The 72,089-nt window shown below is 45.6% G+C and overlaps 1 protein-coding gene across 1 annotated transcript; it reads right to left on the reverse strand.

Moving 5' to 3' along the window:
• Positions 1 to 1,509: 1,509 nt before the first annotated feature.
• Positions 1,510 to 33,373, reverse strand: CCN4 (cellular communication network factor 4). The gene is made up of 5 exons (XM_055127705.1): positions 33,107 to 33,373; positions 16,176 to 16,455; positions 8,741 to 9,004; positions 7,542 to 7,735; positions 1,510 to 5,762 (listed from the first exon to the last, which is right to left on the reverse strand). The coding sequence occupies exons 1-5, from the start codon at positions 33,173 to 33,175 to the stop codon at positions 5,463 to 5,465; spliced, it is 1,107 nt and encodes a 368-aa protein (XP_054983680.1). The 5' UTR covers positions 33,176 to 33,373; the 3' UTR covers positions 1,510 to 5,462.
• Between the last annotated feature and the right edge of the window lie 38,716 nt (positions 33,374 to 72,089).

The raw sequence follows: 72,089 nt of genomic DNA on the forward strand, positions 1-72,089 counted from the left end.
TACAGCATAAAATGAAAGCATAAGAATCAAAGTGATGGAATCAAACCACATACTCATAAAGGAAAAGTACTCAACTGAATATCAGTGACATGAGTTTTCTATAAGCTTTTTGGAAATAAGGGCTAGAAAACTAAAACACAGACACATGCGTTGATTCCAATTCTTGCCAATTGTCTCTAGTTTAGGGCATAACTATGACTCAGCTAATATCAGATGAGTTTAAGTGTTCCATGATCTATTTTATAACTTCTCATACAATATACATTTTAGTCACCTCATCACCACAAGACAAAAGCTATCGTTTCCTATATTTCACAACTGAGGAAGCTTAGGCATGGCTGGGATAAATGAGGAATTTTGGTAAGGGATATGGACTGGAGCAATAGCACAGTGGGTAGAGCATTTGCCCTGCACGTGGCCAACCCGGGTTCAATACCTCTATCCCTCTCAGAGAGCCCAGCAAGCTACTGAGAGTATCCTGCCCACACGGCAGAGCCTGACAGGCTCCCCAAACTTTTGGTATTCTATATGCCAAAAACAGTAACAACAAGATTCTCAATAGAGACATTACTGGTGCCCGCTCGAGCAAATCTGATGAACAACGGGGTGACAGTGCTACAGTGATACATGGTAAGGGGTAAAGGACATAAAAATCCACTTGATCTCCCACCTCAGCGCTGTTTCCAAAGGTTCGGCTGTATCATGCAGCCTCTTCCTACTTCCCTCGGTTCCTAAGGCATTTTCCCATCCATCTGTCCAGTTATCCAGCTCTTATTACCCAGACCTTAACATGTTCCAGAGCCTGTGTTAGGCTCAGAGACTGCAGTAGTCCCTTACTCAAGGCATCAGTCATATTAGGAATCTAGAAATAAATGGAATAAGTGAGTGAATAAATGAATACTGAAATACCCAGTTTATATTTACCCAAGATACAGTTCATGTTGGACAGTTTTTTTTTTCTTTTTGGGTCACACCCAGCAATGCACAGGGGTTACTCCTGGCTCTGCACTCAGGAATTATTCCTGGCAGTGCTTGGGGGACCATATGGGATGCTGCAAATTGAACTCGGTCTGCCGCATGCAAGGCAAACACCCTACCCACTGTGCTATCACTCCAGCCCCTCATGTTGGATACTTTTCATCTCGTTGTTTGGTGCCATACCCAGCAGTGTTTGGTGCCTCCCTGAGCCTGGGGGTCAAACTGAGGACTTGCACATGCAAAGTATGTATTCCAGATCTTTGGGATATCCCTGCCTCCTGCTTAGACACATTTATGTCTCTGTGCTTTTGCGAATTCCAGAACTTATATTTCTGAGTGCATCTCCAAGTTTTTCAACTATTCTTATTGCCATAGATAACACATCTAAAATAAAGTATTCACCATCTGTGCATTTATTGAACGTGCTCAAAACTCCATCATTGCCTCATCATAAATGAATATCCAAGAAAATCTCCAAACCCAGGAAGTTATTTTGATGATGATTTATTGCCTTAAGAAGAAAGGGCTGTAAACAGGGAATTTGAACAATGAAACCTTTCACAGTGAACAAACACCTGTGCTATGCAAATAAGGGGAAAAAAATGAGGACTGTACTAAGGCATGACAGATTGCTCATGAGCCATTTTCCTCTCATGGGGAAATTTCAAGACATTTCTTTATATGTACTTTTAGTTACTTACGAAAAATGGCAATAGATATACTTAAATATGAAGTCACAGTTTGATAATAGCTATATACAGACACAAACACAGACACAACCAATGAATACACGTAGAGACACACTGTCCTGACCACTTAGAATTCCCAGGACCATTATCACTGCTGTTACTTGGCCTCCAGATAAGTCCTTAAAAAGCAGTGATGCAATTCAACATGATAGTGGCAGGGGCCGTGAGCCCTCCCTCCATTCAGTCCTTATATACACAGTACAACGTGCATGTGATCATAGATAATCATACTAGAGTCAACTCTGATCAGTCTCTGAATCATCCTAAAAGCTAAATGTCAGCCTGTGTCAAGAAGGTAGCTCTTGATTTTGGAGGCCAGATGAGGCCACCTTAGCATCCAGAGATGTAGGTGGCTGGGAAACGTTGATTTTAAATCCTCTTCTACTAATCACTCCTTGGTATAACGTGGCACAGATGACTGACCGGAAAGCCCCCATGGTTTTCTCATTAAAAACAGGGATATGATAAGAAGGCCTCATAGTATAGGTGTGCTCTAAGGATGATAGGAGATAAGGCAGGAGAGTCCTTGACCTCATACCTGGGTAGTGCCCACCAAATGCATTTGATAAAGTGGCTGGATGAATTCACATTGCCTTTTCTTTCACACTTAACCACACTAGGGAAATAAATTGACTCTACACACCAATATGATTGTTTTCCACCAAAGGTTAATGAATCTTTAGTTTATCTTCTCTTCAGAATTGAGGTTGGGGTTGTTATAAGGATTCTTTCTCACTCGCTTGACCCTTGCAAAGGTAACCCCAAAAGGATTGATTCAAGGTGTTCCTGGAGGCCTCCCCAAGAGACCAGAGGAGAATAAGTTGGAGTATTGGAGCCCAAACTCCAATAACTTTGGGGGGATATTTTCTCTACTTCTTTGCATCTCCTATTTTCCTATTATAAAGTGGAGTAGAGGTCCTTAAGCTTTGCTGTGAAAATTTGTGAGATAATTAAAAAATCATACTAAGCACTAAGAAAGAACTTGATGAACATGCACAACATAAAGTTATCACTCGATAAAGAACTTTCTCATTATTATTAACTTTTGTTAAAGTGAGTAATATGTCTGCAGAGTGATTCTAACAGCTACAATGAGTCTCCTTATGGAGCCAAATGTCTGCTCCTCTGAATTCACTGCATTGATATGACTTTCACTCTGGGTCTCGGACATAGGAACTGTGCATCACACAGCTTCATTTCTCCAAACGAATACTAACTGGAACATTCTAGCTAGCCCTACCCATGATAATTCCCAATTTCTCCAACCAGCATTCATTTACATCATATGGAAAGCAACAAACAGTCTCCCAATTTGAGAGACCAATATACTGAGAACCTAGTTCTAGGGCTTTTACTGAATTTTAGATGGTGTTAACTTCCAGCTTGTCCTCACGAATTGTAAAGCACAGGTATGTTTACTCCTGGGACAGCCAGCATAATCCTTAAAGACTTACTAAAAGATTTCTCATGGGGTAGTTCTTTTAACTCAATAATTTTTTTTTAAAGTAGCAAAATACATTTCCTTCCCATTTTGAGGGCAAGTGGGTTTGGATCACACCCAGTTGTGCTCAAGGCTTACTGCTGGCTCTGTGTTCAGGAATCACTCCTGGCAGTTCTTGGTGAATCACATGTGGTATTGGTGGTATAACCAGGAACATCTGTATGAAGGCAAGTGCCTAACTCTCCAGTCCCAGTAATATACAGTTTTATAAATATATTTTTCTTAAAGCACTCAAAAATAAAAATTGACTGATGCAAATTAGTCAAATGAGTAGGAAAGAAGGATGCTTCTGAATTAGAGTAGAAACACAAAGATAATCTTTCCTTGATTCAGCATCTTTCACTGAGCATCACTATATGCCTTGTATTGATGGGGTTTCCAGGGTTCACAGTAAGGTGGGCATATTAAGATCCCTAATATTTTCTATCTAGAAATCCCTATGAAGGCAACTCAGAATTCACTTAATAAATAATCTATCATTTAATCTGCAATGTTGGTAAACAAAATTACCTCAAAATGTCTGGTAAGAGTCTCTTCTGATTTGAAGAAGACAAAATCTGCAGGAGATGCATGACTTAGCTCTATTATGTACTTTTTGGCTGCTCCAGTACCTGCATTATCTAAACTCAAGACCTTTGGTGTGTGTGTGTATAAAAGGGTATGTAAAGGATAATTAAAACAGAAAACACAAGCAGGTGCTTATTCCAACATGTTTTTCTGCTCCAGCATATCTATAAACTCTAAAACTAGAAAGGAAATATATGAATTATAAAGTCAGTACAACTTGGATGTAAATCCCAGCTCTTCCACTTGCCAGCTTAGTGATGCTGGGGTATCTCTTTCCCTTTCTGAGTTTCCATTCACCTCTGTAAGAACAGAAATAGTAAGGGTTCCTTTCAAGGTGATGGGCTGATTTCAATAATCTTGTGCTTCTAAGGCACTGAGGACAATATCTGGCATAGAGGAAGCACTAGATAAAATAATTATAGCATCAAATATTCATATTCTCCAACAAAATAAATAACAGCGGTGTTTCCATTAGTTACAATCTTCCGTTTTTCTTTCAACTTCAACCCCTTTTCACTTTTAATCCCTGTCAAGTGTAATTCTATTTTAGAACAACAGGTAAACTTCTGTCTCTGAAGGACCTTTTGGGCCAACAGAAACTCCATCTGTGAAGTGGGTCACTGTGGCATACAAAATAGAGATATTACCTGTGCTAAATGTCTCTGGACACCCCAAGAAGATGTAGAGTGGACAAACTTCTTGTTTGGCCTTCATCTGGCCTGGGTTCATTATGCTCATTTTGGTTCAGTAAAGCTTCCCAAGGCTCCAAGAACAAAGGAAATTCCTGGATACCATTTTTAGGGGTATGGAGGCCATCCTGTAAGTCTTACCAACTCCCCTGGACCCCTAGGCAGGGAGAGGATCTGAACCCAAGAGAGTTTCAAGTCAAGCTAGTTGCCCCATACATGTCATTTAGCAGCAGATTCAGTTATATGATCAATTATTCCTTCTCAAAATTGTCCCACCTGGCTCTACTCTGGACAAGACTAAGGTTGATCAAATAGTATTTCTCACTGGGATAAAGCCAACTCGTACCCTTCACAGTATAAAAATAAAGAGAAATTTAACCTCATTATTGCTTTGATTAATGTCACAATTTTCTAGTAACAATCAAAATCAAGCAACCATTGATCTTATTTGGCAAATGCTTGGAAACCTTGGGGTATATAAATCTTTGGAAATTAGAGACATTCTTTGGTGTGCTGTGGTCAAAACCATCAATCCAAGTGCCACTTAACAGGGCCCAAATAATTTCTTCACTGTCCAAATCCCTATTATCCTACTGAATGACCCAAAAAGCTTTGTTGTTTCGCATCTAAAGGGGGGATTAGTAATATTGAGTGTCTAGCTGATTCTGTTCCTTGGGCCTTGGGTGAGAACCAGTTGGGCTTCCTGGACTCTACATGAAGTGGGTAACATTCAGGAAAGCTACAAGTAAGCACTTTCTTTAGAGTATTTCTGTAGAATTCTGACTGGGAGAGGACTCCTTTCACCCTCTCAGCCCCCTCATCTGGGCCTCAGACCCAGTTAAATAATTTTGTGGTCAAGGCAAGAAAAAATGGTCAAGGGTCCATTTCAGGATCATCAGACGAGTGGTAAATGGATAAGATAAGAGTGAACGTGCACAAAAGTTGGGCTTGAACCTCCATTTCCATTTTTCTGTCTGCTTAATTGGCGATTTCTGACAAGTCAGGGTAGGATTCCAAGTCAGCAAAGATATCGTTGGGATTCCTACAGCTCAGGTTGCAGAAACAAGCATTAATCCAGAGCACTTGGCGGGAGAAACCAGGCCCATCAGAACACTGGAAAGTAACATTAATAGTCTTGGACTTGTAGGGTATGCAGCATCTGTTGTCTGTGCAGACTCCACAGTACTTGGGCCGGTAGGAGCGTGTGCTGATGCAGCCAGCAAGGGTAAAGTTCATGGGCACTTCAGGCTGGTACACGGCCAAACACTTCTTCCCTTCCTGTAGGGAAAGATATTGCAGTGGGATACTCAGAGAATGAACCACCACCTTGCTCCCTCCAAGCCTCACTCTTCCCTTCTCATTCTCCTGGTGGGAGCCACCACCAACTTTCATATTTGCAGCACCTTCAAAGCAGGACAAATTTTTGCAAATATAGTAAGATCCAAGAACTGGGCACATAGCATGAGAGCTAAACTTAGGACCACAGGAGGGGATGGCCTTGTGTGGGTGGTACCATACACTCTTTATTTCCCTTTCCATATATCTTTCTATATTGTCCATGCCCAGTCTTTTGTCATAGTCTAATCAACATGGGACACCTTTATGGTTCATTCATTCATTCATTCATTCCTTCATTCATCACTTTTAAGTAATTAGTAGTAGATTCATGATGGGAGATGCACTTTATCTTATCCTTCTCCAACTTTTTACCTCACAGCCTTGCATAGCCTTAACACACAACATAGTCCACTGGCTTGTCATTATTTAAAGCCTGCACTGACTTGCCATTAAACTATGGGGTACCTGAGAGTGTGGATCTCTCTGCTCTGTCCTACTAATTCTGTGAATGTGTGGTACAACTTACTAAACTCATTGAAATAACAGTACTCAGATCAGATTTATTACTGTGTACTAGCATTCTGCCAGATCTGAGGGCAAGTGTAGACTATGTAGGGCCTTAATTTTGCATAATTTGAAGAGGCCATGCAGGGCACCTAATTATGGAAGCAAACTTGTGTGGGAATCCTGCTGTTACAGCAAGGACCTTGCACTAATTGGTGGCAAATCTACCTCTACCAGGAGAATTCACCAAATTTAGGACTTTGGTTTGATTTTTCCTGCTGCTGGTAACTTTTTCCACCCATGAGTTTTTGTTTTCAAGTCTCCTGAGTATCTGCTGTGCATCAAGCATCAAGAATATGTAGGCTATTATGTCAGGAGGAAATGATCAGAGAGGAAGAAGACAAGGAGAAGGAATGTTGGAAGGATGGTGTTGGACATAGAACTGGCTCAAGTAGGTTCTCAGGGTAGGCAGGAAGCAATGTTTGATACCTAAAGAACAGTGTGGGAGACTTTTCTACTAGAAAACCTTCCCCTAAGCATTCCTAAAAAGCATCAAGCTGCATATGTGGAATCAGTTCTGAGTTCTTTTTAAAAAAAATATGACGCAAGTCCTATGGCTGACCTAAGGCATAAGTCAAGGGACCTTGAATTTAGCCTTGAAGCTGAACTATTTTTAACTCTATACACTGGATGTCAGTCTACAATAGCTCTCTACAACTACAGTTCTTTAATTAGCTTAGATTCTCCAAGATGGAAGCTGTGCCTGAGATCAACTCTAATACTTTAGGGGATAGCTGTATGAGGCTCTGAGAAGGGAAGAGATGCGCCACAAGACATGTAGCTGGCAGCAGTGAAGCAATCTCTGGAGCAATTCAAAGCCTTTTTTAACATGCCATGTCACCGAATGAGGTTGTCACACTGGTATATGTGGGTATGGGCAGGATGGAGCAACAAGAGAATGGTAGTCAGTGAGGGTCCCATCCTGGGAGATGCTGCAAGGCTCTCTCCAAGTGACCTCGATTCTAGTAACGTGCTAGCCACATTGGCTTCTACTGAGTGGAAGTCACACGCTCATCAAGCCACTTTATTAAAATATCTCTTTGGATGCCAGCTTCATTATAGCCCGTGGGGGGGAGGGGGAGATCAGGAGCATAGTTCATAGCCACATCCTGACCCCGCCTGGCTTTCCCACCCTGACCCGGGAAGTGAACCCACCTTGATGTGCGGATGGATGTCCACCTCGCAAGGCCGCAGGTTGCAGAGGCGACTCTCCTGCTCAGGCCAGCACTGGGCATTGGCATTGGAGACCCGCGTCGAGATGCCCAGGCCACAGCTGGTGGAACAGGGGCTCCAGGGACTCGTGTAGGCGATACAATTCCTGTGCCATGGCTCCATCTCCCCTGTGGCAGCTGCGGATGGAGACCAGATCCAGGGTGAGGCTCCAGCCTCTCCGTCCTCATCCCACTAAGGGTCAGGGGTTCCTGAAATTTAGGTGAGAGGTGGGTGGCCCCTCCTCGTTGTGGGCATCTGATTACCAGACATCCCCAGGTAGGGGGGAGTTATGCTGAGCCCCATCTAAGCAGCAAGGAAGGTGGAGGATAGAGTCTTTAGGGACAGGTGGGCCTGAGTCCAAATCCTGCTCCACCCCCTATCTAGCTGTGTGATCTTACACAACTGCCCTCTCCTGAGTATTGGTGTCCTTCTTCTCATGTGTCCGTCCAACCTCTTTGGAGGCATTTCTCGGGTCTCAGATGTGAGCACTGATGTGATGTGTGACTCCAGAGTCAACCACCACTATAACCAAAACTATGCACACATCAGAGATATGTGTGTGTGTGTGTGTGTGTGTGAGAGAGAGAGAGAGAGAGAGAGAGAGAGAGAGAGAGAGAGAGAGAGAGACCCCTGGGCATTACTGAACATTCACAGAGGGTAAGGATAGGGTTAAAATTTATTTTTTAATTACTGAAACAAACAGCCCTGGCCCTGCTTCCTGTGACATGGCTTTCCTGACCCTTAGGTACCCACCTCTCCTCCCACTCTTGCACGTGTAGCTTATGGCTCTGCTCTTAGGAGCCAGCCCCACCCTGCCCTTTCCTCCACACCCTCACCTAATGTGTAGGATGGCACCAAATCCTCCACCTGGCTTTGTTCTTTGCAAATCACTTCCTCATTCTATGTTGGGAGGAGCCCACAGGATGGTCAAGACAGGTGGTGGTCGTTCCAGGCTAGAGAGAGAAATAGGCTGGGGCAGGAGAGGTGGCTTCCTCCAGGGCTTGCAGCTGAACAGAAGGGAAAGGGACTCTGGCTCGTGTCAAGACAGGTGGTCAGAGGTGCAGGACTGTTTGTGCCCAGGACTATTGACCCTCCCCGCTCCGCTCCCTCCGCTGCCTCTACCCCGGGCCCCCAGTACCCACCAAAGGCAGCCCCGGTGTGGCGTGGCGCGGTCTTGCGTAGCCTCGTGGCCTCGTCGTCACACACCCACTGCTCACAGCATTGACCCGGCACCTTCACCCTCCTGGGCCGCCGGCACCACAGGCGGGGAGGGCGCTCCCGGAGACACAGCGGCGTGCAGCCCACCGCGCCGTCCACGCATGTGCAGTTGTACTTGCAGTTGGGCTGAAAGGTCTCGCCGTTGCTGTAGCGCATCCCGTCCAGGAGACAGCCGACTCCGACCACCTCTGCAAAAAAAGAAACACAGGCAGAGCCAGGTCAGGCTCAGCCTCCACCAGGACCGAGTCCAGGAATCATGATCATGCCTCACCCTCCCAAGGAGAAGGGCAAGGCCAGAAAGAGGACAGGGCAGAGGGATAGGTCTGAGCCCACCCAGACTCGCCATTGGGTTGCTGTGGTGGGATTTGTGCACCGGGAGTGCCAGCGGGCACCTCCAGCTTTATCTCCCTCCCCTGAGTCAGTGTGATGGGAGACTAAAGTCCTGACCTGGTCCCAACGTGGCACAAAGCCTAGATCAACCCGTATCTGCGTCTTGGATGTTTTGCTGCAGACAGGCCAGCCAACATCCAGAGCTCTGAAACATATATTCCATTCACTAAGTTGGTGCTTTTTTTAGGAAGAAGTTCTAGGTGCTGGGGATTCAACAGGGAATAGGCAAATGCCACGGCTTCATAACATGGTGGAGGCACAGGGGAAAGATAAACAGATCACATAAAACATTGGTGAGATCACATGGCTGGAAGAACTGGGAAGGAGAAAGCAGGAAGGGAGTGGAGCGGCAGAGATGGAGAGAGACAGCGAGCTCTCTCCGAGGAAATGGTGCTTCACAGGAGCGGGGCAGGAAATGGTGCAGTGGATGTATAGGGGTGAGGTCATAGGAGGAGTTTGGAGGGGAAGAGGGGAAACCTTTGCAGGCTCAAAAGGGAAGACAAAGCCATCAGAACCAGCTGACCAGCACACAGTAGTTGCTCTAAACTCGCTGCACGAATTATGTGAACTGTGCTTCACAGATGATGAGTTGAGGGTAGTGGACAGAAGGTTCAATCCCAGTGATCCAGATGAGAGGGGTTGAATTTGGACCAGAAAGAGAGAGGGAGCCATGGAGGAAGAGTTCTAGGGCCTTTCACAGGCAGCAACTTGGCTGCAAACATTCTCACTGCATAGCTAATCAGCCATAAGGCAATTTTGCCCTAAAGGGACATTCAAGCTGACATCATGAAACTTGGAAAACGAATCACAAAATTAAAATGCAAACTATTCCAGCGCCCTAAAGAATTTGTGCAGATTCAGTCCTGCATGAAGAACTTGCTTTCTTTTGTGGATTATACCTAAGAACGTTTCTTCCAAGATTTTCATCTTTCAGAGCATTATACCTTTGGGGGGCAGGAGCTATGCTTTGTGGTGAGCAAACTTATGGGCATCTGAATCAGAGTAGCACTGGCAGAGTGCCAATTAGTGTACTAGAAAATGACAGAGTTAGTTTGCCAAGTGTTGGGCTCTTATTAACGAAGATCTGAAACCAAGCTTGAAATGGGCTTTAACACATGAAATGTTTTAACTAAGTTTTTAATAATTAAATATACATATATAATAAAATTTAGTTCATTTAAAAGATTGATTTAATGTGACTGATTGATCCACCAATGAATATGTGAAAGCAACTCTCTGCCCAAGACTTCTTTTTTTATGGCAAAAGTACCTTCACTGTTAATTAGTGAATTGTGAGACTGCTTGCAGCAAAAATGCTTCAGGTGAACTATTGGGGGCAGGAATTCAAATTCCTGGGTGCAGTTGGAAGGCAGAGATGCAGGATTTGCAGAGGTCTGGGATGAGAGGAGAAGGGTCAAATATAGGCACCACACCTGCTGTTTCTAGAACCTGGAGTGAGGAAAGTTTTCTGTCCTCAGTGGAGCACATTTGGATCTGGAGACTTGAAAGTTCTAAGATGCCTGGTTGTCAGTGCAGTAGACACAGGGTACAGCTTATGTGCCAGGGAATGCTCACCCTTGATGCTCGGGGACAGTGACCTAAAATGCTTTATTCAGCAGGAGGGCAGGGATCCCCGGTGTGTCTGAATATAGGCTCCTGACCTTGTCCGTGTCAGACTCTGTTGTGAAGACTGCTTGTCTCCTAGAGGGAAATGCTGTCATGCTGTCACCTTAGTTAAGTCAGGAGCCTGTGGTGACCCTATAGGGGATGTAACAGGAAGCAAAGCCTCCGATGGTGAAGACTGTGTTTTTCCTAAGCAGTGATTGTGCAGAAGTTGGGGCAAAAAAGAAAGGGACTGACACTTAATGACCATCAGAACTCAGGCTAGGCCAGCACTGATGGACTCTCTCATTCGGTTTTCCCACTGACTGCCCCCAGAGAGCCCGGTGTTCTTCCTTTGGCAGACAGGAAAGCTCAGGGAGGTCAAGTGATTCATGAGTTCAAGACCACCCAGCTGGTTAAAAAGTGCTGGGACAGACCTGGAAATTGGAATCATCCCATTTCCTTCCACCAGACACCAGTCAAGTCAGGGAGATAGGAAAAACAAAAACCAACACCAACTCAGAGGAAGCATGGGGTGAGTCATAGGGCATTTGTTCTCTGAGTCACCCCTGACTGCTCCCTCATGCTCTAGGGTGTATGCATGCTCCTATGCACACCTGGTTTTGGGGTGGAGACTGAACTGTGACTCTGCTCAGGCCTCTACCCCAGTGTATGGCAATTTTGCCTGGTGCAGGCAGTAAAGGTATTTGGGCATTCAGCCTTGCCACCTTGGTTCTCCTTAATGCTTGTGCCATGGTACCATCTGAGGGGCTTGTCAGCATTCTAATACCCATATTGGGCCTCAGAATACAGGGGTGGGGAGTGGGGCTGAGATTTTTCAGCCTCTGTAATTTTGAAAGCTCCTCAGTGAATCCAGCTTGAACCAAAATTGATAACCACTGTGTTGAAGTTTCTCTCCATCTCTTGGAAGCTTTGGGAGCATGAGGACAACCAGTATTGGTGGTGTTGCTAGCTCTGAACTGCCAATGCATAGCTGGAGAGAAGACAGGGGATAGATGCTATGTTTCATTCCAGTGCCTGCCCCATCTACCTGTTTGAAGGATTTATTCCTGGTTAAACAGTGAAGCTGACTCAGTTTCCTTCACAGTCTGATCTCATCTTAGATCAGCAAATCTGCATGGATCAGGTGAGCTTTGTTCTTTTCAAAGGCTTTCTTTCCAGAGTCTTGCTCAGCTATCTGGGCCTTTCTATCTCTCCCACACATCCCTGATCGGCTGCCAGTTTCCTGGGAGCTGGGACAGTGGCTCCTGCCTTGCTATAAACCTGTGTTGTTTTATCACTGATAAATGAATCAATGGAAGGATGGTTGTGAGATGGGGTGAACCCTAATCTTTATTGGAATCCTGACATGTGTCAGGAAATCAACATCTCATTCACCTAAGGGAGCAGGCATTATTTGTCATGTTTTTTTGTTTGTTTTCAATGAGGAAATTGACACTTAAAAGACTAAAGGATTTTCTGAAATCTATGATCCTTGTTCATGGTGCCTGGTACTGAGCTTCTCTAGCTCTAGAAGCTCTACATGGGTTTTTTTCATCCACTTGCTCTTTAGACTGGGCAGTCTGAGCCTGGAACTAGAGCTCTCTGCTCTTCTGAGGAGTATCACAGACAAGACCAAGCTGACCTCTACAAAAGAAAGTTGAAACAAGACAAATAAAACAGAGAGGAGTCAATAACACTTGAGATTTTAATATGCTCTTTTGTTTAACCTCAGTGAGAACCATGAGGTCGACCTTATCATACTCCTTAAATGACGTGCCCAAGGTCATATTAGTGAGTAAGTGGCAAGGCCAGGATTCAAAACCCGTGTCAGCCCATTAATTTTATGATAATCCAAGCCACACAGCCTTCAGGCCTGACACAGTGGCAGTAAAAGCAAAGTCATGTTTGTACAACAGAAATAGCCAAAGAGTCTAATTCAGAGATCACTCTGTGCCCATGGGATGTTTCATTTGGCTCATGGAGTGATTTTAAAGAAAGCCTTTGGAACATGTGTGGCCAAATCACACACAAGCCTGGATTCTCATGAACACTGAGCAGACTGGATCAAACCAAGTTCAAATTTCTGCCTGTCCCTACTGAAAGGAACCCAGGTGGGATGACTTCTGCCAACACTAGTCAAAACTTGCACTTGTCAGCATGCCATAGTGCCGCCATTCTCTTTGACTTGTAGACAACAGTGGTGCAATTGCTAATTCTAATTACCTGGCATGTCCTGCCTTAGTGCATTGTCTTTCCCAAGAAGAAAAGTAACCTCACCTGGGAACTGCTGATTGATTTGTTGAATCTCTCACCCTTCTGGTACTGAGGTGCTTTCTAGAGCTTCCGACTCTGAACTCTCATGAGAACACATACTATGGTAGAATTTGGAGCAACCGGTCAGTGGAACATTAGTGAGTTCTGTGTGTATGTATGTATGTTTGCATGCATATTCCATGTGTTATTGTGATTTATGCATCTGTAAGAATGTGTCTGCACATGTAGGCATGCCATGTGTATTATCCATAAGTGTGTATCCAGGTACAGGTGTGTAGGGTAAAAGAATGGGTCAAAGTCGGTGTGAATGAAATAATTCATTGCGCAGATAAGGTAAAAAAGAAATGGCTACCCTTTTGGAATTTATAATGGACGTGAGAATTTAAGCCATAAGAAGTTTTGTAGTACTTGTTTAATAACTTATCCAAAAATCTACAAATATACAGCTTCAGATTAGTATAATCAAGGTGAACCAAATTGCCTCTTTACTGACCTCAAAGAGTAACTGTAAAGGGAGAATGACAAGAGGAACTGTGACAAGTGAAATACTCATTAAAATCTCTGATGACCCAAGTTTTATTTTCAAATCAAAAGAAAGTAATTGCACAGAGGTACATGATAACTAGCATGATGGACTGAGAGGTTGTAGAGGCAGGGGTGGGGTGTAAATCAAGAAGGTGGTGGGAAAATGAAAGCAGGAGAAGCATTTCTTGGGTCTATGCAATCACCAGGTCCAGGAGACAATGTTTGTAAGTGTGTGGTGTCTGGCTTATGATGATGATGTCAAGACAGCTTCAGATTAGTATAATCAAGGTGAACCAAATTGCCTCTTTATTGACCTCAAAGAGTAACTGTAAAGGGAGAATGACAAGAGGAGAGAGTGCACTTAACAAGGTGGGTCCAAGTAGGGAGACTCAGCCAGGATTCCTTACTGGGATGGGCAGGAATCACATGTCTGTCTGTCTCAGGAGTGAGTCTCAGATGAGAGTGTATATGAGACTATCCAGGGAAGCTAATTAAAGGAGGAGTTGGAGATTTCCAACTCCACATGCAGAAAATTTGACTCACTAAGTTTAGGGTGGGGCTCAGGAATAACATGCTTAACCAACACTTGAAATGTTCCTGTGCTGGTTGGTGTTGCCAGTTCTCTTTGAACACAGTTTTGTGGGGCTCATAAAGAGTCTATGTGAAAAAAAATTGAAGGATGGGAGAATCAAGCGTGGTTACTTGAAAAGCTAAAGACAGCTGAGATGGTATGAAAACAAGCAAATGATAAAAGAATCGGAAGTGCTCATAAATTAGCCATAAAACTTAGGGTGGATTTAATGACTTGGAATTCTGTACTTTACATTCCTCAACAACCCACATTTGAAAACATAATGGGTCTTCTGAAAATGAGCAACTTAGCTGTGTGTGAATGTGTACTGTAGTTAGTGGGGTCATAGTTATGGGCAATAGTGGGGTCATAGTTATGGGCAATGTTAAATTCAATACTAAAGGAAGAAAGTGGATTTAGGTTTATGAGTTTTTGTGTAACTTTTCAGAAGTGAGAGTGCTGTGTTACAGAGTGGTCACTCTTTATCTCTTTAAAATTCTGGTTCATGTATCTTGATTCAATTAAGGGAATACAAATCTAGTGAAGAGCAGAAGATGAAAAAGTCCCAGAAAGGTAAACTCAGGAGACAAGAAAGGAAATAATGGAGCAAACAAACAGTAACCACCTAGTTAACAGGAGCATTAAAACATCATTAAGGGATTTGAGTGATAACACAGTGGATAGGGCATTTGCCTTGCACATGGCTGACCTGGGTTCAATCCCTGGCATCCCATATGGTCCCCCGGGCACCGCCAGGAGTAATTCCTAAGTGCAGAGCCAGGAGTAACCCCTGAGCAATACTGGGAGTGACCCATAAAGCGAAAGAAAGAAAGAAAGAAAGAAAGAAAGAAAGAAAGAAAGAAAGAAAGAAAGAAAGAAAGAAAGAAAGAAAGAAAGAAAGAAAGAAAGAAAGAAAGAAAGAAAGAAAGAGAGAAAGAGAGAAAGAGAGAGAGAGAAAGAGAAAAAGAAAGAAAGAAAGAAAGAAAGAAAGAAAGAAAGAAAGAAAGAAAGAAAGAAAGAGAGAGAAAGAGAGAAAGAGAGAGAAAGAAAGAAAGAAAGAAAGAAAGAAAGAAAGAAAGAAAGAAAGAAAGAAAGAAAGAAAGAAAGAAAAAGAGAAAGAGAGAAAGAAAGAGAGAGAGAGAAAGAAAGGAAGAAAGAGAGAGAAAGAACGAAAGAAAAAAAGAAAGAAAGAGAGAGAGGAAGAAAGAAAGAAAGAAAGAAAGAAAGAAAGAAAGAAAGAAAGAAAGAAAGAAAGAAAGAGAGAGAGAAAGAAAGAAAGAGAGAGAGGAAGAAAGAAAGAAAGAAAGAGAGAGAGAAAGAGAGAAAGGAAGAAAGAAAGAGAGAGAGAGAGAAAGAAAGAAAGAAAGAAAGAAAGAGGAAGAGAGACAGACAGAAAGAAAACATAATAAAACATCAGTATCATATAAGATTATTACATATTATCTGAAACTTATATTTTAAGCCCATCAATGTATAACAGAAAACGTGAATTACATAGTGCTAACCGCTGTAAGCAGGAAGTCATAAAAAAACTAAATAACAATTCAGAGAATATTGGAAAGGGTTTGGAAGGGTTAATCGTTGCGGGCTATTCTTTCCAGGTTACTGGAGGTTTTAATTTTTAATAATTTTAATTTACATTTCTGTATATTTAATAGCAAATATATTTAATTAAAGGAGAATTTAAGGATGCCAAGAGCCTAGTGAAACCAAGAGTACCCAGAAAAATGGTCCTCCTAGGAGACTCTAGTAGGCTTCCTTTCCTCCAGATTCAGCCATGAAGGTCCTCCCAGGACAAAGGAAGGACCAGGAAACTGTGTTCCAGAGACTACAGCAATGCCAACACCCCTCCCGTCCCCCATCCCCAGGAAGCTCCCAGTTTCTGTCTGCATGTCATGGGTTGGAGCAAAGCTTAGAAGAGGGTCTGTGGTTGGGCGCCCCCAGGGTCAGTCTGGGGGCTGCGGGTTGGCCAAGGGTTGGCAGCTCTCACTTACGTGCACACACTCCTATTGCGTACCTGGGGCGGTCCCTACTGTAGTCACAGTAGAGGCCCCGATGGGGGTCGCAGACAGCAGCCTCTGTGCAGTTGTCTCCGAGCTGCTGGGCACACATCTTGCAGCACTCACAGCCGTCGGTGATAAGGCTGACCCCCAGCGGGCAGCGGGGTGGGGACGGGGGACACTCACATGGCCACTTGCAGAATTCAGGGCGTGGGGCTGAGTCCTCCCCTGGTGCAGGAGTGAAGGCCATGGCTGTGGGGGCTGGAGAGAGGACCTGCGGGTGAAGGGACGATGGCAGAGATCAAAGGAGGCTGACGGGGACCAGAAAGATGGCATAGAGGGTTCAGTGTTCAGCCCCCTGAACACCTCTGGGGTGACCCAGTAATCCCTGGCCCCACGGGATCTGAGCAGCACCGTGACCTCTGGAACTTACCTTGAACTTGGAGTTGGCATGAGAGAACCCTGGGCCTCTTGAGCACTGCTTGGAACTTCCACAAGGGGTTCCAAAGTTCAGGATGCCTGAATCACTCCCATCTTTGTGGTGTTCCCAAAGTTTGTATCAAATTATGTTCTCCTGGTACGTCTGAGATAGCTAAGCCAGATACTGCCTTTCTGCTCCGGAGCACTGTTGGGATGGGGATCCCAGCATTCAGGGTCCCTGCCAATAGAGGAGGACCTGCCATGCTGGGCATCCAACTCAAGGCTTGGTGCATGCAGGACTAGTACACTGGTTCTCTGAGCTCCCTGCAGCCCCTCAACCACTTTCTGGGTCCCCCTTCTGGCCCACTAGCTTGGCTCCTCACTCTTTTATTTTTTTCTTTTGGGTCACACCCAGTGATGCTCAGGGGTTGGTTACTCCTGGCTTTGCACTCAGGAATCACTCCTAGTGGTGCTTGGGGGACCATGTGGGATGTCAGGGATCGAACACGGGTCGGCTGCGTGCAAGGCATATGCCCTACCCATTGTGCTATTGCTCTGGCCCCATTGGCCCCTCACTCTTTTTTGTTTGCTTGTTTGTTTTTGCTTTTTGGGTCACACCCGGCGATGCTCAGGGGTCACTCCTGGCTCTGCACTCAGGAACTACCCCTGGTGGTGCTCAGGGGACCATATGGGATGCTGGGAATTGAACCTGGGTCGGCCGTGTACAAGGCAGACGCCCTACCGGGGCTGGCCCCGCACTCTTAACCCTGGATGGGGCAGTCCCAGAGGATGAGACTTGCAGGACTGTGAAATGTGGGCTGGAGTCTGTCCAGCCCATACAAAGCTTGACCTGAGGCTTGCAGATGTGGGAGCAGGGCTTCTTTGAGGAGCAGAAGGGGGGTGGCTGTGCCACATGGTCCCACTATCTCAAACACAGAAGCCCTGTAGTATGGAATTCTTGGATATGTATGTAATTTTTCTAGTGGAAGACTTTGGTACACTCATACTCAGATTCTTTCTTCCTGGCATTAAAGAGGAAAGTGAGACTCAGAAGGGTACATCTTGGATGTATCTAAAGATCCTGCCCCAACACCCACAGCCCCCATCCCAGCTGTCCTTTCTGCACCCAGAAGTTTTGCCTGCTCAAGGATCATGTTGTCACTCAGCAACCATTTGCTGAATGAGTTCAGAGCTGTTCTGAAGGCCTGGGCACTTGAAGATGAATTTATAAATTTTACATGCATGTTATTTATTTTTTAAAAGAAAATAATCCTGCACAAGAAAACTTTAAAAAAAATAGATGTGGTAGAACTGAAAGAGTTAAAGTGCATTCCTTGCCTGTAGCCAACCCGGGCTGGAACCTGGCACCACACAGTTCCTCAGACACCACCAGGTGTGCCCAAGGATGAAAACAAAAACACACCACACCTTCTCCCCAAATGGAAATCATTCTGCCATTAAAAATAAATACATGGATGGACCTCAAGGGCATCTTGCTAAGTAAAATATGAGAAACCCCAAACACACAAACATGGTGTGATTTCACTCTCGAATCTGAAATGGTTAAACTCAGGGGAACAGAGGCGGGTGGGTCTTAGGGTCTTAGGTGGGCTGAGGGGGAGTCGGGGAGATGTTTAGATGTAAGAAGGGACTTGTCTCTGTGCCTGGAGAACACACAGCTTCAGTAGGAGTGATTTGTGGCAAAGCCACAGGGAAGGTGGTGTTCTGGGAACCCAGGACGCCCTGAAACTCTGCTCGCTGAGTTCTCTGAACCTCCGCCAATGGGAGTGCGGGCCAATGACTGGGAGAGATGGTCCCGACGAAGGTGCTGGACTAGTTGGACTCTTGGTTTGGGACTTGGTGCATAGTAAGGACAGCAAATATTGATCAGGCAAATAAAGGGCCTCTGAAAGTCAAAAAAGGCTTTTTCCACCTCTAACCTTGGTCCAGGGCTTCATTCTGGCTACGTTGCCTTTCCACATTGTAGCTCACTGTGACCAAGACACCTTCCTTCCTTCCTCAGTTCTCTGGGCGTCACGACTGAGGTGACTAGCCTAGAGGACCTCTCGCTGAGAGACTGTCCTGCCTGGGGTCTTCTGTTAGCCCAGCTCTCCCTGCTCTGTGCTCCACCTGTTACCCGTTAGCCAAGCTAGCCGCCCAGTGCTATGACTACCACGGATCCACTCATGCCTCCGGGTGCCACAGAACATGTCCCACCTCCTTGCTAGGCTCTCTGTCCAGACACAGAAGCGATAGAGAGCAGCCTAGAGAAGCAGCTCTGGAGCCCTGTCTTGATCTGTGGGTGTTGAGGCTCAGGAAGGCTTTGTTGGGGATGGGGTAGAGAAGAAGCACCGAGGAGGAAGCCAGGGCTGGTGTCCATATGGGAGGCATTAGTACTCCTGCCCTTGTTGGTTTTCCTTAAAAACACAACGTGATCCAACAAACAAATGCACACACACACACACACACACACATACACACACACACACACACACACACACACACGAGTGATACTTTCTTTTCGTCAGTCTGTGAGACCAGAAGGCTCAGAGTTTTATAACTACCTGTGGACTAATCTCTGACCCCCCTCCAGGCCCTCAGTAGTTGCTTGGGGGCAGAAGCAGGAAAAGGCTCTTCCCTCCAAGAAGCCTCCTGTATCTTTCCCAGAGCATGTTAGAGCTGTTACCACCGGGTCCTATGGGACGGCATTAAGAGCGACACCGGGAGCGGCTTCCGCTCTGTGGTGAGCGTCTGGCACATGGACGGATGCGGGCTGTTGACCGCAGTTGGCTTTGGTGTCATTTGATGCTGAGGCTCTCCCCTCCCAGGCCCTCTCCCTTCAACTGGGATGAAATCTGAGAGCCCAGAACAGACCATGCTGATTCTAGAGCAGAGCCCATGTGGGCCTGTGGGCGGCCCTGGGTGTGTGGTCCTTGATACCACAAAGCCCGGGAGCACCACCAGGCGTGGCCCACGCATCAACAGTAATGAAAAAGAAAAAAAAAAGATCAGGGAAGCAGAGACAGTCATAAGTGGGTTTTTCCCATGGCCAAAATATCCGGAACTAGGGAGTTGGCCGCAGCACTGCTTCCTCTGAGGGCTACTAGGTGGTGCGTGTTGTGGCCACTCCTGAGTGGGGACACCCTCCTGCCCTCTGGTTGCACGTCTGTCCATCTCCACAGAGTCGGGGTGGAGTCAGGACCCCCTGGGCTGAGCTGGCTGGGCTGTGTCCTGGCTGGCAGCCCTCCCCTCCGGGTGCCTGTCTAGCCTGCTGACTTCTCCCGGTTAAAATCCCCAGAAGCAAGTCCCCTAGCCAACTATCCGGGGGGTCCTGGCCCATCACGCAGCAGAGCCCCTCCTGAGATGGAGCTGGCAGGTGATGACCCCCAGGGCTCTGGAGAAATAAGCTCCCAGTGGACAGAGCGGAGTCCTGGCTGTTGGTGCCATCTAGCGGTGGGAACTCTGCCCGTACCCTGTCCACGGAACCGGAGGAAGTCTGACCCGGAAAAAACTTTGTGACCCTAGGGCCTGAGGACTGTGGCGTGCAACCCTTTGACCCTGACCTTGCCTAGCATTTACAGTCTAGGGAATGTGACTGCAGGGCAAAAGCAAGTTCAGGCAGCAGCTGGTCAAGCTCCAGTCACTGTGCTCACAGAGAAACAGATGAGCTCAGAGGGGAACTGGCACATGAAAGGGGACAGGGGACTTGGATGCATTTGCCTGGTGGAAGGATGAATGGATGGACGGATGCTTTGTGATGCTTTGTGAATGCAGAGGCCCTCGCTGCCAGCCAAAATTCTTAGGGCATTCAGCACATGGAGAGATTTGCATGCCAGTTTCTCAAATCCCCTTCACCGATCCTAAATCTCACGAGCTGTGCAGTGAGAGCAACAGAGACAGAGCCAATGCCACACAGCTCCTTGGGAGGCCCAGCTAAGATGGAAATGGCAATGTGGACCCCAAGTTCTTCAGCCTGCTGTGATTGGCTGCACATGAAAGACTGTAAGTTCCTGGTCTCTGGGGAGGTGGTCGCTAGAGCTCACAGGCGAAAGTTCCACAGGATGGCAGCCAGGAGAGGCACCTGGGAGGTCAGGGACAGAGCTGGGACCATGGGCAGTGTGCCTGCAGGATGGACGGGAGAAGCAGGGACCTTGGTGTTGAGGTCACGGCAAAAACCAGGGCTAGAGCAGCCAGTGTCACAGTCCCGCTTCCTCCACACAGACCAGTGGGTGTGGAGCGGGTGAGAGGCGCAGGTGAGAGCAGGTAGGGTGCCAGCCCCTGGCCAGCTGTGTGGGAGGGGGGCTTTGCACTAGGTCTTCTTCTCCTGGGGTCTGGACCATAGCAGCCAGGAGCATCTTAGAGCAGCTCTTGTACCAAATAGTAGGAGGCTCTGAGGGGGTTTTCTCAGAGGGCCTGGGGGGGCAGCACAGTGTGTCCGGCACAGTGCTGGACTCTGGAGCACGGGCCAGTGGGCCCAGTGGGTTTGCCTGGTTAGCCAGCACGCCAGCACACCATCTCTGGGCACTTCTCTCTCATCCCAAGAGCTTTCGGGTTCTGTCCAGACCCAGGAGAGAAGTGTTCATCATGAGTGGCATGGAATATTCTAGGTACATGGCAGAGGGTTTTCTGTGTGTGCCATTACCTTGTCCTCATGCCCTGGTGAAATCACGGAGCCCGGCCTCTTAACTGGTGGGTAAATTGTGACGTAGCATCTCTGGAAAGCTGCTGCAGATACCCAGCAGCAAACTGTCCAGGGTCTAAGCGTGAAGTGTCTGCCTCCAGGTTCTGAGCAAAGCAGCCTCCCCTTGTCCAGTCCATCAGCACAGAGGCCCTCCCCTCCCCTCCTTATCCTCAGCGGAGCCCACCACACTTGCAATGAGGTCGGCTTCTGCAGGGATGGCCTTTCCTAGAAGCCCAGGCAGCAGCTAGTGTGTGGTGGGGAGAAGGTGACTTCTTAGGGTGCCCACTGAGTTGGAGAGCTTTTGTTCCAGGGTGGCCCTGGCAGCTAGTCCTGGTCCCACTGTAGTTCCCCTCCCTTGCAAAGGTCCAAGATAGCTCACTCACAGACAGTGCTCTCATGCTCCTTACCTGAGACCAGCTCCCTCACATACCAGCTAGCACTGTCTGTCTGTCATCTGGTGTGTATGACACACACATGCTTTCTCTCTCTCACACACACACTCTAACACATGCTGACATGTATGTCACATTCCCTCTCTCAGTATCACTCACATAGACACTTCTATTCTCTCACCTACAATCATATTCTCACCTGCTCATACTCACGTTTTCTTTTACACACACTCACATTCTCTCTAAGGCACAATTTCTATCATATTTACATTTTCTCTCACATATTCAGTCTCACTAGTGATAAAGCTCATTGAAGTTTTAAGAAAATTCAAGATGCTGCTCTGTCTAATGTTCATCGATTTAAAGAAGGCTTTTGATTCTGTTGAGACTGAAGCAGTCATCAAAGCCCTAGCCAAACAGGGCATTCAAACTCAGTACATCAAGATCCTCTGCGAGCTGTATTACAGATTCCCCACCAGGATCTCACCATTCTTCAAGGAAGTGATCATTGATGTAAAGAGAGGGGTTCGGTAGAGTGATGCTGTTTCAGTAAAATTCTTCAGTGCCACCCTCGAGAACGTCATACGATGACTGGAATGGGAAGGAATGGGAGTGAAGATAGACGGTCGGCAACTACACCACCTCTGCTTTGCTGATGACATTGTTCTAATAACACCAAACATTAGCCAAGGAGCACAAATGCTGGCCGACTTTGACCGAGAGTGTGGAAAGGTAGGACTGCAGCTGAATCTCACAAAGACAATGTTCATGAAAAACGAACTAGTCCCTGACGTTCCATTTGCTCTCAACGGAACAAAAATCTCCGAATGCAGCAGCTATGTGTACCTGGGTCGAGAACTCAACATGAGGAATGACTTGGTGCCAGAACTGCGCAGGAGGAAGAGAGCAGCATGGAACGCCTTCAAGAGTGTCAAAGAAGTAGTTAAGAGGATGAAGAACCTCTGGCTCCGGGCACATCTTTTTTTTTTTTTTCTTTTTGGGTCACACCTGGTGATGCACAGGGGTTACTCCTCAGGAATTACCCCTGTCGGTGCTCAGGGGATCATATGTGATGCTGGGAATCGAACCCAGGTTGGCCGCTTGCAAGGCAAATGTCCTACCTTCTGTGCTATTGCTCCAGCCCCTCCGGGCACATCTTTTTGACTCTACCATTCTTCTTTCACTAACATATGCCTCAGAGACCTGAGCTCTATGAAAGCAGGATGAGAACGCTATTTGGGTATCCCAAAGACGAATCCAAAAAGCTATGCTTGGAGTATCACGTTTCACTCCAGTGAGAGAAGGGATCCTGAGTTCTGACCTCTGTCAACAATCAAGAATCAGGGATGCTGTCTGTTTGTCAAGGTGTCAAAAATCAGATGGGCTGGACATGTAATGCGATTCAGAGATGACCACTGGACTAGAGCTGTTACTGAGTGGATTCCACAGGACGTCAAAAGACCACGTGGCTGCCCACCTATGAGATGGTCAGACCTCTTCTTCAAAACCCTGAATTTGAAGCTCATTGTGTTCCTGGAGTGAGCAGATACCATTGAGTAACACTAGCAGCTGCAGGGACGCATGGAAACATTACTGGTGCCCACTTGAGCAAATAGAAGATCAATGGGATGACAAGTGATGACAAGTGACAAGTGATTCAATCTCACACACATATTTTCTCTGCCACAGTCATACTCTCACAAATTAATTCTCTTTTACACGTTCTTAGACACACACATTCTTACAATAAACACATTCTCTCACAGGTTTTCACGCCATTATCATTCTAACATTCTCTTACACACACCCCTCTCTCACACACTAATTCTTTCATACCCACCTTTCCACAACATTTCCTTTCTCATAATTATCTTTCAGACACTCACATTCTTACACGTCTAAAAACTGTCATAAGCTCAGTTTCTCACACTCACACTCTCATATAGTCAGACGCTCATTCCCCCACACACACATTTTCTCTCACACACATTCTTACACATGCTCACACTGACCCTCATTGTCAGTCTCTCATCCTCACACACACTCACATTCTCTCTTTCATAATACTCACACTCAGATTCTTTCTCACACAAATCTTCACACGTGCCATCAGTCACTTTAAATATCCAGATGTCCTAGCATTTCTCTCTGCCCTTTGTCTTGGCACCTGGCCTGTTGTCATAAAGATATTGGCTCCCTGTCTTCCAGAAAGAATGGTGGAGTCTTCTCAGCCAGAGAAAAGACATGAGAAGTCACCACATCTCCTGTTCACTGGCTTACCAGGGAAATCAGCCAAAGTACCAGCACCCTCTCCTCTTTGGATGGTGTCTGTACTCCTGTCTTCAGAGTGCTGCAGTGCCACCATCCATTGGGTGTGGTTTGAAGTTTGTGGCAGCACTTGTGTTAACCTGGAATGATGTGGCACCAGTTGGTAACTGCATCTTTAGTGGATGCTCAGTTGGTCAGAGGAAGTATCCGCAGCCTCTGTGTCAAATATATTTGGGGCTCCATAACATTTGTTCTTTGGTTTTTGGGCTCTCCTGGGGCACAGCAGGCCCTGATCTCTGGAGGACAATGAGATTATGGCCCCAAAGAGTCTCAACTTCTTAGAGCAGGACTCAGGCTGCTGGGTCATTGGACAAAACCACAAAGAACAAAGGCAAACTGCCCACACATGGGGCTTGGTGAAGTAGGACGCAGGAAGCCCAGTGGTGATGATGAGGAGGAAGCTCAGTGACCAGCCCCCTTCCTGAAACTTCTCTAGGATTGTCCAATTGACTGGGGTTCTTTCTGCAACCCCACAATGAGGACCCCTGAGGCTCTTTCCAGGCAGAGCTTTTGTTGGGCATTGGGGCCACTCCTGGCTTGCCCAACTGCAGACAGGAACAGTCCTCCAACCCTGTGCCCTCCTCAGACACCCCATTGTAGTCCTTCCACCCACCCTCTGTTTCACCCGAACCAGCAGCCATTCCCACTCTACAGATGGAGACACGGAGCTTGGAAAATACTCCGCCATCCACTTGAGCTTACCTCAATTTGTGTTTTCCTAAGAGAAGAGAAAAGGGAGAAAATGGGAGTGTGTGTGTGTGTGTGTGTGTGTGCGCATGCATGCATGGATGAGTGCGTGGGTGTGTATGTGTGTAGGAGAGAGACAGAGACAGAGAGAGGGACAGAGAAACAGAGACAGAAAGTGAGTCCAGAATGCAATGCTCCCTACGGGTCCCTTGTAAATCACAGCTGTTCATGTAAGAATGAATCTCTCTGGCAATGCATGGCAAGAGCAGAGCGGACTCTGCAGAAACCGAGCAGTTTATGAGAAGACAGGAAGGGTGGAGCACAATCTAGCACTTTCTCTGCCACTGCCTGCTCCTGTCTCCTTGTGCCTGCTCACCCTCCCCCCCAGCCCCCTTCACACCAGCCTCATCAGCACCCGCTCCTCTGCCAACCATATGACAGCCCCTGAGGGTCTTCCCCCCCATCCCCTCCCCCCCCACCCCCACAAGGTTGCCTCTTGCAGTGGTTCCCAAGCTTGGCTGCGTGTCCGGAACCAGAAGCTCGAATAAACTCTGAGGCGCCTCCTCCCCACCCCTCAAATCAGGGGCGTGACGTGGGCGGAGCCTGAGCAGGGATTTTTCAAGGGGTTTCTGAAAGGCCGCTAAGATTGCAGAATACAAATTCCTGGACTTCACTCTGAATATTCAGCTTCAGGCCTGCTAAGCTGAGTCTCCCGCGCGGAATTTTGGAGGGACAAGTTGCTCTTTCCCTCTCCTAGGTGCCCTGGACAGTGCTCAGTTGGGAAAGATCCTGGAGTTTGGCTTTCGGCCTTTGGGAGGTATTACTTAGATAGTCCACCAGGGGGCAGAGTTGAGAAAGAAATGACCTGAGCCTGCTACAGGGGCTTGAAGGGAGGGTATCCCAGGGGTCAGCCTTTCTCCTCCTTCCTCACTGAAAACAGGGGCCCTGGGGACCATGGGGTGCCGGGGGAGTGGGGTAACCTTCTGGGCTTGACCTCGGAGCTGTGTCCCAGCCCTTTGCTTCACCTGCCTTTCCCAGGACATCAGCCTCACATTTCTGGTGCAGTGGACTGGGTCAGCCACGCGTGACAGGGGCGCACCTACTTTCTGAGGTCTCTTAAGAGTGCACCCCGAAAATCTGTACCTCTAGAGACAATGTCCGACCACTGGGGCCGCTATTAGAAAATGCTCTTAGCTCCCAAGCCATCCTAGCTATCTGACCCGGGTGTCTGGAGTACCCAGTGCTGCTAGGAAACTTTCAGGGCGTGGCTCGGGCTCCCCCACGACGCCCCCTCCCACCCACCCCCCACTCCGCCCCTCACCAGCCGGGAAAGCCAGACGGGGGCCTCCACGTGGGCCAGGCAGCAGCATGTCAGGGGAAGAGGAAGGTGCTGTGAGATTTCCTGCTAATTGGTTTTCTAAACTCCTGTCTTTCGTGTGTCTGGCAGGGGAAATGGGCTTTACACTGAGAGAGACACGGGGCAGGGAGCCAAGTTCCTTTCCCAGTAATGAGCCACAAGCTTTTGAAGTTGCAGGGACTCGTATTAAAATTCAGGTCCGCCAAAAAAAAAAAAAGTAAATAAAATAAGAGGGTAGGGTGGTGAGCCAGCTCCTGTCGTCGCTTGTGGCTGCCTCCTGCCCCCAAACGAGGCAGACGTGGTCTCTGCACACGGGGAGGGTCCTCAAGGAAGGGCTCTGGGACATTTTACTGCTCAACTTTGTAAGTGTGGGGACGTGGCCACTTGGAGCACGAGGCCAGAAACAGCTTTTAAGGAAGTTGGTGTGTGCGTGTGCGCGTGTGTGCGCGTGTGTGCGCGTGTGTGCATGTGTGTGTGTGCATGTGTGTGTGTGTGCATGTGTGTGTGTGTGCGTGTGTGCATGTGTGTGTGTGCGTGTGTGCGTGTGTGTTGAAGAGCCTGGGAAACGGGACAGGTTTAAATGTCTAGGGCAGCAACTATAAAGACAAAGGAGTGCAACCCCGAATCCATGTCTGACCCAACTACCAGCTTCTACTAGCCAAGAGGGGCTCCGAGGACCCCCGAATCCTGAGTTCCCCTTGCCTGGCTGTACGAGCAGAGACAACTTCCCTTTCCTGTTCAGATGCAGGAACCAAGGTTCAGAGACAAAATGAGAACCCGGACCAGATGCCCAAATCTGAGGCTTCTGCCTCCCAGGTCTGTGCCCTGGAACCATGGCCATCGGTGGTCCCAGCCATCCCCTGGACCCTCTCTCTGTCCTGCCTGCTCACAGCATTCAGCCTTTACTTCAGAGAGGCCGACACCCTTTTCTGTCCTCACATCCTGCCCTGTTAGCATCCCTTTGAGCCCGGCTTGCTCACTGATTTATTCATCTAGCCAACATGCATGCCTTGGGCACCCTTACCTCGCTAGCAGAGACAGTGACAGTGACAGTGGATTGTGTAGAGAAAGTCTCAGGACACAGGGAAGACATGAATGTGGAGTGGGGACAGGGCAGCAGGTGGCAAGAGAAGTGTGGGCTGTGGGGGGAGTGGTGAGAGGTCTGTCCTTTTTGGGGGGGAGGAACACACCCAGTGATGCACAGGGGTCACTCCTGGCTCATGCACTCATATGGGGGGACCATATGGGATGCTGGGATTTGAACCTGGGTCGACCACGTGCAAGGCAAACGCCCTACCTGCTGTGCTATCGCTCCAGCCCCTGAGGGGGTCTGTCCTTGTAGGAAGATGGGATGTGAGGAGGAGAGGTCATCTATGAGGCCAGCTAAGAATGCCCATGGAATGAGTATCCTTCCACAGGGCCAACACCAGTTCCCACGGGCACTCATGTGGGCTAATATGGCAACTCTACACGCAGGAATCACTCCTGGTAAGACTTGGGGGAGTAGGTGGGGTGTCAGGGGTTGGCCTCGTGCAAGCCAAGCATCTCACCCTGCTGTACTATCTCTGGGCTCCTGGACAAGACAGCTTTAACACAGGGGAAGTGGAAGCCGTGAGTAAGACAACATCAACTTCATTCTCGGAGTGTGTCGTAAAGCATCTGAGTCAGATGGACCAGACAGCCATGAGCACAGAGGAGGGGGCATTTGAGTATTTGCTGCAGTATCCTTGGAGCAGGAAAGAGGCTGAGGGGTCAGACTAAAAGCAGAAGCCTGTCCAGGCTCACAGGAAGCCACACAGTCCTTGTGGGCTGCCCCCTCTGCACCCCACCCCCATTCCCCACCCCCACCCCCCACTCTGCATGGTTCCACTTGTTCTTTGGCACAATCACATCCCTCCCCGCACCCCACAGCAAGTGGAGGCTCAGAAAGAGTCCATAAAGTGAGCCAGAGGATCCAGTTTCTTAGATTTGAAGTCTGTTATTTCTTATCTCTGCTCCTCCCTCTAAACGCCATGCATTGACCCAACCCTTCTGGCAGGAAGCCCCTGGAAGAACAGGATGGGTCAGCCGAAGGCCAGAGCTCTCGCTGCTGGTGGGAGACAACAAGGTTGGGCCATGTCTCGTTCTCTTCTCTTTGGTGAAGAAGGACAGAGAAAGACCTTCTTCACCAATGGGATCGCAAGCCTAGGGGTCAGGTGGAGCCTCCTTATTGAGCACTGGGAAGGCACATGGTGTGTTTAACATGACAATGATACCTACTCTTGTCTTGTCACTGTCTGAGCAGGCCTGTTCTAGGACAGCTGCAGGTCCCACCTCCCAGATAGGGTCTGAGGTATCTCCATCCTCCTCTCCATCCTCCACCCTCACGCAGTCCCCCCAGGGCAGATTCAGGGTACAGGCCTCTCTCTCCTCTTTGAGACTCAATGTGAGATTCCCAGAGAGGCCCGGATCATGTGTCCTTCTTGCATTTAAGCCTGGCCTCTCATTTTCTCTCAATCACCCCTCCTCCCCCTCCCCATCTGGACTCGGCAGAGTCATGGTCAGTCACCCCCAGCCTGGACTCACCTCAAGATTAGGGCCCATGGGTTGGGCAGACACAGAACTCATTCCATCCCTTGGATGCCTATTTCTAATGTTTTTAGAGGTCCCACTTCATCTTGGATGTGGTCCCCTTTTCCCTCACCATCTCTCTTCCTTCATAGGGAGGATGAGGAAAGGCCAGAGACTTGGTTGAGTAACAGGACCTCAAGGCTGAAGAAGAGACCAGAGTCTGACTCAGTGACTTTAAGACCAAGTGTCCATGAGCATCATTCAGGAACCACTTCATGTGCCGACACTCAGGGGTGCTGCTGAGTGTTTTTCTTCCAGAGCCCACTGAGTTTCTCTCTTAAATTCTCAGCATCAGCCTTTGTGCGAGTACAATAAAGCGGCCTCCAATACACAAGCTGCCCTCTGGAGCAGGGGCAGAATTGGACATTCACTGCATCTCTAGAAACAGAGAGAGCGAATGCACATGGGACTATCAGCATTCATGTGACAAATAAGTCGATGGTCAGTGATACCCTAACAGAGTGGAGAACCCTGACTTTTTATGGCCTTATCTACAAACATCATCACCACCACCACCATCACCAACAGCAGAAGTTTACCTAATACCATCACTACTGTCACCAACCCCGTAACTCCCATCATGATTGTTCCTCATGGCCACTATCATTATCCATCATCAGCAGCATCATGATCTACCATCATTATCATCATCCTCATCATCCCCATCTGTGATTGATCTGTCTTCATCACCAGAGCTTACTCCCTACTCTGTACTCAGGGATCACTTCTGGTAAGCCCGGAGGACCATGTGTGGTGTTGGGAGCGAAACTCAGATCGAGAAAATGCAAAATAACCCCCCTGCCTACCCACTCTACTCTCTCTCATGCCTCTATGCATCATATTTATTTTTGTCTGGAGGACCACACCCATTAGGGCTCAGAGTCACTCCTGGGAATGCTTGGGGTGAGCATGTGATACCAGCCTGGGCTTCCTGCATGCAAAGCATGAGCTTAGCCTATCGAAGTCTATCTCAGAGAAGTCCCAAGCAGTTAGTTGACACGGGATGTGTCCTGGAAATTCCCAGCTACCAGGCCAGTGGCTCAGAGCGAGGTCTGGAGATATGATGCTGTTCTGGTCTGGTCTGGTCCTGCTCTGGTGGAGATTAGTCAGACCACCCTGTCAGGCCTGGGGGCCTCTGCAGTTGTACTTGCAGACTCGGATCAGCTGCCTGCGAGGCTTGAGACTTAACCCCTCTACTGTCTCTCCAAGCCTTTGTGCTTATTTTTAAATTTCTGCCTTATTCTTTAACATCTCCAGCAGTATGAAAAAGCAAATATTAATAGCTTGCCTTTTGGCAGATGAAGGAAGAGTCTGGCTCAGAAAGGCTGACTTCCTTTTCCCAGGATTGACAGTGTGCACACAGAGGGACTGGGATTAAAACCTCCAACGTTTTCCCCCTTCCCATATATTGCGATGTCTAATGTAGGTCAGCTGTCCTGGCTGATGCCACTGGCTCCGAGGTGTCTCCTGCCTCACCAGCTCTGAGGGGCAGGAGGGGGTTCTCTGTGCTTCTCATTTCTGCAACAGGCATGTGGGCCAGGGACGCAGGCAAGGAATGTGCGGAAAGATTTGGTTGAAAATCTAATCCACCCAAATCTTTGCAACACACTGTATCACTGTATCACTGTCATCCTATTGATCATCAATTTTCTGGAGCGGGCACTGGTAATGTCTCCATTCGTCCTAGCCCTGAGATTTTAGCAGACTCTCTTTACTCGTTCTTCCTAGTGGTGCCTTATTGGAGGCTCTTTCAGGGTCAGGGGAATGAGACCCATCATTGTTACTGTTTTTGGCATGTGAATAAGCCACGGACAAGCCTCACACAAGAAGGGACTGGCAGAGGAACCCAAGTGTGTGGGACCCAGGGCTGAGATCTCCCGGATCAGGATTGTGCTCCTCCACCCAGACCCCCCATTTTCCAGTAGCTTGGCAGCAACACCTACAAACTGCCCTTGGTGCCGTGTAATCTCATCAATGGCCAAGATACAGAGATGCTCTTATAGCCTAGTTCTCCCTCTCAGAGAACCTGGCAAGGTACCGAGAGCATCCTGCCCACACTCCCGTGGCGTATTGGATATGCCAAATACGTAACAATGGTGGGTTTTTGCAGCACAATGAGGGAAAAAAATTCAGTCTTACTGATAATTGACTGTGGGGCCTCAGACAAGTTAATTTGACCTCTCCTGTCTTCAAGTTATGCATCTGCAAAGTTTACTCAGCATCACTCACCACCAGGTAGATAGAGGGACCCAGGGCAGTTGCTGTGGGTGATCTAGGTAGCACCTGGCTTTGTACTTGGCTGCTCCCACAACCTCTAGGTCATTCTCTTTGCTCATGGATAAGACTCAGCCCCCATGTAAAAGGAAGGATGGGTGGAGACCAAACCTGATGTCCAGCCCCCTACCCATCATTTCTTAATATCTCTAACAATCCTGACTATGTTTCTGAGCTCACTTCCGCATCCCACTCCTCTGTATCCTCTCCTCCTCCTCCTCCTTTTCCTCCTATAGACCCTTTACACCAAGTTCGAAAACCCAAGAGGAGAGGGAACTCTCCGCCGCCCTCAGGACTGCACTTGCTCAGCCTTTCCCCCCAACATGTCTCCAGTACTTCCCTTCCAGAGGAAAGCTATAATTATGTCCCTCCTCCCCCGCCCATGAAAATCTCCCTGGGCCCCTGCCTAGACTTGACTTCCCTTTATAAGCTAGTTGGTGGCAGGGACCGGGGTAGGGGGGTGTGATGGCCATGGATGGAATTCGCTATTCAGAAAGCAAAGCGCTGGGGGTCCTCCAATGACAGCTTTCATGGGGCGGGCAGGGATGGGGGTGTTAGGATGCTTATGAGCTCTAGCTACTGAATCAAGGAAATGATTATAGGGTGGGAGGCATTTGCAGGGGCTCATCTCCTGCCTTGAAACTCCCTGGGTCTGTCTGCACTCTGAGCTCCTGTGTGTCCCTCGGCTAAGCCTGGGGTCTCATCCCTTCAGCCTGGCCTTTTTCAGGGTAGGAAACCAGGGTTCTCAGGGTCCCCTTGTAGGCCTTTCTCCTCCTCCAGCACACAGACCCCTTACTCATCCTCTCTCACCCCTGTCCTCCCAACCACTCCTCCCCTCTCCCCCCCTCACGCCCCGCAGCAGCCCAGTAGGAGTGCAGATTTGGCTTCTGGTGGCAGCAATTCAGAGGAAATGCTGTTCTGCTTCCACTAGGAAGGAAGAGTCTGGCAGGGAAAATTAGACTGCAGGATAGGACAAGATCTGAGACTGGCTACTTAGAACCATGGGGCCCAATGCAAATCACTGTCTGGGCTCTCAGCCTCCTTTTTTCTCACTTGTCAGGAGGAAGTCATAGCTGCTTTGGAGCATGGATGGCACCAGCCACGGGCAGGAGCCATGCAGGGGTGCGCTGGCTTTGACAATGAATCGGACAGACCCGGGACCTAGACGAGGCATCACGTTGGCTCTTCCCAGGCTGTTGACCTGCTAGCTCTCCACTTCAGGTCTGGCAGAAACGCTCCCAGTCCCTCGGAGCCTGGGAGCTTGTCCCCAACACGCTGCTTCTCCCTCCAAGAATGGGCCCAGAGAGCTTTCAGTGTGAAGAGGTAATAAAACCCTCTTCTTCCTTCTTTCTCTAGCTTCCCTCCTGGCAGCCGGCCCTGGCCGGCTCTGTGGGATCTTGCCAGCTCCTCGCAGCTGCCCACCTCCAGCTGCCCTGTGCCCGCCGCCACGCCTGGCTCTCCAAGCTGGCCTTAGGTTGCCACGTGTCTTGCTCCCTGACTTCTAGGAGGCACAGACCTTTCCTCCATTCCTCTGGCTGAACTCTGGGAAGAGGCTGGGGGAGAGACAGCCCCACCCCCACTCTCCACGGGAGCCCCTGAGACAGCAAGCCTCCTTCCCGGGACCCAGATGCTCACACGTCCCAAAGGGGATGAGTTATCTCAAGCGCACGGACTCTTTTGCGGGGAATTGGCCATTTCTTCTTTCCAGCTCCACCTGGCATTTTCCATGTGCCGTCTTTTGAAGTGCTCCAACACTTGAAGACTCCCTTCCACACTCAAACACTCCAGGAGCCTCCTAACAAGCTTCTCACTCTATGCTGCTCAGAGAGCCTGAGGAACCAGCTGCAGGTCACACAGTCAACCTGGATAGAGCGACATCTGAAATCGAGCCTCCCCGCAACGCTGGTTCTTTAGGGTGCCCCTTGGTGTTGCATTCCAAGGGGTGGCTCAAGACCTGGACAGCCTATTGTCTGCATTCCCCGCAGTGCTACCCCTTCCTCAGCCTTCCACCAGCTCAGCAGACTTTGAGCTGTCCCACCTCTCTCCCTGGACCCTAACCTTTGCCTCCTGTTGGTTCACCACCTTGTCCCCAATACTCCGACCAGCCGGCCAGGTAGCAGGACTTGGAGAGAAAGAACCTTGGTTCCCTCCCCCAAACCCTCCAGACGGGACTTACCGAGGCCAGAACACTGCCTGCGGCGGAGGCTGTCAGAGCCGCCAGCGCCCAGGACAGGAGCCACCTCATGCCTGGAAGTCAACAGCAAAAGCATCCACGGAGTGCCCGGGGGTCCAGTCACCACTCTCGGGAGATGGGTCCTGTCTGTCCTGCCCATCGGGAGGACCAGCTCTGTCTCTTCCCGCAGCCCCGGCGGGGAGCTTTTATTAAAGCTAGAGCTGACGTCAGGGTGAAGGACAAACCCTGCATTTTCCTCTGAAAAAAACTTTTCTGCTTCTCTCTCTCTCTCTCTCTCTCTTTTTTTCTTTCTTCCCACTGTCCCCACCTCCAGCCCAGGCTTGGCCGGCCTCCCCCGCTCTGACAGTTCTTAAAGGGAAAGTCACAGGATTGGTACTTCATCCAGGGGCTGGAAAAATCTCACCCCTCCGGGAGCCGCCAAAGGGGCTCATTCCACTAGGGGGTGTTTTACAAAGGTGGGGGAGCAGGGAGATGGGGGCGCAGAGCAGAGTCTGGGATACGGTTACAGAGGCAGGGAGGCCTGGCTGGGAAATAAACTCCCGCTGCCTCTCCTTTCCTCAGGAGGCTCCTGCTTCTGGTTTTCATTTGTCCTTTCCTCTCCTCTCTCCCGGGCTGTAAGCAAAGGAGGATGACTTTAAATCCACAGATGGAGAAATGATAGGAATCCACAGATGAAGTAGATACGGGGGCTCAGTTTCTTCCCTTACTCCCACTTTGCAGTGGAAGCCACCCTCTCCCGGCTCACCAGCCAGAACTCCTAGGGGACGGGACCTGGGTTGGCGTCCTAGGTGGTTTTCGGGGGCGGGGGGGTGAGTTTCATCACCCAGGGGAGGAGCTTTTCTGGACAGAGCTAGCCCTGACAGCTGCCAGTGACAGCCTCCCGCCCTGCTCCAGTCTCCCTTCCCAAGCTCCGCTGTCCAGGTTTCTTGGAGCCTCTGGGAGGATCCGTGGAAAAGTAGACTAAGATGATGTGTCTCTCCTCAACATGGCTCCTATTGCCTTAACCCGGATTCCCAGTCCCTGTGTGGCCTGCCAGGACAGAGGCTACTCTGAACACTTGTCTTTTCACTCTCCTTGTATACTAGGATGAAGAGGAGTGAGAGATAAAGTAAGAAAAGGAGGGGGGTGAAATAGGGATAAAGAAAAGGAAGACGAAGGGAGGGGATGATGGGGAAAAAAAGGAAGGAACTGAAGGAGGGAGTGATGGGTTAAAGGAAGGACAGAGAGAGATGGAGGGAAGAAAGAATGGAAGATAATAGGGATGGGTAGAAGGAAGGAGGGCATGATGGATGAAAGAAGGAAGGAAAAGTGAAAGGAAAGAAGGAAGGAGTGAGGGATGGAAGCTAGGAAGGGAGGGAGGACAGACAGAAGAAAGGAAGAGAGAAGAAAGGAAGGGATACTTGGAGAAGATGAACATTCCATGTATTTCTTAGGCCAAATGGTGGCTTCAAAGTACCTAGGAAGAAAGTCAAGCCCATGGTAGGTCTTCAGAAACCAAGATTTCCATTCCACCTATGTGCTGTGTGACCTTGGAGAAGCTCCATGTGCTCTCTGTGCTGGTTTACAGAGCTGAGGGAGGAACAGACAGTTCCCACCACTCCTGGAAGTATGTGTGTTGTGCTAAGTGGACTAAATAGGCTTAGCCTAGACCCTATGATGGAGTGCATCTCTTGTCCATGATGAATATTCCTACTGGCTCTGCAGAGGAGTCTCGAGCACAGTGATGTTCGAACTCCATCCCCACTACAATGTCCTATATCCCATCATGCCACACAGCAGACACATAGTTCAGGATTGCAGAGTGGGGGGCTGTGTATGTGCAGAAGCTCGTGGTGGGGGTCTGGGTCAGGTCTGGTTTCCCTTTTTTTGAGTCTCAAGCTTCTACCTCCATCTCTTGGGCATGGATGTCCCTGAAGAAGAGGGATAGATACAGAATAATCTTCCTCATATGCAGAAAGTTTTTTAAAGTAAAATAATAAAAAATGGCCTTAGGCAACAGAAACTAAGAGACTGGTCCTCAGAATGGAGTTTACTGAGAGTGAGAGGGAAATTGTCTGCCATAGAGGTGGGGGGGCGTGAAATGGGGGGAAGAAGGATACTGAGGACATTGGTGGTGGAAAATGTGTACTGTTGGAGGGATGGGTGTTCGATCATTGTATGACTGAAACTCAAACATGAAAGCTTTGTATATATAATTCAATTTAAACAAAGGAAAAGAAAAGGAAAGGAAAAGGATAAAATTGGGGGAGGGGCACAGGGACAATAGTTGAGAGATGAAGACACTCCGGTGGAGGGTGCTAGAATGTTTTGTGTATGAACTATCAACAATATTGGCATTAATCATGCCTAAGATAAAAGTTTAAAATATTGCTATTACTATTATTTATTATTGCGATGAAATGTGTACCTATTTTTTATCATCACCTGAAGCCTACCACTTACATTAGGGTTCACTCATGGTATTTGTACCCTCTATTTGGGACCCATGTGTGATTACACTTGCCTTCAATGATAGCAGCCTGCAGTATCTTTTCTCTGCTCTGAAATTCCTTTCTTCCCCATCTTTCACCCATCTCTCCATCCCCAATCCATGGGGCTGCTATATGTCTGCTGATTTTCCCTTTTGCAGAAAGTCAGATTTTCTCCAAAACTCACAGCTTGTTTGATCCTACAGGTAGCCTTCACCACGGACTTCTCTCACAAGCATTTCGGACTCCTTCCTGCTTTTCATGGCTTGATAGTACATTCCATGTCATTCACCACTGGCTGGGAAAGTTCCTTCTCTTCCAAATAATGAGATGACAGTGAATTAACCCTGCTGCATGTGAAAATCAAGAGTAACACTTCTGCCTTGTAGGGTTCAAGAAACCTTTACATACCCTTGCTTCTCTGTTGCTAAATCCTGCTGTGTTCACCTTCAGCATCACCAACATACGATTCTTCTCACCTCCTCCATGACCACCATGCCGGTCTTGTGACAGAGACAGCCCAGGGGCAGTGTGAAACCAGTGTGGCTAGCCTGAGAAGAAAGGGTCTAGGTGGCCAGCTGAGGCTGGATGCCCATGTTCAGGGGAATGGCCAGAGTGGAACTCAGCAGAACCAGAGAAGGAGCCTGGTTACCTGGTCTATCCATGGGAGACGGGGCTTCAAGAGTCAGCCCAGATACCCAGACTCTCCTGTCTTGTTTGTTCACTTCAGGCCTGATCTCAGTGACGAGGAAGACTTCTCACTGCAGTTTCAAGGCTCAGTGTCTGTTGTGCCTGGGTAGCATAAGTCACAAGGGAAGAGATGTTAGCAGGATGCCTGCAGAAAGTGTGTTTTCTAGACATGGAGGTAAATTTTTCAAAACTCATTCCTAGAATTGCCTCTAATTTCCTTCCAGTGTCCTCCCATTTCCTTCCCTTCTCCTTGCTCTAGCTCAGGTAAGCATAGATGGCTGGAATCCTTACAGGAACAGGAACCCTTCAGCAGGGTCTCTGCTGCTGATACCTACTCATCCTTCACATTCTGCTCAAGGTTTGGTGATCCAGCAAGCTTCTCTATTACTCAGGAGTCAATGAGGGGAAGGGAGTCTCAACAGAGATTATGTAAATAACAAATCCGTTAATTGCTTGTGGGAACTTCTCCATAGAATTGGTTCCATATGAGAATTTCAGGCACTAGAGCTTACATAAATGAGTCTTGGGCTGTGCCAGTGGAGATTTGAGAGAAAGGATTTTGTATATGTGTGTGTCTGTGTGTGCATGTGTGTGTGTGTGTGAGAGAGAGAGAGGCGGGGGAGAAGAGAGAGAGGGGGGTGAGGCAGGGCAGTCAGAGAACATTTCAGTTTTTGTTTCTTTTTAAAAAAAATATATTTTATTTTCACAGGGCTGGAGCAATAGCACAGTGGGTAGGCGTTTACCTTGCACATGGCCGACCCAGTTTCAATTCCTCCGTCCCTCTTGGAGAGCCCGGCAAGCTACCAAGAGTACTTTGCCTGCACAGCAGAGCCTGGCAAACTACCTGTGGCGTATTCGATATGCCAAAACAGTAACAACAAGTCTCACAATGGAGACGTTACTGGTGCCTGCTCAAGCAAATCGATGAACAATGGGACATCAGTGCTACAAGCAAGTATGTTAGAAACCAAACAAATGTGTGATACTTTTTGATAAGTAAGTGAGGTATAATGTAAGAGGTCCTGTGGCCGAAAATGCATCTGTGTGCTCCAGGAAATTCTGCAGCACTCTCTTCTGGGAGCTTTAGTTTGTAGTCAGAGAACATTTCTAATTCCGGCAGGAATTGAACTTGACTCTGCTGCTCATTATGACTCCCATATGCACCTGCTCTCAGCAGGTGAGCACCAACTGAGTCCACCTGACAGAGACTCACCTTCTCACGGAATCAAAGACTCCATCTGTAGAGGTCACCCCACACTGTCAGCAGCTGTCCGCATAGAGCACCACATCAGAAGCTTTCAGGATCGTAAAACTCCTTCTCCATGCCACGTGGTAAGGGAAATGCGCGCTGAAAGTGGACTAGTGACCGAACATGATGTCCACTCAATACCCTCTGTTGCAGACCCCAACACCCAACAGGAGAGAGAGAGAGAGAGAGAGAACAAATTGGAATGCCCTGACACAGAGGCGGGGTGAGGAGGGGGGATGGGATTGGGGGTGGGAGGGATACTGGGTTCATTGGTCATGAAGAATGGACACTGGTGGAGGGATGGGCTCCCAAACACTGCATGAGGGAAAAGCAAGCACGAAATGTTTGAATCTGTAACTATACCCTCACTGTGACTCACTAAATAAATAAATAAATAAATAAATAAATAAAAATAAATAATTGAAAAAAAAAACTCCTTCTCCATGGTCTCTTGGGTCTGGGAAGGGAGTTAGGGATCCCCTGACTCTCACAGAGGGTATCTCTCAGGGTGGATGAGCAAGTTGTATTAATAACCACCTTATCTACCCAGTCACCCTGGGACCATTAGGCAACACAAAAGAAATGTGACATTTCAAAACCATTTCACATTGGTAACCTTCGGATCCTGGTCTCAGAGACTCTAACATAGGATTAGAACCGTCCGATGCAGATTCATTGAAGTGAGAATCTCTAATATGTTAACTTGGACCTCAAGGTAGTTTATATTAAAGCAGTTAGTAAGGCCTGATGTAACACCATGTTCTTTCAACTCCAACCCAAAACCTATGAGTCACTTAGGTACATATGAACCAAGTGCCTGCAGGTGAAACTACAACTAGAATTTGCATCTGGCAGTAAATCTAGAAACCATGAGAACTGGTAGCAGTGAATCTTGGGAGGACTGAGAAGCCCCTACAAGAAGTACCTCCGGAAGTTTCTTTCCTTCTTTCTTTCTTTCTTTCTTTCTTTCTTTCTTTCTTTCTTTCTTTCTTTCTTTCTTTCTTTCTTTCTTTCTTTCTTTCTTTCTTTCTTTCTTTCTTTCTTTCTTTCTTTCTTTCTTTCTTTCTTTCTTTCTTTCTTTCTTTCTTTCTTTCTTTCTTTCTTTCTTTCTTTCTTTCTTTCTCTCTTTCTTTCTTTCTCTCTTTCTCTCTTTCTCTCTTTCTCTCTTTCTCTCTTTCTTTCTTTCTTTCTTTCTTTCTTTCTTTCTTTCTTTCTTTCTTTCTTTCTTTCTTTCTTTCTTTCTTTCTTTCTTTCTTTCTTTCTTTCTTTCTTTCTTCCTTCCTTCCTTCCTTCCTTCCTTCCTTCCTTTCTTTCTTTCTTTCTTTCTTTCTTTCTTTCTTTCTTTCTTTCTTTCTTTCTTTCTTTCTTTCTTTCTTTCTTTCTTTCTTTCTTTCTTTCTTTCTTTCTCTTTCTTTCTTTCTCCCTTCCTCCATTCCTTTCTTCCTTCTTTCCTCCTCCCTTCCTTTCTTCCTTTCTTTCTTCCTCCTTTTCTCTCCTCCTTGTCCTCCTCCACATCCTCCACATCCTCCTTGTCCTCCTCGCCTCCGTGTCCTCCTCGTCCTTTTCATCCTCCTCCTCCTCCTCCTCCTCCTCCTCCTCCTCCTCCTCCTCCTCCTCCTCCTCCTTTTAAGCTTTTAGAATTAGCCAGTTGAAGTCCTTGAGTCCATAGTTTTCACACTAATCAGAGTGTACCTATTATCCTCATCTAGATATGGATGGTTCATTCTCCCTATTCCTTCTTCAGCAGGCTGCACGTTCAATTTGTTTCTAGATACCCTAGGACTTGATATTGGAATTGGCTTTTGGAAATCTTAGTCCCATAGCTGTGAAAGACAAGGATTTCTTTCAGGATCAAAGCAGAAGCATATGCATGCAAGTGTGTGTGTGGGTGTGCACGCACTCACACACACACACAAACACAGAGAGCCCTCCTACTAGCTGACATCCTTGTTCTAAGGAGAAAAACATTCTAGACAGACTCATGCTGTGTTCTGTCTCAGCTCTCCCAAGCTCTTCAGGGAGAATGGGGGTCTGTCCTGGGTGGGCCTGTCTCTCAGTTGCTGGATGCTAGGTCCAAGGACTGGAAGTCATTGTTTATTGATGCCCCAGACACACATAGCTCAAATTTTCTGGATATAGTTTACTAAAGAGAAAAAGTGAATGCTTCTATTCTCCAGCATAGGCTGGGGCAATCTGACACCACTCATTGAAGTGGATAAAATATACCAACCCTATACCCTAGGACCATGAAGGTTGTATGGAAAGATGTTCCCCCTGACGTTGCCTGTAGTTGGGAGGAGATACAGTGTGGTGTTCATCTTTGGGAAAGAGGAAGAAAATTGTGGGCAACACAGACCTGGGGGCCCCAGTGTTTTGTTGCTCATAGAACAACAGGGGGAAGAATGGATAGCTCAGAGTTGAAAGAAAGACATCAGCTGGGAATGAGTTTTCCTGGCAGCATGTCTGATGTGAATTGAAGTCAGGCACTCACAGTCACACTCCCTTTCTTATAAATTCATGTACTCATTCAAGGGCACACACTAGAGAGGTTTCCCATGGTTATGATGGAGAGGAACATGGGTGGGATTGGAGAAGCGGGAAATGAGATGAACCACAGTGGGGTTTGAACTATAGTGAGCGATAGACTATAGGTAACTTCCACACCTCCACTCTAGACAGTAGAACAAATGCTAAGAAAACCTGCAAAAGAGGGAAGGGTTGGGGACAAGAAGAAAAAGGAGTTAGGAAAGAAGAAGAAAGGGCACAAGAAAGAGTAGTGTGCAGGAAAGGGGGAGGAATGGGAGGATGGAAGCAGAGGAAGGAAACCATATTTGGCACAAATAGCTGTGTAGGAACCTTCATAGCAACATATTTGTCATGGAAGAGACCCAAATTGGAATCAACCAGAATGCTCTGCTATGGTGGATGTTTAAACCAACAATCTAGAACCATATTGTGTAGAATACTATATAGCAATAAACAAGAGCCTATTGGACACTGGTCCCCAAAATGAACATGAAAGGAAGGAGGATATTGGAGAATGTCCTTTGGTCCAGGCACGTTAAAGTTCATGATTATTCTAAGTGCACAATCTATGACACATAGAATTGAAAATCCCCTCTTACAGGTAAGGAAACTGGGGATAGGGGAGATCACATTTGTTCAGGCTTCCATGACAAGAACCCAAGACTGGAAGCTTAAATAATAGAAGCATATCACAATTCTGGTGGCTACAAGCCTAAGGCCAGGATTGGTCTCCTTGGTTTGTCAATGGTCATCGTCTTCTTCTGTCTTCTTAGGGCTTCTCCCTTGGGAAGCTGTGACTCACACTCCTCTTCCTGTAAGGGGGCAATCAGGTTGGGTTAGGAACTGGGTTGATCTCCTGATTTTAACTTAATTATCAGATGAAAGATCCTGCCTCCATATAGTGCAGTGGGATGTTTGCCTTGGATGCTGCTGAACTGGATTCAGAGATCTGGCATCTCATATGGTCCCCCAAGCATCTCCAGGAATAATTTCTGAGTGCAGAGCCAGGAGTAACCCTTGAGTGTCACTAGGTGTGACCCCAAAAAAGCAAAAAAATAAAAAAAAGTGACTATAGCAATGCACTGTAGCACTGTCATTATGTTGTTCATCGATTTGCTTGAGTGGGCCCCAGCAACGTCTCATTGTGAGACTTCTTGTTACTGTTTTTGGCATATCAAATAAGCCATGGGTAGCCTCCCAGGCTCTGCTATGTGGATGGGATACTCTTGGTAGCTTGCTGGGCTCTCTGAGGAAGAGGGAAGAATCAAACTCAGGTTGGCCACATGCAAGGCAAAAGCCCTACCAGCTGTGCTATCACTCCAGTCCCCCCCCAAAAAGAGACATTCATTCTAAATCTAAATCATGTTTTGGAGTTAAGCCTTCAACAAAAAGATTTTTAGGAAATGGAATTCATGGCTAGACTTGAACCCAGATCACTTAGGGTGCTTTCACCCTCTCCTCACTAGCAGAGAATCCTGGTTGAAGTTCAGACAGCACAGGGCTCTCTGCCTGCCATTTCCTCAACCTATGCTTTGAATGTCTGAGCTGCTGGGCTGGGTCCCAATCTCTGTCTGTGCTCTTTCCAAATTCCTTCGCATCAATCACCAGTGTAAGCTCTCCAGGGACAGGACATGGACTTGGAGAGAGGCAGGAGGTGCCAAAGGAGGCTTGACTCAGGTAAAGGTTGTGTGGGCAGAGGTTTGGGGGAAGCTGGGCGCTACCCGGTCTGCTTTTCCCATCTTGCACAGCCAGGTCTCAGGCAGCTGTGTGAAGGCAGGGCCGGAGGAATCACTGTCTTCCCTCTACATCTATGCTATGATCAACCTGCTCTAGTCGGCCTGGTTCCCTGAGTTCTGAACTTGGGGATACTCTGGGTGTCAGACTGAAGCGACTGTTGGAGCCTTTTCTGCCTAAGACTGTCTGGGACTTTTGCAGATGCTAGTGGCTTCTTTGGGAAGAAGCTGAGGTCTTGGGACCTGATGCACTTTGAGCATCAGAACTGTTGAGGACAGAACATTCCCCTCCCCCCCGTTTTGTAATTAATTTCCATGGCCTAAATGGAGACAGGGAACTCACAGTGGCAGCCTCCTGCCCCTGTTCCTTTTGCCTAGGCCAACCCAGACATCCTCCCCATTCTGTCCAATCTTTTTCTAATATCTGGGGACAGTAGTCAGATGAGCTTCTGCAATTTCACCTGGGAGCCGGGTTTGCATCAATAAATGAACAACAGACCATGTTGAGGCTTTGGCCACTCTCCAGATTGCAAATTGGCGTTAACCACACCATGGACCAACAATAGCAAAGCTGGAAATCTCACGGACCAGCAGGGGCATAGAGGAGATGAATTGGCTGGCCAGAAGCTGAGGGTGGAGGGGAAGGAGACTGGAGACAGGAGAAGATGAGGGGCCTCACATGCCCAGCACTCTCTACCATTTAGCATTGATCTGGGTTCATCCCAGGAGACATTTCAGGTATTTCAGACTTAATCATTCATTAACAGTCACAATCAAGCAAAATACAGCTGCCCTTCTTGTGTCTCCATTTTACAAGTAAGAAAATGAATGTGCAGGGTTTCAGAGACATAGTACAACAGGCAGGGCATTTGCCTTGCACGCATCCAACACAGGTTTGATCCCCGCCACTCCATACATTCACTGAGAACTGTCTGGAGTGATCTCTGAATTCCAGAGCCAGCGTATGCCCTGGGCACTGCTGAATGTGGCACAAAGGCACCAACAAAACAGAAAATAGATGTGAGGGGCCAAGAGATAATACAGTGGTTGGGCCATTCCAGCCACAAAACCAACCCATTTTTGATTCCCAACCCCACATGTTCCCCAGAGCATTTCCAGGTGCAATTCTGGACACCCCCACCACTGCTAGGGTTGCCTGGGTGGTCCCAGCTCCATGGGGGCCTAAGCAGCATTGAATTTTTGGGCTTTTGCATTGAACTGTGAGCTTGTTTGACCAATGACCATAGGTGGGACCCTTAGACCTACTGAATACTGCTTGCTCCTCCCCAGTCCCCCCTCCCCAAATAGAGGGGGCAGATGAACTAAGTAACAAGCCTAAATTTTATGGCTAGTAAGTAAAAGAGAGATGGGATTTGAATCCACAGATGGGGTTTGGCTCCAACATTTGGCTTTTGTACATAGTTCTGCTCTTTCTCTCTCTGTAGTCTTGATGGAGATACCCCATTTTCTCATCCATTGTTCACTGAGGACCTGTTCTGTACTGGACCCTGGAAATTATGGTGGTAATTATGGTGGTTGGGAGTCACAGCACTCACCTCTGAAGACATTAAGATAAAAGGTCAAGGTCAAGTTCAATTGGATTTTAGTTGAGGCCCTCCAGTGGATGATGAAAGTCAGAGATCTTTAGTTTGTGATGAAGGGTGAAGGAAGCTGAGACACACAAGGTAGAATTTCATTAGGGGGAGCAAAAAAAAAACCCTTACATTTCTTAAAAGGAAGATCAGATCAAGTTTCCAGTGACACAAAAGGGTCTACCTGTTGGTGAAGCTGGAAGGGGGCAGGAGAATCTGAGAAGATAAGGGGTCAGGAGAGCTTCTAAGGGGCCTGGTTCTCAAATCCCTTATCACACTGCGCAGGAGAGAGTTTTTATGAGGGAATTGTGGGAACCTTGGCAAAGGGATCAGTAGATCATCGAGGTGGCCAAGTATTCAAGAATATTCCCTTCTGGTTTCTGCAGGCAAGGACCATAGCAGTGGGAGTTGTTAGAGGATGAGGCAACAGTCAAAAGTCTGTTGGAATACTGTGGTTGGGGTGACCGGGGTTGAGAATACACAAAGGGAGTAGGAGAGGCAGAAGTTTGATACTGCAGGCAGAGCTTGTTGGGACAGAAGTGACTTCTTCCTTCAGGGATGGGAGCTCCCAGGGCTTGTGAGCAGGAGACACATGGGGAGATGGAGAAGTGAATTAATTGACACATTAAAAAAAAAGGAAAGTATAAATGGATGGACTGAGAGTGGTAGGGAGAAAGGTGGGGATAAAGGTCTTTGCCACAACCACATTCCCAGGAATAATGACCACAAAGGTGATGATAATTCAGGAAGTGAAAACAGTATTTGTAGACTCGTAGAGTTGGATCTGCACCTCTCACGCATAGGGGAAAGAGGCAGTTATGGATTCAGGTTGGAGGAAAGATGCAGGCCTATCAACTTTGCAGCTGTATGCTTGATCTTCGGAGACAGCCAGGGATCACCAACTATGGTCCTTGTTTCCAGAGAATTCATGGAGCCAGGAGTTCCTTATTAAAATTCAATACAGAGCTGTAGAAGAGGGAGTGTCTCAATATCCCCTATCCTGGGTGCTTTGACTGCTTTTAGCCCTTTCCATGTCAGTGATTCTCCATCACTGTGAGACCCTCACTGGAGGTTTTTTTCTTCTTTTCTTTTGTTCCATTTTGTTTCTTTTTGTCACTTGTATCACTTGCCATCTTTGATTTGCTTGAGCAGACCTCAGTAACATCTCCATTCATCCCTGTCCTGTGCTAGTGTAGCCCAATCCAGGAACATGAAGAGGCTCAGTTCTTTCAGGGTTTTGACGAAGAAGTCTGACCATCTTGTAGGTGGGTGGCCACATGGTCTTTTGACTTCCCACGGAATCCACTCAGTAACAGCTCTCATCCAGTGGTCATCTCTAAATTGAATTGCGTGTCCAGCCCATCTGACTTTTGATGTCTTGGCAAATGAAACAGCGTCCCTGATTCTTGATCATCAATGGAGGTCAGAACTCAGGATTCCTCCTTTCACTTGAGTAAAATGTGGTATTTCAAGCATAGCTCTTTAGATTCCTCTTTGGGGTACCCGGATAGCATTCTCATCTTTGATGTGTAGGGTCCAGGTCTCTGAGGCGTATGTAAGTGAAGGAAGAATGGTGGAGTAGAAAAGATGTGCCCAGACCTGCAGGTTCTTCGTCCTTTGTTTCTTCATATAGGTTAAAATGAGTCATAGGTTTTTTTACCTAAAGACAATCATAAGTATTCTACACTTCTTATTGTTTGGATATGCTTTCAACTCTTTCAACAGATAGTTTTGGAGGGAGAAGTGGGACTTTAATCTTTGAAATAGACACATGAATTCACAGCATTTGATGATGCTCAATCGTTTACTGGAAGGGAGTGAGGAATGGAAAGAGGGAGACATGGAAGTAAAGAGGAAATAAGTAATGCACAAATAGCAAAAATAGTTTAAAAATAAATTAATTTGGAAAGTATACCTAAGCATATATGAATGGATATATGAGTTATATGTGGATGTTTGGGCATATGGTTTAATGGGTAAATATAGAAATAAATATAAAGTATGTGTATAATTTATATTTAAATATGTTGAGGACCTCTGGGACCCAGCCACAGCCATGCTCAAGGCCACTCTCCACAAACTCGGATGAGCCTCATGCATGAAGGAACCAGTAGAGAAACCCAGGTATACAGGACCTGGGGTCGAGATCTCCAAGGCTGTTCAGATTGGGACTGGGCCTCTTCCACCCAGATTCCCCATTTTCCAGTAGCTAGGCAGTCACACTCAGAAACTGCACCCAGTGCATGTAATCCCATCAACAGCCAAGATTCAGAGACTATAAAACCAAGCTCCCGGAAGCTTGGTTTGTGAAAGCTTGGACATCTGATAGCCTAGTTACCTCTCTTGGAGAACCTGGCAAGTTACCGAGAGTTTACTGCCTGCACGGGGGAGAGCCTGGCAAACTCCCCATGGCGTATTCATATGCCAAATACAGTAACAATGATGGGTCTCATTCCCCTGACCCTGAAGAGCCTCTAATGCAGCACCATTGGGAAGAACGAATAAAGAAAGGCTGCTAAAATCTCAGGGCTAGGATGAATGGAGACGTCACTGGGCCCGCTCCAGCAAATTGATGATCAATGGGATGACAGTGATACAGTGATATATATGTATATATATATATATATATGTGTGTGTGTGTGTGTGTGTGTGTGTGTGTGTATGTATGTATATATGAGTGGATATGGAGAGTGAGTAAAGGGACAAGAAAATAAATGAAAAACCAGAAACCTGAGTAGACCAATGCTCCACTTTTGAGTTTTCCCACTTCCCATGGGTGTGGGAAATCCAACCCAAAGTCTGTGATCTGGTGGACCCAGGGAAGGAGACAGTTGCTGGCTGGTTGTTGGGAGAATTGTCTTAAACCCCCATTTCCTGACTGTGAACTGGGGACTATTTATACTTAAGAATCTCTGTACAGATGCTAATGGAAAGACATAACACTTTCCTGCTCTCATGGTCTTATCATTAACTTCATTCCTCATCTCTCAGTTTCCCATTTTTTACGAAAGGAATCTTTGGTGCAGATCCCATGGCAGTTCCCTAGGCTGCAGCAAACATGTGCTTGTGGCCCACCACTGTGCCCTGTGCTGATGGGAAGTTGGCCCGTAAGCCCTCTGGGTTGTAGGTACGATCTTCTGGTTTCTGTGCGACACTCAGCCTCTTCCTCACTCTGCATTCCTGTGCTTGTCCTTCTCTGATCTGAGTTTCAGTTTTCTGTGAAATGAAGAACCTTCCACTGCTGTCTCTCTTTGTCCTGTCATGCACATTTCAACTCCCTCACGAGGACAAGGGTAACTGGGGACAGCGCTCTTGCCCAGATAGCTGTCAGCAGCAGGAATGGCACCCGATCCGCTTGCTCCGAAGACTCCTGGGGCATCTCTGGCTCTGCGTGGGCAGCCTTGCCAGAGGAAGGGGTGCCTGCTGCCATTGTTCCTGGCCTGTTTGTCTCTCTGGGACACAATGCCATTTGTCTTTTCCCTTCTAGATCTGGGTTAGATACAGTGTCTGTTTTCTTCTCGCCCCTTATTTTCTATGAGTTTCAGCAAATTCTGTCCCAGAGAAAGCTGCCAGTTCAGTGGAAACCTGGAGTTTGTCAATAAACAGAGTTGAATATGATCTTCCGCAGGAAAAACAGCCCAAACTGGTTTCACAAAGAGCCCTCCCCAGTCCAGAGGCAGCTGTTTCTTTCTATTTTTTTTAAAAAAAATATTTCATTTTATTTATTTATTCATTGAATCACTGTGAGAACAGTTACAAAGCTTTCATGTTTGAGTCTTGGTCACACAATGATCAAACACCTATCTCTTCACCAGTGCACATTTTCCACCACCCAAAACCCCAGTATTCCCCCCCCCACACACCCGATACCAACCCTACCCCTACCTGTGTGGCAGATAATTTCCACATTACTCTCTCTCTCTACTTTGATTACATTCAATATTTCAACACCAGTCCCACCATTATTATTTGGAATTTCCCCCCAACACTCAGACCTGCTGAAAGGCAATGTTAGACAATGTGTTTTGTATTGCTGGTTATGAATAGTCTATGATGTTGCATGGCTGAAGAGCAGCCACGTGATCTTGGAATTCTAAAATTTTAATAATTAAGGTCTGGAGACATTTCTGCCAAGAGCCACTAGGTTCTGAGATTCATTTGTGTGTCTCTGGGATCATGACCATTAAGGAGCTTCATAAGTAGCCGGGGGCAGTTTGTGAGCATCATCTCAGCGTCCAGTCAGGGTGGGGGAGTAGAAGGGTCAGCTCTCCCCTATCCTGTGAGGCCTGGCATTTGCCATCACTGGGGCCCATACCTGGGTTTTCAGTGAATTCTGGAAAATGGCAGTTGCTGGGATTCCCAGGGAATAGGCGGAGCGAAGGCAAGGAGGCAGCCTGCTTTGGTCCTTGGGAGGACTGGGGTCGGGCAGGTGGCTCAAGTCCTGGGGAAGAAGTCTTGGATGTAGAAATGAAGGTTGCTGCTCACTTGTTGGATTTTCTCAAACAAGTTACTAAAGTTTCCAGATCTTGTTTGCCAGAATTGCTACTATTAAGCCAGAAGGATTTTTTTTTTGTGAGAAGTTGGACAGAACATTTTAAAGTCTAGCCAAAAGTTTGACACATGGATAAGTGTTAATTATTTTTAATAGTTTGTGTATGTGTATATATATATGTATGTGTAGGTATATTTATTTATATAGATTTAAATCAATATATATTTATCAAATAAACTTCATTAGTATGGAAATCCGGGTTGAAGAGATAGTACAGGGGGCATCATATTTATCTTATGTGGGAATGACTGCAGTTCAATCCCTGCCATCACACATAGTCTTCTGAGAACTGCCAGGAGTAAGCCTTGAGCACAGAGTCAGGTGTAAGCCCTGAGCACGCTTGAATGTGGTCACATGTATATGGAAATAAATACACATATGTAGAGTCACTGTTAAACATAAGTTCTGTTCCATTTTGAGTGACTTTCGGAGTCTTCTCTTTGCGTATTCACATATATGTATGTATATGGTACATTTATACTTAGAAACCAAAGTCATGCTCCCTTTGTTTCTTTTCTCTTTGGATGGGCTATGGTTGACTGTGCTCAGGGCTTACTCCTGGCTCCCTGAATAAGGATCACTTCTGAAGGAACTCAGGGGATTATATGCAGTTTGGGGGCATTGAACCAGTCTCAGCCATGTATATGACAAGACCTTTAACTCATGTATTGTCTCTTTGACCTCAGTTCATGAAATATTTTATCTGTTTGCTTTGTATTTGCTATTTTATGTTGAACATTTATGTGTTCGGTAATGTGGCAGGGGGTTTGGAGAGGGAGGTACCTGGTTTACTGTGGCTGCATGGCACCCTATAATTTCATTAGAACATAAGTACCTAATATAGGGCACTTGTCTTGCTTCCAGATCCCCACTACCCCAGTCGTGTCGTTCCACACTGAACCCAGAATGCCTGAGACCAAAATCCTGGTTGATTGTACTACCCACTAGGTCTTCTATGGACTCCGGATATGGAGCTTCTATGGAGCTCAATACCTGTCAATCTCTTTCCATTCTCTAATGCCACATCCTAGAATACCCCCAGCCTGCTCCTTAGGTCTCCCTCCTGAAACCCAGTAGCTTGGTTGCCACCTGCATCTCACTAAGCAGTTACAAATGCCCTTTTCAAAAATTGTACCCACTGCTTCCCCATGTGTTCTGCCTGGTAGCAAGAGGAGGATATTCAGAGGAGAAAAGGAATTGAGGGTGATGCTGAGAGAGAGAGAGAGAGAGAGAGAGAGAGAGAGAGAGAGAGAGAGAGAGAGAGAGAGAGAGAGAGAGAGAGAGAGAGAGAGAGAGAGAGATGGGTAAGACGATTGGTATTTATTGGAATTTATTTTGTCTTTCAGTTTTGGCATTGAGCTTCAAAGCACAGGTTCAGAATTTTTCCCCTCATAAATCTTTTTGTATTTTCTTAAGTGTAAGAACCCCAATACCATGTGTTTCTGGATCTATTCTCTATATGTAAGAAAGAGTTGCTAGGATTGAGAGGATCCAAACTGTAAGAAAAGGCAGGCTCAGGGTTGGGAGATTACTCAAAGGGCAGAGTGCATGCTTGGCCTGTGAGTGCTGGTTTAAGTCTCTGGCACTCAGTGATTTTCCCCAAGCATCTACTTCTCCACGTAACCCAAATACCAAACAAAGAGTGGCACTGAGTGAAGAGTATTCTTCCTACTGTGCACACACCAGTTTCTAAAATCAATCTGGGAAGCAAATGTGGCACGTAGACATTTGACCTGTCACTTTGCAATAATCTCCTCTCTGCAGTCCTCCTCCCTCTCTTCCTCCTCCCTCCGTTCCTCCTATCCCAGCTGCTATCGCCATTGGCCAAAAAAATAAACATCTCACCATTAAATTTCTTTTCTTAAAATCCATTAAGCTTTATTTTTGTTCTCAAGACATTGTCAAACTCCTGAAGCCCAGGACTCAAAGCCCTGAAGGATGCCTCCTTTCCTGACTCTGGAATTCTTATGCTCACCCCGCACTGTGTCCCATACCAGTGACCACACGAGCCAATGTGTCCACTTCTTGCTTCCTCTTCACTTGCTCCTATGGTTTCCTTGGCCTGGGAGAGGCATGCCTGATTTTTCTTTTTTTTTTTTTATTTTAAAAATTTTAAATTTTTTTTGTAGTGAGTCACAGTGAGGGTACAGTTACAGATTCACACCTTTTCGTGCTTGTTTTTCCCTCATGCAATGTTCGAGAGCCCATCCCTCCACCAGTGTCCATTCTCCACCACCAATGAACCCACTATCCCTCCCACCCCCTGAACCCATCCCCCCGCGCCCCCCCCCACCTGCCTCTGTGGCGGGGCATTCCAATTTGTTCTCTCTCCTTTTGGGTGTTGTGGTTTGCAGTAGGGGCACTGAGTGGCAATCGTGTTCAGTCTCTAGTCTACTTTCAACATGCATCTCCCTCCCCACGCAGGATCTTCAATCACATTTTAGTTGGTGTTCCCTTCTCTATCTGGAGTGACTTTCCCCCAGCGTGTGAGGCCAGCCAGTTTCCAAGCTATGGAGCCAACCTCCTTGTATTATATACTACTATTCTTGGGTATTAGTCTCCTACTCTGTTGTTTTATATTCCACAGATGAGTGCAATCTTTCTATGTCTGTCCCTCTCTTTCTGGCATGCCTGATTTTTCTTAGGCCCCATTTACTATATAGCCTCATCCACAGGGTAGAATTAAATACACAGGTTCTGGGGCAGGCTGTCTGGGCTATCCTTCTTCCTGGTTATGCCCCTTTTGTCATGTGTGGTATTTGAAAAGTAACACAACCTCTCTGAGACTCACTTTCCAAAACCAAACTAGAACTAATGACCATGCCTTCTGTTGAGGTTTGTGTTAAAGATGAGAAGAACCATTGTTTGAAAGGACTCTGCAGGGTGCTTGAGCCGATCAAAGGGAGTACGATTGTGTGTGAAAATTAGGTTGCTCCTGAGTTGAGTTATCTCCTCCTTTGGAAGATTAAAGATGGCTGGAAATTCTGTGGCTACTTCCTAGAAAAAGATAGCCTATTTACATTTCAGCTTGAAACTTGACTGGCCCCATCACCATCTTGATAGAAGAAAAGCAGCAGAAAACTTGCTGTTTGGAGCCTCAATGTAAAAGGATGAGAAGGGCTTCAGATGTTACTCAGTAGGAGAGCACGTGCCTTGATGGCTGAGGCCCTGAACCACATGAATCATTTTTATGATCCCTTTGATATATTACAGGGTTAAGTTTACTAGGATTTTGTTGAGGATCTTTGCATTGATGCTTAAGAATATTGATCTTTAACATCTTTCTTTTTCAGAAATATCTCTGTTTGGGGGTAAAGCTTTGAGGGCACAAAGCAAGTACTTCACTTTTACAGGAACAACTTAATTATAAAACAGATTCCAGCTGTCTCGCATGTCACCAACCTCTTTGCCACATGGTTTGTTCTTTTCTCTTTTGTCCCCTCCTCCCTTTGACTCATAATTTATATTATTTTCTTCCCAACTGTTAGTTCCCCAATCCATCCTCATTTCTAACAATTCTTGACTCCTTACCTCTTACTCATTTATCAGAGTTCCAATATCAACTTCAAACTGTTGAGAAAGTCACTTACTAACAAACATCGAGGCTGCACCACCACTTTCTGAGAGAGACTTGTCCTCCTAAAGATAACTCCCTCCTTATTATGCTGTCACAGGCTTTGTGTTACTCAAAGGATATATCTCACTCAATACTCTACAAAGTTGATGTATTTGTTCATTTTTTCCTCTCTATTAGCATAAAATCCTGGGGAAGTACTTCCTTATCTTTACTACTAGATCCATAAAGTTCAAAGGGTGTTAGACACATCAAGTAACTCAACAGATATTTTTGCAAGTAGGAATGAATGAGTGAATTATTAAATAAAATCTTAAGTATCATAACTACCTAAAGAATTATTCAGATTCATAATTAATGACCAGGAAACTAATACTGTGAGAAATTTGTTATCTACAGTATGTGTCCAGGGAGGAATAACAAAATTAGACCTGTATGAGAACATAAGTTTAGGGATATGGCAGGCTATGGTGTGCACCCCCCCCCCACCCTGCACTTCCCACCACTGTCCCAATTACATGATGAGATTTCCATTTCTTCCCTTTTCTTGTTGCTGTTTTTGTTTCTGATGCAAACAAAACCAGACCTGAGGTTTGGCTAATAGTGCTTCAAGTTCACATTTTCCAGCTTTTTGCTCTGTACAGCAAACTCATGATGTAAAATCATTCCACAAATCTAGAAGAGGAAGCTCTCTTGTGGAGTGGACAATGTTCTAAGAAACTTGAGCTGACCTTGGGTTCCCTCATACCTCATCCATCGTGAACTCACTTTTGAGCCATGCATGTTGCCATGCATGTTGCTGCGAATGTGGGGGAAGGAAAGCCTGCCTTTATCTTAGGGCAGATTTGTGGCTGACTAGAGGCGCTCAAAAGCAACATTGGATCTCAGTCTTAATTCTCCTCAGCCTCATGTTCTTGAGTTGTTGGTTTCACCTCTCTGCTATGAGTCACCTGGGAAGTAAAATTGGGCTTACCAGGAAAGGAGTGAGAATCAGGCAACCCCAACAGTCTATGCAGCTCAGCCACAGAACACAGTCCTGCCGCAGAGAGCTCGCAGGACAGGGGAGGCTGAGTCAAAGAATGTGAGAAAGTCAGCTGAGGGAGCTGACTCCCACAAGGCCACACCAAAACTCGAGACCAAGGGAAACATGAACATTGCTATCACTGAAACATATGATGACTCATGTTCTGACATCCTATGGGTAAGGAAATTGATCTGCACTTTGTAGATTACATTTTTGGAAATTCTCATTCTTGTAACTCAGATGTGTTGTGGAGAAGCCCAAGGAACCACGCAGAGAAGCTCCCAACCACGTCCACGAAGTGACCACACTCTTCCAGATGTCCCCAGTACCCCTAGTAGGTACCACATGCAGCAAAAGTGTATCTTTTGCATCCAGAACATTGTAAGATGTATTTATAGTCAATGAAACAGAAATTTGGGGTTGATTTTCAATATAGGAATATAAAACCACTTTACAGACGTCACAGGAAATAAGAAGCATCAGCAACGAGGTTGAGGAGACCAATGTATGGTAGAAGAACCAAGTGAGAACTATCAATTGCAGAAGGTTAAAGAAGAAACATTCCAGAAGTGATGAGAGGCTTATTAAGATGAGGTTCCCCTGCTTACAGCTGCCTCACTAGATGATGGAGATGGGAGTGCCACTGGGGGATAGAATGGGGTGAGGTACACAGATCTTATAATGTACATGAAACTTTTTTTTACGTGAAACTTTTTAAATTGGAATTTTGCTACTAGTTCAGATAAACAGACCAAGTGAAATTATAATTTGAAATTAAAGAAAAGCATGTTTAAATTCTTATGAAAATCTTGTTTCTATTATAGTTGTTCCTTCCCCATTTGTTTCTAATCTTATTTCTACTGTTCTATTTAATTATTTTTTCAGAGGTGGCCCTCCCAAGCAGTACTCCGTGGGTCCAGGGTTCAATGCTTCAGCAATGTATTTTACTCAGACCCAGTGGTGTTGGGGGGAAGTATTTGTGGGGCCATGTGGTGTCAGAGACCAAACTTAAGACCTCAGCATGAGCATGACAAGTTTGTGCTCCAGTTCTTTGAGATATCTCCCTAGTAATTTGTAATTATTTCTAACCTTTGTAGTTCTCATATTATAAAATCATATATAATTTGTTTATTTGTTAGAAATGATGATTTTCTATTGTTTCTCCCTTTCCATAACTAGGATCTTCTTTTTTTAGTCCACAAGCACCCAGAACAGTTCCTGGGCGATGTGTGGGCGATAATTATATTGAATAGATAGATGAATGATGAATAAATGGACATTTACTATTCTGTTGATATAAAGAAAAAAAGAAGAAAAGGTTCAAAAGTTTATTGGAAATAAAATTAAGGAAATAAACATAAGCCTCCGTCCTAAGACACTAAATTGAATTTTCTAGGACTGGAGTCCCCATGTCCCACTTTCATGTGAACTTCAAGAGGGCAGAAGGAATGACAAAACCTTGTCATTTTTCTCCATCTGTGCCTGTCATTTCAGATTCTCTGAAATTCTCTTTATTCCCTACAAGAGTCCAGAAATGCTTCAACCATGACTTATCCAGCTTGGCCATATGTGCAGACAATGTAGAAAGTGTTTTAGGTTTGGCAGACAGGATTCGGAGCCCTGCATCCCATTTGGAGAGATAGAAATGAAATAGGAATAAGAGGAAACTGAATGTTGCTTTTGGAGGCCATTTGGGGACAGGAGTGATCAGCCCCATCCTCCTGTTTATTTGGGAAAAAAATATATAGTAGGTTAAGAAACCACTTCAGTGACATTAGAGAAAATTAGGAGGAATATCAAATTTGCTACCTAAATAAAACTTCCTACAGACAGGCCCAATGCTCCATTTGGGAGACCTAGAATTGGACAATACATAATTTATTAAAGAGCCCATAGTTTCAGACAAGCAAGCCAATAGAAACAATCCTAACATCCAGGATTGCACCAGTTGTCTGTATAGCTCTTTCCAAGTGGCCAATCATTCACAGCCTGTGTTTTTATTCCATTTTATCCAAAAATATCAGTCACATCAATATAGACATAATCATGGAGTCTACTGTGGCAGAGTCCCAGCTATAAAAACATCCTTTCCTTGTGATTCAGTGAATTATCATCTACGGATGGCATCTGATTTCTGCCTCTTTGGATGGGTTTTATAAATCCTGCAGGGATCTTTACTGATGTGCACCTGAGAGTGTCACTGAATCATTCATTATTTCATTCCATAACCATTTGTCCATTTGCACTTTGCACTGGACACTAAGGTACATGGTGCAATCAGGCCAGCTCCTGACAACCAAACACATATAAGCTGTGAGGTGCGGGGCAGCTAATTAATAATGATATAATAATGTGAAAAGGACAGTAGAATAGTGGAGTGGCAGGGAAGGAGGCACCTCAATGAGATGAAAGGAAACAGGTATTGGGCAAAGAGATAGGGGAGACCAGATAAGAAGGATGTAGTTGGCATCAAAAGGGCAATAGCTCATGTATAGAAATGGAGGCATGGCATGGAAATGAGTTTTGTGGGAGACACACTAAGATTGGAGGCAGGAAATTGGTGGAGGGACATATGGGGTCTGTTCCACTGGAGCATGTTGAACTGATCCAGAGGGCATCGGAGGGCCCAGACATGAGTTATATTTTACAGAGGAGGATTCATAAATTAGAAAGACTGGGTAGCTATGGCATAGGACACTGTGACTAATTTTACCAAAGCTGTAGCATAAGAGAAGGGAGGAAAGTTCTTATAAAATTCTTAAAGCCTTTCCAGAACTGGAGACCAAAGTCCCATTGTCTCTTGGCAGATGTGGAGTAAGAGGGAGAGGAAGAGGGAGAAAGTAGGGGCATGAATTGGCCTGGAATGGGGACCGTGGGTGGAGACACAATTTCTAAGTAAGCTTTGCATGGCATCACCCAGCCAAGGCCTGAGGCCAGCAACATCACTCCTATAGCCAAAGATGACTGGAGGATTCAAGTACTAGAGGAAATTCTTTCACATCATTTGTTTTAAAAGTCCTCAAGGAGCTGGGTATTTTGTTTGGACTTACTGAGCTGAGCTTTGAAGTTTTTTAGGGTTTCTTCCTTGCTCCACTGGTGACCTCATACATTCCAGTATATTTAAATACCAACTGTTTGCTCCCATATACACATGTCTTCTGGGAATCTAAGACTCATATGTCCAATGGATGTGTCATAGATACTTGCAGGACAGAATGGCCGAAACTGAATCTTGATGGGACCTCATAATCTTTCTTTGTTATTAAAGGTGAAATCCATCAATCATTGGCTAACATCAGAAGAATGGGAATAATCTTTGTTTCCTCTAATCTCTTAACAAGTCCTTTTTTAAAAAAAAATTTGATTAGAGATTCACTGTGATGTACAGTTACAAACTTATGAACTTTTGTGTTTGCATTTTACTCATACAGTGATCGCTTACCCATCCCTCCACCAGTGCCCATTCACCTCCACCAATGATCCCAGTATTACTCTCACCACCCCCACCCCATCCCCCACCACCCCACCCTGCCTCTGTGGCAGGGAATTCCCCTTTGTTCTCTCTCCTTTTGGGTGTTGTAGTTTGCAATAGAGGTACTGAGTGGCCATCATGTTCGATCTATAGTCTACTTTCAGTTCGCATGTTCCAACCTGAATGGGTCCTCCCAACATCCTCTACTTGGTGTTCCATTCTCTATCTGAGCTGCCTTTCCCCTCCAGCATGTGAGGCCAGTTTCCAAGCTGTGGGGCAGACCTCCTTGTCCTTATCTCTACTACTCTTTAGCAAGTCCTTTTTATGTTACCTTCTGAATTGAGTCGACAGCAGTGTTTGCTAATTAGTTCATCCAAAAGAGGTAATGAGGCAGAATCTAATTTGGGACTTGCCTAACACATCAAATCAAGGATATGAACCTTGTCTGAAGTTTTCAGGATATATTAACAGGTATGAAATTGACTTGACCATTAGTTAAATCATCTTATAAATAAATACAGGTTTAGTGATGAACTCTGTAGTTCTAAAATATTTGGGAACTAGGATATTTTACTTATTTGAAAATGTTGGTTTATTAGGATCTATGGTATATTTAATTTTAGAAATGCATTATTTGTCTTTAAGTAATTAAAAATTAATGTTAAAGCATTAAGAAAAATGTTTTAACAGAAGAATACTTGTTTTTTTTTCAAAAAATCTCTACTAAAACAAATATTTGGAAGAAAAGCAAAATTATACTCAACACTATACTCATATGCTCAATAGTTGATGGAGTTATAGCTAACTTTTATTATATCTTCAGTAATCACAATTTTTTAGAGCAAACCTATTTATTCTGTAGTCCCAAATATCATATGAATTATATGGAGTAATTCTATAAAATGAGAAGAACATTTAACCAACCTGGAACATATGGATATCAGGATATCTGGGTGATGACTGAATGTTGATGTTTCACGGTGATCATAGAAGGTGAAGATAACTGACCCAAGGCAATTGACCAATGCAACTAGTCTGGAATAAATTTTAGAAGATTATTTCATTGTTTTCCTTGTTACAAAGGCAAGGCTTTATTGTTTCATTTATTTTCTGTTGGGTGCTCCCCTGTCCATTTATTAGCACATTATTTATGTTTTTAAAAAGCCATCATTGGACTTGGAGAGAAATAACAATTCAAACAATGCAGAACACTCAACAATACAGGGCACACTCCATATATATGTATATATATATACATATATATATATACTTTATATTTCTGTCATTACTTGTATCACTTGTAATCCCGTTGATCTTTGATTTGCTGGAGCGGGCGTCAGTAATGTCTCCCTTTCCCCTGTCGATTGCTAGTGTAGCCCAATGGTATATGCTCACTCCAGGAACACAAAGAGTCTCAAACCATTCATTCAGGGTTTTGATGAAGAAGTCTGCCCATCTCGTAGGTGGGTGGCCATGCAGTCTTTTGATATCCTATGGAATCCAGGAACTTTGTGATCTTGGACTCCAGGCTCAACAAGACCTGGAAACAGAGATCCTCTGTCTGCCTCCCCCAATCTCCAGCGCCCCAGGGATCACACACAGACGACCCACCCTGCTGGCACTAGATAAATACCTTATCAGCCGACCTCCACTACCTCCACTATCCAGCCACTGCCATGCTCCAGGTTGCTTTCCGAAAATGGGTATCATAAGACACTTAATACCCATTTTCCATAATTACCGCACCATATTTGATGTGGTTCAAATATGGTGTGAACCATGGGAATACCTGTAAGGGCATTTAGAGGTCACCCTAAAAGCCTCCATCCCTCTTGGAGAGCCTGGCAAGCTACCAAGAGTACCCCGCCCGCATGGCAGGCTACCTGTGGCGTATTCAATATGCCAGAAACAATAACAACAAATGGACCTCATTTCCCTGACACTGAAAGACCCTCCCAATATGGCAGCATTTCTGTCATAATTCCTGTAATATATAATCCTACATTAAATCCCACACATATATTTATGAGCACACATGGATTTTTCAGCAGATTCACTCACTCACTTGGATAAGAGCATGACGGCGATTGAGTTCTGGAGGGTTTTGGTAGCTGGGGCTCTGTTGGGGTGGGTGGTGGGACTCAACTGCCCTGCCCCCCAGGATTGCCCTTCATGAGACAGCCTGGCACAGGGTCCAGAGGCATCTTGGTAGTGTGTTGCTCTCTTTCTCTTCCAAGGTTTAGTTGTGAGTCTTGAAGTCAGTAGGTTCTATATCTAATGGTAACTTATTTTTTCTGCATTTTAAAATTAATTCAGACATGACACATGAATTATATAATGCATTTTAATCTCATTGTCTTGATTCTTTCTCCTCCCATCACGTTCTCTTTCATGTCACCTATCTTAGTGATTAGTGTCTATCCACACCATGCTCATATAGTCTGTCATAGGTGCATGCTACATATTGAGTTTTTGTATAATTGTTTCCTTTGCCAAGTTTAAGGAGTCTAGGTTCAGTCCCTTAGTGGTGCTTAGGAGACCATATGGTGCTAGGGAGTGAATCTGGGCCTCTTGTATACAAAATAGGCACTCTGTTGAGGTACTTCTCTGGCCCTACACCTTTCATCAGTCAATAATGTCATAGAAATTCATCTGGTTTGTGTCTAATATTGTCTTCAAGTAGTTTATTCCATGGCATAAGCTAATATTACTTATTTAGATCCTCACTTACTGTGTGTATATATGTGTTCTCATGAGCTGATGTTTTGATTTCTATGAAACTGAATCCAAATGTCAAATCATTAAATTACAGTAAATGTGGAAAGTTTCAATGGAAAGTACTCCATTGATTTGAATTCTACTATGACAATGTTCCAACATATATAGTTATATGTATATATCTATATGTACATTATTTTCATGGCTTGACCACTAGTGATAGGAATTACTGCTTGTTTTAGATATGTTACATACATATAAAATAATGTTGCATCATTCTATTAATTTTTATTTCCTTGATATCTAGTAACTTAAACATTGATTTTCTTTTCTTTTTGCTTTTTTGGGGTCACACCAGCAATGCTCAGGGGTTACTCCTGACTCTGCACTCAGGAATTACTCGTGGTGGTACTGGGGGGGACCAGTACCCCATATACTGGTGTATATGGGATGCCAGGGATTGAACCCAGGTTTCCCACATGCAAAGAAAGTGCCCTACCTAATTAAGCATCTTTTATGCCTTTATTATTCACTTGAATCACCCTATTTTGCATGTTCACCTTTTTATCATCTGCTTTATTTTTCCTTTCAAAGCATAATAAAGATCTCTGCATGTTACAACATATTCATCCTCTGTCATCTTTTCTGCTACAAAAAGAGATATGTGAGTTGTAGTAAATTAACACTCTAAAAATTTCTGCATTAATTTACATTAAACAAAATTTTCTGTGGCCCCAACCTTTATTTTTTTGTGTGTTTCTACCTGCCTTTGTCCCATTTTATTTGATTTTCTAAGGAGCAAAGGTAGAAAAAAAGGGAGAAAGGCACTACATCAGCACATTTTAATCAACTAGTTGGCTGTGTGATGAAATAAGGTAAAACATTATTTAAAAATTTTAATTGAAAATTTTTATTTAATTAATCAATTATCACCTCCAAAATTATTGATAGTTGAATTTTAGATATATAATGTTCTAGCATCAACCCCAGCACCATTGTCAACTTCCCTCCACCAGTGTTCCAAAGTTCATCTGCCCACCCTCCATTCCCACCTCCCCCCGACACGCACAGCCTTCCATCTTGACAGGCATATTTTAAAATTTGGTGTTTGTAGTTTGGGGTTCATCTTTTCAAAGTTCTCAACTCTGTGCTTTATGTATATCCCACTCCCGCACATTATCAGCATACCTGTGGCCCTCCTGTCTCCTCCTCACTCCCCTTTCTCATCTTCTTCCTTCCTTCTTTGATTTCTTTCCTTCTCTGTTCTCCCTCTAATTGAGGTGGATCTCTAAAATAAATCTGCTTTACAGATTAGCAAATAGAAAGGCAGAAGGGTGAATTTTCTGCCCTTAAATCACTGAAATAGCAGAGTCAAAAATGTAATCTGGGTCTCTCTGATTATAAGGCCTAGGACTTGCCACGTGCTTCTGGGCTCAGCTGAAACTCACAGACAGCCTATGGGACATATCCTGACTCCGTTTCGGCTCTTAGACTCAGGGAGTTGAATGACTTGACTTCGTGGTGAATGGAGATAGATTGCAAACCTGTGGTTTCTGCCTACAACTTAACTGTTGTAGCTATAATCCCTCCATTTTTCTTCTCTTTGGGGAACCCTTGGATGATCTAGTGTCTTACAGTGAATTCTCTGCTAACCAGGGAAGCAAGCTTCCACCTGCTTTTCCAAGATTTCAAGAATGCACTCTCTTCAGTCATTCGTTCTCTCCGGGGAGCTGCAGTAAGAGGAAAGCAGAGGGGAGACCTGTGTGAAGAGAACATCTCTGAAATCCCCAGGATAAAAATAGCCCCATTTTTCCCTCACCTCTGCGTCCACCTTCCATTCAGGGGGAGGACTAGCAGCATCACTGAAACTCTGAAATGACTAGAAGCAAAAGAAAAATATGTCAGCTGCCCAGTATTTACATAAAGAGTTGCTTACATTTTCCTTTCCTATTTTAAAGTTATGAGCTAACATTTAACTTGGACATTCCCCCCACATCCACACACAAATATGTAGCATGATACACGTGCTTCACATATGTGGGGGCTTATTCCTGGGAACCCATTCCCTTGTGCCACAAGTTACACAGAGAGCAGAGTCACTGGTTTGCATCTGTTCTCCAACCAGGACCACGTGTCTCTGGTCTTTATTCAGGAGTCTGTGTTCCTCCAGCAGCTCCCTCTGAGATAAAAATTCTCACTGAGTGTAGGATGACATTACTTTGTCCTCTCCCCCCTAGCCATGAGTAGCTTGTCCCGGTTTTTCCCGGAGTTTAGGCTTACCCCAGTCACACCCATCAAGGTGTTCCCGACTCTCTCCCATCCCTTTGTTTAGCTATAATCACTTCTCTATGCTCTCTTCCCCCAAACAGTCAATCCTCAGCTTTCCCTTAATCTGACTCTGCTAATTTGTAAGGTCAGACCTTCCTAGGATACTGAATTTATATTATGTAAGTTAATATTGCCTTTCTCCTCTTCTTGTGCCTTTTGAATAATTTACTTTAAAACAATGTCCTTTTTGTATGGACATGAGAAGACAGTATTATGCTTTTGTAACTTGGGATTTAATTGGCTTCGAATATTATTCCCTCCTGGGCATCTGCTTTCTCCACTTAAGCCTCAGTTGCCCTCAGTTCCTAGCACCCTAAAAGCAGGATCCCGACAAGGGATGGGAAGGATCCAGGGCAAGCGGTGAGTTGTGTGCTACCCTGGCATCGAGATGGGCCTGGCCAAAGTGCCTAATTCTTAACTATAAGTTAAGAGCTTGATCATAGACAAATACTGTCATGATCCAAAAGTAATGATGAGACTAGGACCCTGCTAGGGATATAGGAAAGACTGATCTGGCCTGAGCACTATAGTCTGAGATTGAGATGGCCCTAGGAGAGCAATTCCATAAGCTTTAATGCATCTCTTATTGTGTCCATACAAAATGGTTAATATTATGAATTCTTATATGTTTGCTGGCTGAGGAGAAGAGAAACACACTCCTGGGACTCCACCCTTGGGTGGATCCTCCTGGTGAAAGAGAATTAAGTCCTAGGAGAAGCATCCCCTAGAGGAAAGGAACCTCAACCCTATTGATGGTGACCACACCTAGGTGTACACCCCAACCCCCTCATGCTGGGGAGATTTAACTAGGCTCTAAGAGTGGGTTGGGGGGCCAGATCCAGAGATCCAGAGCCGGGATACAAGCAGAGAGAGAATGAAATAAACTGATCCAGCAACCAGTTTGGCCTTCTTCCTTCTGTCACCTGCCCTTGACCGACAGCACACACAGCGATTCCAGGGCACCAAACTTGGGCGGTGAGACAGAGCCGCCCGGAGAGCCCGAGAGTGCGCACGCCCCTCGGCGTGCATTAGTTTTTTACAATTGAGGGGCCAGAGAGAGAGAGAGAGTATAACAGGTAAAGTCAGTTGAATTTGAAAGGCCAACTTGAGTTTTAACCCTGACGTCTCATATGATCCTCAGAGCACTGTCAAGAGTGATTTTTGACTACAGAGCCAGGAATAAGTTCAGAGAATTGCTGGTGTGAAAACCCACCCCTACACACACATACACACATACATACACACACACACACACACACTCTCTCTCTCTCTCTCTCTCTCTAAGCACCAGGCATTGAGCATTGTCAGGTGTTGCTAAAAACAAAAGGAAGGTATGGATTTTGTAACCTACCACATTACTATATAAAAATGGGGAGAAGAGATGAACAGAAACTTCCTCAAGGAAGAAATACAAATGGCCAAAAGGCACATGAAAAAATTCTCCACATCATTGCTCATTAGGGCAAAGCAAATTAAAACAACAGTGATAAGGCATCCCACACCACAGAGACTGGCACGCATCAAAAAGAACAACCAGTGCTCCTTCGGTTACGGTGAGAAAGGGACTCTCATTATTGTTGGGAATGCCGACTGGTCTAGCCTTTTGGGAAAACAAATGGGCATTTCTCAAAAAAGCTCTAGAAATTGAACTTTCGTTTGACCAGCAATACCACTTCCAGGAATACACCCTGGGCACCCAAAAACATAAAGCAGAAATGCCATCTGCACTTCTATGTTCATTGCAGCCCTATTCACAAGATTCAGATTTTGAAAAGTACATGAGAACAGGTGACTGGAAAAATAAACTATGGTATCTACAATGAAATACTCTATAGCCAACAGGAAAAAATGAAGTTACAATATTTGCTTATAAGTGGACCAATGTGGAGAGTAGAATGCTGAGTGAAATGAGTCAGAAGGAGAGGAACAGATATAGAATGACTGCATTTACTTGTGGAATCACTGTATTACTGTATCACTGCCATTCCGTTGTTCATCAGTTTGCTCAAGTGGGTGCCAGTAACATCTCCATTCGTCCTTGTAGCATGCTAGTGTAGCCCGATGGCATATTGGGGGCTCTTTCAGGATCAGGAGAATGAGGACCATCATTGTTACTGTTTTTGGCATATCGAGTATGCAACAGGTAGCTTGCCAGGCTCTGCCGTGTGGGCGGGATACTCTCGGTAGCTTGCCAGGCTCTCCAAGAGGGATGGAGGATTTTAGAGTGGCCTTTAATTGCTGTTACAGGTGTTTCCAGTCACATATAATTTGTTGCCTACTGTCTGGACCCCATCAAATACGGTGTGGTAATTATGGAAAATAAGTAGAGAGTGTCTTATGGTGTATCGGTCCAGGAATATGTTCACTCATATGTGAGGCTCATCCTGAGTATGTGGAAAGTGGCCTGGAGTGTGGTGGCCGTTGGGTTGTGGAGATTGGCTGCCAGGGCTGGGACCCTTGGGGCAGGGAGGGCTCTCACCCATTATTCCCCTTACTTGCGGAATATGAAAAAAAAAACAATATAAAACTAATACTCAAGGTCAGTAGAGATAAGGGTTGAGAGGATGGGTCCACTGTTGGAAGCTTGCCACAAGATTGGGGAAGGGGGGATCAGGTAGTTAGGATAGAGAAGGGACCACTATGACAATGATAGGTAGCTGGAAATGATCACTCTGGATAATAACTGATTCCTGAAAGTAGTAAAGGGATAAACATGATAACCTTTCAATATTAGTATTGCAAACTATAGTCGGGGAAGGTAGAGAGAGAGAGAGAGAGAGAGAGAGAGAGAGAGAGAGAGAGAGAGAGAGGCAGAGACAGAGAGACAGATAGAGAGTGAGGGAGACAGAGAGACAGATAAGTGCCTGTAATAGAAGGCACTTTAGTGTGAGGAAAACCGGGTGGTGGGAAAGGTACACAGGTGGAGAAACAGGTGTGGGAACATTGTATGACCCTGAAACCCAATCATGAACATCTTTGAATTGTGTATCTCATGGTGATTCAGTAAGAAAAAAAGGAAGGAAGGAAGGAAGGAAGGAAGGAAGGAAGGAAGGAAGGAAGGAAGGAAGGAAGGAAGGAAGGAAGGAAGGAAGGAAGGAAGGAAGGAAGGGAGGAAGGAAGGGAGGAAGGAAGGGAGGAAGGAAGGGAGGAAGGGAGGAAGGAAGGGAGGGAGGAAGGGAGGGAGGGAGGGAGGGAGAGCACAGTGAATAAAATAAATGTAAGCATTTTATTATGTAGTAAGTAAATTGTTATAAGTACTATGAAAATAACACAACAAAGAATGGAGAGGAGATGAGACAAGGATAAGGAGTTAAAAAAGGTGCACAACTTACAATAGAATACTTGCACCATAGAGACAACTCAATGGTTCAATCCTCAGCACCATGTATAGTCCCCTGAGTAGCACCCGGAGAAACTCTGGAGCACATTTCTAGGAGTGCCCTGTGAGCACTTCCAGGAGTGCCCCCTCAACAAACAAAAAATTGAAATGCTTAAGTTAGTTCTCACTGAGAAGGTGATATCTGAACAAAATCTTGAAAGAGGTGAAGGAAACTAATTTTCATAGTTCCCTAGTTCTGTGTCTCTGTGGTGTAAAACATGCAGGCCGAGAGAATGCATCTGAACAAGAAGTGGTAAGAGATTTGGACCAGGGAGATGCCAGAAAAGGCGGGTAGTGATCAGAATCTACCACTATTTTGAAGGAGGCCTAAAGGATATGAGAGTATGTGAATTCCCTGTGTGATTGTTTTCACAAAGATAAGGCTAGGTGGGATCTCCTAGACACTGTGTCTTGAGACAAGAAAGGTGTGATAATGGAGCCCTGGACCATTCTTATAGAGCTTCACAGGGGCCAGGAAAATTAGGTGTTGAGGCAGAAAATTCAATACTGTAAATAGAGAACTAACTGAGCAGTAGCCAATACTTGCCTACTATTCATCAACACTGCACCCCTCCCCCGCCCCCACCCCGCAGCTGTCTCCATACAATGATCCTGTAGGGAACAGTCTTTTTTCTCATTTCATAGATGAGGACAGTTAAAGATTAGAAAGTAAAAGGAATCATCCCAGATATTGAATAAGGAAAACCAAGCTGGGGTTGAAGCTTTGTCTGGAGGAGATGAAGAGTGTCTTGGCCTCTCTGTCCTGCACTTGCCCATCAAAGAAATGAGTACATAATTCTGCATTTCTCTTTCTTCACTGGACTGCTTCTGTGGGCCCATGGAAGGAGTACTTCACATGACAGAAGGGGGCTGATGAATAGGCATTCCTGCCTCAGTTTGAGACATGTTGTAAACTTTCCCCAGAGATCTCCAGAGGAACTTTTTATCACTACTGTCAGTTGATAATACTCCCTGGATGACTCCCAGTTCCTGTTTCCTTAGCTCCTTCTTTTAGTGGAATCTTCCAAATCACTTCTTCTCAACCAAATTCTCTCTCTCTCTCTCTCTCTCTCTCTCTCTCTCTCTCTCTCTATGTGTGTGCTTTGGTCTCTTGCAATGTAAGTGCCCTACCCTACCTGCTGTATTATTGCTCCAACCCTTAAAATTGTTATCTTGAAAATTCTGCTTTTTATTCTTTGGTCGCTTCATAGGTATTTAAGTAAAAATGAAAAAAATCTCATTGTATACTGGTAGATACGAAGAAACAAACAACAGGAAAAGTCACAATAAAAAAAAGATATCAAGTATGCAAAGAATTAGTGTATACCTATAAATCTGCATACATGAGCATGAGGAGAAAAGGCCAGAAGAAAATATGTCAAAATATTTAGAAGGGTTATTTCTGGAATTCTTGGTGGAATGATAAATGCTTACATTTTCCACTTATCATTGTGGATCTATTTCTGGCAGTGCATAAAACCATGTGTTATTAGGGATTGAACCCAGGACCACTTCATGTAACACTTTAGTTTATTACTTGAGTCACATTCCCAGTCTCCTAAACTTCTAATTTCTATAAATTTGACATTATATTTTTCATCGAAAATTTATGTGACATATTTTTTTATAAGGAAGAAACATTTATTTTATGTTTCTCCCTTTTTGATTTTGGGGGGCCACAGTCTGCAGTGCTCAGGATCTTCTCCCACTCATGGGGTGCTCCTGGCAGTAGTCAGGGGACCATTGGGGCACAGGGGATAGAACTCAGGTATCCTGGTTCTCAGCCTACTGCACAATCTCTTTAGATCCCCATATAAGAAACATTTTAAAAGAAGTAAAGGCACTCAATAACATGTGCCCTTCTTCCTCAGGCTATCTTCAGCACTGAGTCCTCATCCCAGTCTAGGCTGTAGCTGATTACTTTGTCTCAATCTTTCTCATTTATTTATTTATTTATTTATTTATTTATTTATTTATTTATTTATTTACTTACTTATTTATTCGTTTGTTTGTTTGTTTGGCTGCAATGATAGCACAGAGGTAGGCCTTTCACATGGCTGACCCGTGTTCGATTCCTCCACCCTTCTTGGAAAGCCTGGCAAGCTACCGAGAGTATGGAGCCCGCACGGCAAAGCCTGGCAAGCTACCCGTGCGTATTGGATATGCCAAAAACAGTAACAATAAGTCTCACAATGAGAGATGTTGCTGGTGCCTGTTCGAATAAATCGATGAGCAATGGGATGACAGTGACAGTGATTTGTTTGTTTATTTATTTGCAGTGCTTGGGATATAACCCAGGGTTCATATATGGAAACCTATTGATCTACCGCAGAGTCACATTCCTGGTTCTTTGTTTGTGTTGGAGGGGAAAGGGATATTGATAATTATTTTATTTTTTATTTGGGGGACAGTAAATCAAACTTAGGTCATATATATTCCATATAGCTTTTACTCCAAAAAAAGTGCTTCATTTCTTATTTGTTACCAAAGTTGTGTTGTCTTTAGTTCCCAAGATGGGGACTCAGCATCTACTTTAGGAACAGCTTTTTGGCTTCCACTTTAGTCATAGTGTAACTCATAGTCCACTCAGAAATTGCCCTGGGATATCTATGGGATAAGCAACTTCCTATTGGAAGGTTTTTCAAGCAAGCCAGGCAGCACAACCAATAAATAGTAGAATTCATTGTTCTTGGGACAGCTTTGCTTTCATGAGGCAGCACTCTTTGGGCTCTGTGGAAGTCTATTCTGGGTAGTCTGTCCATTGCGTACGGCATTTCTACAACCTGGCAGCAAATGAACTTCCCACAGAAATCAGGACTGATCTAGAAAGAAGTTTGTAAGAAGGGGTGTTGGGGAACAGAGGCACTTGGAGGGGTACAGGGAAATAAAAAGCTATATGGGATTTTCTTCTATCTCTGCTCATGGACTATTTAACCCATGGAGGAGGTCGAGCAGGATAATGAATTTGTGCAGAGTAAATTGGTACCTTGGGTAGGGGTTTCTTTCTGACTGCCTTAGTGGCAGCAAAGCTCCAAATGCCAAAGCACTTGAGTCGTAGGAGGGTATAGGTAGGCATAGATTTAACCCTTTCAACTCCCTAACCCCTCTAACTCCCAGGGAGAATATTTAACAGGCAGGGCAGAAACAATGACCTACCTTTCTTTCTTTCTTTCTTTCTTTCTTTCTTTCTTTCTTTCTTTCTTTCTTTCTTTCTTTCTTTCTTTCTTTCTTTCTTTCTTTCTTTCTTTCTTTCTTTCTTTCTTTCTTTCTTTCTTTCTTTCTTTCTTTCTTTCTTTCTTTCTTTCTTTCTTTCTTTCTTTCTTTCTTTCTTTCTTTCTTTCTTTCTTTCTTTCTTTCTTTCTTTCTTTCTTTCTTTCTTTCTTTCTTTCTTTCTTTCTTTCTTTTTGCTTTTTGGGTCACACCCAGCTGTGCACAGGGGTTACTCCTGGCTCTGCACTCAGGAATTACTCTTGGTGGTGCTGGGGGACCATATGGGATGCTGGGAATCGAACCTGGGTCGGCCACGTGCAAGGCAAAGGCCCTACCCACTGTGCTATCACTCCAGCCCCAATGACCTTTCTTTATTTCTTTTTTTTCTAGAAAATATTCATCACTTTTATTTATTTATTTATTTTTAAATTATTTTTTAGATTTCATTGAATCACCGAGAGATAGTTACAAGCTTTCATGTTTGGGTTACAATCTCACAATGATCAAACACCCATCCCTCCACCAATGCATATTCCCCACCACCAATATTCTGGGTATACTCCCCCTTTCCCACCCTCCCCCTGCCTCTAAGGCAGACAATATTCCCCATACTCTCTCACTATTTTTGGGCATCATAGCTTGCAACACAGACACTGAGAGGTCATCATGTTTGGTCCATTATCTACTTTCAGCATGCATCTCCCATCCCAACTGGTTCCTCCAGCCATCATTTTCTTAGCGATCCCTTCTCTATTCCATCGGCCTTCTCCCCTCTGATCATGAAGCAGTCTTCCAGCTATGGGGCAATCCCCCTGGCCCTTGTATCTACTGTCCTTGGGTGTCAGCCTCATGTGATGTTATTCTATACTACACAAATGAGTTCAGTCCTTCTGTGTCTGTCCCTCTCTTTCTGACTCATTTCACTTAGCATGATACTTTCCATATCTATCCATTTATAAGCAAATTTCATGACTTCATTTCTCCTAACCGCTGCATAGTATTCCATTGTGTAGACGGACCAAAGTTTCTTTAACTAGTCATCTGTTTTAGGGCCCTTGGGTTGTTTCCAGATTTTGGTTATTGTGAGCAGTGCTGCAAAGAATATATAGGTACAGATGTCATTTCTACTGTGCTTTTTTGCATCCTTGGGATATATTCCCAGAAGTGGTATTGCAGGGTCATATGGAAGCTCAATTTCTAGTAATGACCACTGTTTCATAGATACCAAACCACAGGTATGCTACCTCCTCTAAACACCCAGATGTGTCATGCTTCTGACACATCCCAGTGGAACTCAGCACTGCTTCCCTCAACCACACTCTGGGGAATGATGGGACCAGCATTATTAGTTCAGAACTTTCAGAACTGTCTCTAGCAGACAGGACACAAAGACAGTAAGGACACCATCCTGGGATTAGTCTGACCATCCTAGAGACCAATACGAAACCACTTTCAACCACTTTTATGTGGCAGCAAGATGGTTGCTTCACCCAGATGGTAAGGGTCTGACCCTCCTGATAATTCAGGATCTCAATAAAGATCTCCCACATTATCCCTAAGTCCTACCCACCTAGGATCTCACTTCAGGGTGGTGAAGTCTTGTTGATGGGTTGAGAGGTCTGGGGTGTGCTCACCATGTTATGTTAAAAGCGGATGTTTCTATGGATTTCCACTGACCATAGTCTCTGGATTCATCTCAGCAGAGGAAATGATGAGATCACCCACCCACACGTCTATGTGACAGTGGGTGGGTGAGAGGTCCCACCCAACAGGGAGGACTAGGCGGGGGAGGTGGGGTGAGGGGTGGGGAGAAACATGTGACACAGAAGATACTATTGTTATAAATTTGGGACTGGAAGAGGCCCTAGGGACCTCCTGGGGTCAGTAATAATGTCTTAGTGGGGGACAGCTTTTTGTAGGGGAATCCTGGAGATTGAAACCAGGGCCTTGCTCATGGGAGGGCATACGCTCTAATTAGGGACATCTTAGAATAGAGTGCAGGACAATGATTCACCTGCATCCTGGGACAGAGCATCACCAGGAGGGAGGGAGGAGAGGGGATGGGTGTGATAAAGGGGTCCCAATGGATCAGATGTGGGGAAGGAACAAAGAGCCATAGCTCAGCTTCAAGGCAGGGTGTGTGGGGTGAAGTGAGAGGCCCCTAGTGGTCAGTGGCACCCTGCAGGTTTTTAGTATGAGTCAGTGCCTGGCTGCCTACAGCGGTATTTTCCACCCCAGGCCATATGGGCTGATTCTGAGCTTCAGAGGAAACCACTTGGCAAGATCCTGCCCGAGAAATCCTAACTCATACAAATTTCTCCCTGTCCCACATGCCAGCTGAAGCACAGAGAAGCACTACCCTCTACCTCCAGTCTAGCACATGTGTGCTCAACATGCTTAGCTGTAGAAACACATGCCAACTCCACCCCCAGCACATGTCTGCATATACCTCACTCATGATATTCCACCTCCAGACCCAGAACATGCAGGCTCTCTCTCTCACACACACGTGCGCACATAGCACATACACACACACACACACACACACACAAACCAACTTCAGATCCATTCATTTATGCTAACACACACGCACACACACACACACACATGCATGACAACTTTGCATTTGCATCAGCTTTCAGGCTACAGAATCAGCAAGACTTATTTCAAAATCTTGAAATGCTCACCATCCAGAAAAGAATCGAGGCAAGTGGCTGAAAGCAGGTCAGCATTCACAATGGGAAAAAGGTGCTGAAAGATGTTTTTTTTGAAAGTAGAAAGCTCTTAACTGCTTAGAGGAGCCTCGTCTAGATTCCTAGGGAGGAAGACAATGAGGAATATGGGAGGAAGAAGCTTTCCAGGGAAAAGATAGGACAATACTCAAAGCATAGAAAATATCTTGAGCAAAGGCTGACAGGTGTCCCTCTGCCTGACCTGTGCTGGGATTGATCTCAGCAAGACGTACTTCGGCAATATTTTTTTTCCTCTGCTTCCTCCAAGAGTTGGCTCTGTCTCTTCAGCAGCCCAAGTAGTTCGACTGTCTTCTATTTCCCAGCTGGGTTGACGAACAGAGACAGGGAGAAATCTGGGGTGGAATAAATCTGTATCTTTAAGTTGTGGATCCTGGGATATGGAAGATTTGGCTCAAGTATATATTTTATATATTTAAAGTGAGACCCTGAGTTCTATTCCCTCAGAACTGTTAGATAGAGCCCTGGAACACTGCCTAGAGTGACTCTTATTAAAAAACAAAACAAAACAAACAAATGGGAGATCCAGGTTGAGGAAATATGATTAAAGATACTTGTCCAACTAGAGTGATGAACATCTAGAGTTCCCAGAAGAGAACCTGGTTGACCTGATGCGAAGGAGCCATACTGTTCTATACTATGACACCAGCTCTGTTCCCAGTGGATATGGGGTATAGCCAGCTATCAAATGGCAGTGCCACTCTGCACTCTGACATACTTGCCAGAATGGCTATGAGGATTAGAAAAGTTATTAATGTCCATAGTTTGTGAACATTCACAAGATACTGTATATGGGGGGGGGGGGTGAGGGGGGAGAAGTGTGTTGGTCCACTGGCCACTGATGAATTGAGTGTCAAGTCACACATTGGGACCAGATTCTATCACCCCCATATCCCCACCAGGAGGTCCTAATGGTGTGTGGCCTGACCACTGCTGGCTTGTTGGTGACCTCTTTCTCACTTCAGTCTTAGATTCCCTCTAGAAAGGGGAGGGAGATGGAGGGAGATACATAATTACAAGGATGCCTTCAAGCTCAAGCTTCATATACAAGATGGTTTTTAACAGTATTTGGTGTCTGTGGTGGATTAATTGGAACCTTTAAAGCATGCTCTGGGTTTTAGTGAAGAAGCAAATGATGCTAATAAGAGCCCAATTATATAAAATATGGATGGGGAAGTTGATTCCTGTTTGCATTTATTTTATTGTTAACTGCATACTATAATGATATAGCAATAACAGAGACATTCATTATTTTTTGAATTATTTAAAAAAAATTTTATTAGTGAATCCCCGTGAAGTACAGTTACAAACTTATGAACTTTCATGTTTGCATTTTGTTTTCATCCCTCCACCAGTGCCCATTCTCCTCCACCAATTTTCCCATTATCCCTCCCACCACCACCACCCCAACCCGCACTACCCCACCCAACCTCTGCAGCAGGGCATTCCCTTTTGTTCTCTTTACTTTTGGGTGTTGTGGTTTGCAATAGAGTCACTGAGTGGCATCATGTTTGGTCTGTACTCTATTTTCAGCCCGCATCTCCTATCCCTTGCAGGTCCTCAAACCACACTTTACCTGGTGTTCCATTCTCTATCTGAGCTGCCCCTTCCTTCAGCGTTTGAGGCCAGCTTCTAAGTCTTGGAGCCAACCTCCTGGCACTTATCTCTACTATTTTTGGATGTTAGTCTCCTATTTTGTT

Source organism: Sorex araneus, chromosome 2 (genome assembly GCF_027595985.1).
Source record: "Sorex araneus isolate mSorAra2 chromosome 2, mSorAra2.pri, whole genome shotgun sequence".
NCBI classification, from domain to species: Eukaryota; Metazoa; Chordata; class Mammalia; order Eulipotyphla; family Soricidae; genus Sorex; species Sorex araneus.

Excerpts from the sequence above, each read along its gene's own strand:
- CCN4 (XM_055127705.1), bottom strand. The coding sequence starts at position 33,175 with ATGAGGTGGCTCCTGTCCTGGGCGCTGGCGGCTCTGACAGCCTCCGCC. Across the intron at positions 16,456-33,106 it reads CAGGCAGTGTTCTGGCCTCG|GTCCTCTCTCCAGCCCCCAC; the intron begins GTAAGTCCCGTC and ends CTTCACCCGCAG. Across the intron at positions 7,736-8,740 it reads CCACACCGGGGCTGCCTTTG|CTGCCACAGGGGAGATGGAG; the intron begins GTGGGTACTGGG and ends CTCCATCCGCAG.